The sequence below is a fragment of the Camellia sinensis genome, chromosome 6, assembly GCF_055761805.1.
Source record: "Camellia sinensis isolate YWXY chromosome 6, ASM5576180v1, whole genome shotgun sequence".
In the NCBI taxonomy this organism is placed as follows: Eukaryota; Viridiplantae; Streptophyta; class Magnoliopsida; order Ericales; family Theaceae; genus Camellia; species Camellia sinensis.
In genome coordinates this window covers 199,326,793-199,397,852 of record NC_138966.1, presented here as the reverse complement: position 1 = coordinate 199,397,852, position 71,060 = coordinate 199,326,793, and the positions used below count along the sequence as shown (strand labels likewise).

The 71,060-nt window shown below is 37.8% G+C and overlaps 5 protein-coding genes across 8 annotated transcripts; 1 reads left to right on the top strand and 4 right to left on the bottom strand.

Annotated features, from left to right (window-relative positions):
- Positions 1-6,847: 6,847 nt before the first annotated feature.
- LOC114317203 (Chaperone DnaJ-domain superfamily protein) lies at positions 6,848-10,052 on the bottom strand. Its single transcript, XM_028263910.2, has 4 exons — positions 9,019-10,052; positions 8,880-8,931; positions 7,918-7,985; positions 6,848-7,531 (listed from the first exon to the last, which is right to left on the bottom strand). The coding sequence occupies exons 1-4, from the start codon at positions 9,169-9,171 to the stop codon at positions 6,998-7,000; spliced, it is 807 nt and encodes a 268-aa protein (XP_028119711.2). The 5' UTR covers positions 9,172-10,052; the 3' UTR covers positions 6,848-6,997.
- Positions 10,053-12,410: 2,358 nt separating this feature from the next.
- LOC114317219 (lipase class 3 family protein) lies at positions 12,411-17,221 on the top strand. Its single transcript, XM_028263925.2, has 8 exons — positions 12,411-12,589; positions 12,880-13,177; positions 13,737-13,934; positions 14,078-14,350; positions 14,938-15,040; positions 15,521-15,639; positions 15,765-15,941; positions 16,306-17,221. The coding sequence occupies exons 1-8, from the start codon at positions 12,522-12,524 to the stop codon at positions 17,050-17,052; spliced, it is 1,983 nt and encodes a 660-aa protein (XP_028119726.2). The 5' UTR covers positions 12,411-12,521; the 3' UTR covers positions 17,053-17,221.
- Positions 17,222-18,541: 1,320 nt separating this feature from the next.
- On the bottom strand, positions 18,542-22,619 carry LOC114317220 (uncharacterized). The gene is made up of 8 exons (XM_028263926.2): positions 22,140-22,619; positions 21,898-22,028; positions 20,810-20,887; positions 20,678-20,722; positions 20,516-20,560; positions 20,338-20,389; positions 19,203-19,299; positions 18,542-18,998 (listed from the first exon to the last, which is right to left on the bottom strand). Exons 1-8 carry the CDS (start codon positions 22,255-22,257, stop codon positions 18,833-18,835), a joined length of 732 nt encoding a protein of 243 aa, XP_028119727.2. The 5' UTR covers positions 22,258-22,619; the 3' UTR covers positions 18,542-18,832.
- A 2,377-nt stretch (positions 22,620-24,996) lies between these two features.
- Positions 24,997-39,563, bottom strand: LOC114317218 (phospholipase D zeta 1). 4 transcript variants are annotated; one of them, XM_028263921.2, is made up of 20 exons: positions 37,804-39,563; positions 36,288-36,389; positions 35,985-36,106; positions 35,742-35,883; positions 34,733-34,903; positions 33,154-33,327; positions 31,904-32,146; positions 31,682-31,798; positions 31,423-31,562; positions 31,144-31,293; positions 30,240-30,396; positions 29,641-30,156; positions 27,734-27,844; positions 27,286-27,432; positions 27,014-27,211; positions 26,742-26,843; positions 26,364-26,495; positions 26,109-26,174; positions 25,727-25,788; positions 24,997-25,643 (listed from the first exon to the last, which is right to left on the bottom strand). In XM_028263921.2, exons 1-20 carry the CDS (start codon positions 38,041-38,043, stop codon positions 25,397-25,399), a joined length of 3,339 nt encoding a protein of 1,112 aa, XP_028119722.1. In that variant the 5' UTR covers positions 38,044-39,563; the 3' UTR covers positions 24,997-25,396. The 4 variants fall into 4 exon arrangements, with proteins under 4 accessions (XP_028119722.1, XP_082731955.1, XP_028119724.1 ...); XM_082875829.1 differs by having other exon boundaries at positions 35,742-35,899; positions 37,804-38,284; XM_028263923.2 differs by lacking the exon at positions 31,904-32,146.
- A 1,666-nt stretch (positions 39,564-41,229) lies between these two features.
- On the bottom strand, positions 41,230-45,400 carry LOC114317221 (Ribosomal protein L19e family protein). Its single transcript, XM_028263927.2, has 5 exons — positions 45,103-45,400; positions 44,415-44,537; positions 42,263-42,576; positions 41,642-41,697; positions 41,230-41,564 (listed from the first exon to the last, which is right to left on the bottom strand). The coding sequence occupies exons 1-5, from the start codon at positions 45,212-45,214 to the stop codon at positions 41,540-41,542; spliced, it is 630 nt and encodes a 209-aa protein (XP_028119728.1). The 5' UTR covers positions 45,215-45,400; the 3' UTR covers positions 41,230-41,539.
- Positions 45,401-71,060: the final 25,660 nt, after the last annotated feature.

Sequence of the window (71,060 nt, the reverse complement as noted above, 5' to 3'; positions counted from 1 at the left end):
CCTGCCAGAAGCGCTTCATACTCTGCTTCGTTATTTGATTTTGGGAAACCAAGGTTGATTGCTTGCTCCACCACCAGGCCATCTGGTGAGATGAGGACTATGCCAAGTCCTGCACCATGCCGGTTGGATGCTCCATCCACAAAGATCTTCCACATCTCACCAATGAACAACTTCCAGCAAGTGGAGGGGTCAGATGAAGTTGTGGGGTCAAGAATGTTGCTGGTGTTCTCAAAGTCCATGCTTGCTGTCTGCCTCTCGCTATCTGATTGTACCAAGTCTTTTTTTGTTGGTGAGTCTTGGCTCGGTGTAGCGTGGTTCGCTTCTTCCTTGTTCTCATTATTCCGGTCTGCACTGGGGTCCGACTGAGTATCCTGCACCAAGGGTTGCGCTATTTCGGCGTCAACTTCTTCCCCTAGTATGTTTGTGTCAGTCAGGTCGACTGGGCAGATATGATGGTTTTCTGGGGTAAATTCTGCGACAAAGTCTGCCAAAGCTTGGGCCTTTATCGCGGTTCTGGATTGGAACTTGATGTCGAATTGTCCCAACTCTACTGCCCACTTCAAGATTCGCCCAGAAAAGTTTGCCTTCTCAAACAAAGCTTTTAATGGGAAAGCTGTGAGGACGACTATGGTGTCGGCGTGAAAGTAGTGCGATAACTTTCTCGAGGCCATTATCAAGGCCAATGCCAATTTTTTCAGTGGCAAATACCTTGTTTCGGCACCCAGCAATGTCTTGCTGACATAATAGATGGGCAGATGTTGGATTCTTTCCGCACGAACCAACACTGCGCTAATTGCGTGCTGAGAGACTGCCAGGTACATGAAGAGTTCTTCTCCAAGTATTTGGGTTACCAGTAGTGGTGGAGAAGACATGTATTCTTTCAAGCTTTCCAAAGCGCGGTCGCATTCTTCGTCCCACTCGAACTTAGCTTTCAACGCTTGGAAAAATGGTCGTAGTCTGTCTTACGACCGGCTAATAAATCGGTTGAGTGCAGCTGCCATGCCGGTGAGATGCTGCACTTCCTTTACTGAGTTAGGCCTCTTCAGATCCTGAATAGCTTTGATCTGGGAGGGGTCTGCCTCTATACCTCGGTTGGTCACCAGGAAGCCCAGGAATTTGCCAGATCCTACACCGAACACGCACTTAGATGCATTAAGGCGCAACTTGTGTTTCTTCAGAATCTGGAACATCTTACCTAGGTCCCTTAGATGGTCGTTCTCGTCCTTGCTTTTGACCACCATGTCGTCGATGTAAGCCTCCATTGTTCTGCCTAACAACGGCTCAAACATCTTGGTGACCATTCTCTGGAATGTTGCCCCTGCGTTCTTTAGGCCAAAGGGCATGACCTTATAGCAATACAGTTCTCTTGGAGTGGTAAAGGACGTGACCTCCTGGTCTGGTTCGTACATGGCAATCTGATGGTAGCCTCTGTATGTATCCAGAAAGCTAAGCCGGTTGTGCCCCGCTGTTAGGTCTACCAATTGATCTATCCGTGGTAGGGAGAAGCTGTCCTTTGGGCATGCTTTGTTAACTGTCTTATAGTCGACGCAGACACGCCATTTGCCATTCTTCTTTGGTACCACGACTGTGTTGGAAATCCATCTGGGGTAGTGCACCTCTCTGATAGCTCCTGCCTCTAGCAGATTTCCCACCTCTTCCGCCACTATCTCGGCGTGGTGGAGTGCCGATCTGTGAGTGCGCTGAATGATTGGTCTGGCAGATGGGTGGACATTGAGTTGGTGATAGATGAAGTTTGGATCAATGCCTGGCATGTCGTAGGGTGTCCAGGCGAACACTTCGATGTTAGAGGTCAAGAATTCCAAGACCTCTAATCTCTCAGTGCTGGACAACGACGAACCGAGCAAAAAGAACTTATCCGGGTTCTTTTCATCTATTCTTACCTCTACCAAATCTTCCACCGCTTTTTGATCAGCTGCTCTGCCGACATCTGCGAACAGTTCATTACTCTCAGGTTCTTCCATCGAATGAACATATCCCTTGGCAGCACGGCTGCCATTAGCCGTGACAAAGCATTGTTTAGACATAATTTGGTCTCCAAAGACCTCTTCAATTATACCAACTTCGTTGGGGAACCGCATTACTTGATGGTAGGATGACGCCACAGATCGCATGGCATGCAGCCACATTCTTTCCAAGATTATGTTGTAAGTGGAAGGGACTTTTAACACCCAAAACTCCACTTGTTTTGTCACGCTTCATGCCCTGACTGGAAGAATGATTTTGCCGACTAGCTATTCTGGCATTGAGTTGAATCCAATCAGGGGGGATACAGCCGGTGCTAGGTCTTCGTCCTTCAATTTCAGTTGTTTGAAGGTGTCGTAGTACATTATCTCACACGAGCTGCCTTGGTCTATCAGAATTCGTTTGACGTCATAATCTTTGATGCGGAGGGTGACGACTAGTGCATCGTTGTAGGGGCAATATATTCTTTCCAAGTCCTTGTCTGAAAAAGACATGACGTTCGTGGCCTCTGTTCTCCCCTTTTTGATGGTAGGTTAGGCACTTAGTACCTCCCTTAAGTGCTCAGCCTTCTTGATCGATCCTCTGAGCTCGCATACATGCTCAGGTTCGAATACCCTATGCAACACATTGATCACACCTTGAGGTGGGGCGTCAATTGGCATTCCATTGGGGTTATTGTGGTCCTGGGGGGCTGGTTGCGTCCCTCCTTCAATGTATTTATCCAGGTGACCGTCTGCCACCAACTCCTCCAGATGCTGTCTCAATGGCATGTAATTTTCAGTGCGGTGCCCCTTTTCTTTGTGAAAGGTGCAACGCGATCTTTCGTCATAGTCTTTCTGTGCTTCTCCTAGCTTAGCTGGCCATCTGACGAAAGGCTCATCGCGTATTTCACTCAGAATCCGATAGATTGGTTTCTTGAATACCATGGTTATGGCAGTACGGATTCTCAACCATCTTTTATCCTGGTTTTCTCCGTTGTCCCGCCTGCCTCGTCCGTTTTTGTTTGGACGTTCTACCGCGTTGATCTTTGCTGTGGTCTTTTTATCTGGTACTACGGTTGTGCCAGATTTTGTTTTGGCACGGGCGCCATCCTCTTCCACCCTGATGTGCTGATGTACTCTTTCCATCAAGGCCTCCATGGTGAGGGGTGGTGTCATGGTGATTGAGTCCCTTAGTCTGTTTCCAACTGGAAGGCCTCTTTTGTACTGTGCGATGGCGAGATTGGTGGGACAGTCCCCAATCTCGTTGAATGTCTCCCAGTAGCGACTATTGTAGGATCTTAGTGTCTCCTTTTGGCCCATGTCGATGGAGAGTAACTGGTCAATCTCCACCGGGGTTTTGGTGTTCGTTTTGAACCTTGTGACAAACGCCTCTGCCAATTGCGCCCAGGTGGCTATGCTGCCTTCTGGAAGTTTTTCGAACCAAGTCAAGCCTAGGTCACCAAGGCTTGATGGGAAGATGATGCACATCAAAGCCTCGTTTCGCCGATATACCGCCATAACCTGGCGGAAGTGGCTTAGGTGAATGTAACGGTCCGTCTTCCCTTCGTACGTGGTGAATTTTGGTTGAAGGAAACCTGAAGGAAGGGGAGCGTTTTCAATTGCCGGAACGAACGGCGATGTCTGCAGCCTTGCTAATGCTTTGTCCGTTGGTTCGTAGGCAGGGCGTGGCGACGGCATTCCGACCTCGACGTTTCCATGCGTCCGAGGAGCCACCCGCTAAAGGGCAGATACCCTGTGAGGGTTGCGCGCCCTAGTATCCTCCTTCCGTCGTGCCTTTTCTTCCAACATGTTCCGCAAATCGGATGATCTTGGTAACTCCATCTGCCTGGATGATGTTTGGTGCGAGCGTGAGGGTCGATAGGTACTTCTTTCCGTGTAAGACCTCAATGATCTCGTTCTTTTAGACCTGGAGAAACAAGTTCTGGTGGTTCTGGATTGAGTATCGCCTGTTCTGAGGCTTCTACTCTCTGCTTGTGATGGTATGGAATGCCTTCCATGGTCTTCTGAGCGGCGAGGGGGCGTCTTGCTTTTGCGTCCCTCTCCTGTCGCCACTCTTTTTCCCTTCATCTGGCGCTTCATGGCCTCCATGTCCGCCGTCATCTTCCTTATTAACTCATCTTGCTTCTTCACGCGGTCTTCCAGAACTTGAGGATCAATCCTCCGCCTTCGTCTATCAGGACTTTGTCAATGAGAGTGACGGGGGCTGTTAGTCCGCCTCCTCCCCCTTGTATCCCTCCTAGGATTTTGTCGCTATGGCTCTAAATCCGCTATGGGAGGGATAGAAGGTAGGCCTTCGCGTCTTGCACCCCCCTCCGGTGTTTGTCCATCGATGGCGGACTGGGGCAAATCTTCGTTGTGCGCCATTGCTTCTAAAGAGGAGAAGCTTGATCAAGAGGTTTTGTTCTGTCTGTTATTCCCACAGACGGCGCCAATTGTACGGGAAAGAACTAAACCTTCTCGTATAATCCTGTTGATCAAGTCTGCGCTCCTCCAAACGTCGTCACTTTACTCCCTGAAAACACAAACGTGAGCTAGCCGGCGGGTGTGTGCCGGAAACCCCTCCGATGCCTAAGTCAGGAAAGTAGACAAAGACAAAAAGCTCTGTGTATTTGAAGATCAAAGTAATGTGTTCCCTCTCCAAAGGTGATATTTGTGAGCTTTTATAGGTTTCGTGTGGCATAATCCAAGTAGGACTTTTATTTCTCCATGCAGAGTCCTCCTAGGATTCATACTCCTGAAGGATAATGCTTATCTTTCAACACCCCCCTCACTGCTTAAACCAAGTGAGATGGTTTTACCATGGCCGGACTACCATACGACCGAAATAACATTGCCACACTAGACTAACTAGAGTGACCGATTTAACTGTTAGTTCGGCTCTTCCTTGCTTTTCTCCTACCTCGGCTTTGCATACCAAGACCGAGCTATCTGCAGAAGAGTTGGACCGAGTTAACCAAGAACAAAAGTCCCGAAGAAGGCTAGGTATACCTCGGTTAAAGATTACGACCGGGCCAACCAATTTGACCGTGGCGACCGAGATAACAAAAAAGCCTTCTTGGATCGAGCTAATGAAAAAAGCCATTTTACTCTGCCTTTCTTACTACGGCCCAAGGCGGCCCATTACCCAATCTCGGTCCAATTTATTTATGTAAATTACCCTCTCAAGAATCTTTATCTATTTACTCTCCGTTTGTTTGAACGAGAATTTTTTTTTCTCATATTTTTTAACATTTAGTATGATAGTAAATGAAAGTGAACGAAAATATTTTTCGTTTCATTGAAAAACAAATTTATTTGAAGGAAAAAGATTTTTGTACTATTGACAAGTTAAAAAATATTTTCCAAACTGATTGTTTATCAATGTCGCTACAGCTATGACCAGCATCTGCATACTAGTTTTCAAAATCACAACTAAATATTAATAAATAAATAAAAATTGAAAACATTTTAATAAATAAAATAAAATAAAATAATTATTTTACTCTGAAATTCAATTTTCGTTTTTTTGTTTTTTTTAAAGAAAAACAAAAACAAAGCCTCATAACAAGTCCCTCAAACCACGTCACCTTTACGTCAGGTCAAACTCGTAGAAGGAGAGATAAGTGAAATTAAGGTTTCATTTGTCAACTATATATATTAGTCAAAAAGTTACTATAAGTTATCATATTACTTTCTCTATTTTTTTCATACATTTTCATAAAAAAATTAAAAAATTACTAATATAATCTATTCTCAAACTACACCTAAACTTGAATCACCCAAAACAAATGTTCCAAAGAAGCCTTTTAAATCACCAAAACCAACAACAATTGAAATCGAATCCGAAGAAGTGAAACAAACCTCGAAGCCTTTGAAATCACCAAAACAACGACAACCTCACAAAGTCGGAGTCTCAGTTCGTGAAATATCAGCCGCCAATCGAAAGAAAACTGTCAAAGGTATAATATGTGTCTGTCTGCTAAGTTATTGTTCTCATTATTGGATTTTCAATTACACCCTCGTCTCTGGCTTTGTGTAATTTTGTCCATAATAGTATGATGGAATGGAATAAAAAATTAACAAAAAAAAAAAATTATGTATGCAAAGAAATCTTTTTTTGTTAGCTTGGTGCCATGAAAATGCGGTATCTACCAAATGAACTTAATTTTGCAACTCATAAATGCAGTTGTAGCAAATAATAATGTTCTAATGATCACATTTTATTTATTATTTTATGTGTCAATACTGAGAATATACATGAGTATGGAGTGTTAGTTTCCACTTTGTACTTGTAGACTAGATTGCTTTGAGAGGTTAAATTGGGCATGTCTTGCAGAGTCTCATAGATACATGTGTCGAGAGTGCAGGCAAATTACATGGATCAAATTTTGGCATAGTTATCATATATGAGGTAGTAGTCTCGTCTATTACCAATAATTTCAATCTCAATTTGGATTTTAATCATCTTCTATGAATTGTGTTTTGTTCAATAATTTTTGTTTTATTTAGTAGTAATTCACCATGAAGCACAAAAGGGGATGAAACCAAGTATATAGGTAGTATGCAATGTTTTCACCTTTGTATCATTTTTAATCGAAATGTCATGTAGTCGAAACTCTAATTTGAAAGTAGACTCAAGCTTCACCACTTTCTATTTTTATTTTTTTATGTATGTGAATTTGCCGAATCCATTCTAAATAGTGGACTGATCTTTCTCCATTTCAAATAAGGTCTATTTTGATAGATAGAGATAGGCATGAACTAAGCGATAAGAACAAAAAAACCAAAGGTTTACTCTCATTTTTCTTTACTCTATCTATGATGGCTGTGAAAGAATTGTTCATAACTAGGAGTCATGACCAGAAGTGTAACTAAGCGCCACATTATGAATAAATGGCAATCTAATATTATGAAACTTGAATATATTACAATTAAATGAAAAACTGATTCATACTTTTATCTGATGTGCTTAGACTTTAAATCCTAATTAGTGAAACGGTGTCTAAGACAAGACGATTCTTGATTGCTGTAGATTATCTGAGACAAGAATATTTGAATTTAATTGCACCATTTTGTGATCTGAAATCATAGATTGGGGACTCACACCTCCGCGGCTCATAATTCGGTACATTTTCTGCCCACGAGTAGTGAAATTTCTCAGGTTTCTTGTGAACTCCTGTCCTCTGGTGGTGAGGGTAGCCTTGGAACAGGTAATCAGTTGGATTGAAGACTGGGTGGTCTTTTGTTGATGGGTTGAAGATCTTGTGTTCTTTTGTTGATGGATCGAAGACTGGTAGTTCTCCTTTTGTTGACGTCCTGATAGCCCTCAAACAATTCTCAATCACACTGGCCTCTTCTGAAAATCTGGCTCTGAGATGGTTTATTCGTTGCTTGATTTTTCGAGACCTCGAGTTCTGTATAGGAAATGATCCCTTGATTTTTGCATCTCGAGTGGCAGGACCATTGCAGGTTGCATATCCTGTTCTGTTGCACTCATTGCAGTTGCTGTTCTGTCTCTCCAAGTTAAACTCTGCTCTTCTTGCATTATCAGAAAGACATGCATATGCCTGCCATAAACAGTGTGTTTCTCAAACACGGGCCTATTTCGTGTTGTTTTTGTTTTATTCATTTTTCATGATTTTGAAAACTAAAACAATGAAAAGTTCGAAAATACCAATCATCTTCAAATAAGATGGGTTATTTTTCAAGATGCAAAAAAAGTTTTAAATGGGTTATTTTGTGAAAATGTGTTTGACATAATTTATTTGAAAAAAACAGGCCTGGAGTCTTTATCTTTAACTGTTCCCAACCACCAAATCAAAAATTTGGTGTGTCAAATCATGTACCATCATATATCATTTTCATGATTGCATACTAGCTTTTCTTCTTTGCCATATTTATGGATTATTGATTGAATATAATGCATATGTATGTATATAGTGCATAAACCTACCTCTGAGACAAGCTTGAAGGCAATTTCGGCTTTGGGATGCTTGTTCTTATCAGGATGAAGTTGTAAAGCTGACAACAAAACAGTCTTCTTCAGCATTGATGAACTAAAACAGTCTTCCCTTTTTTTGAAAAAAAAGCCTCGGTCACTTTGGATTCATTTTAACTACATGTATAAGTTAAGTCCGAATCCAAAACAACCAAACATTGCTCAAAACGTTCGAATTTATTCACCCCTTACAATTGGGTTGTCAAGGTACCTCCCGGTGCATCAGAAAAAAAAGATTGCTAAGAATGCCCTAGTTTACTGCTCATCCCAAATACTTTTGAAATTGGATTATCTAAAAGACTTGGAAACGCCACACATTTCACTTCTAATGAGCGACACATTCACTTGTAAGAGTGGAACCCGTGATTGCAAACTTATTTTATACTAGTGAGTATCACACGCAATACGTATACAATTCAAATAAGTATAAAAATAAATAATAAAGAAATTAATATCATAATATGTATCTTGTCTAAATGGTAAGAATGTTTTTAATGAAACTTAAAGTTTTGGATTCAAATCTTACTTACGCCTTTGAATAATATTTTTTTTATTTTAAGATAGGAAAATTTGATTCGCGACCGAAGGAGAAGCTACTACACTATTAGACATCAAATTATGTGCTCACATATATAATACTAGCGATTGTCACACGCATCGCGTGTGAAGTTAAATAAATAAAAATAAAATAAAATATTTATTATATATTGTGTTCTACTCAAGTGGTAAGAGTCTTATTCATTTGACATAAGTTTAAGATTCAAGTCTCCTCCTCTAAACAAAGGCTTCATGACACCACAAGAGTGTTCAATTTATAATAGTATACATATAGATATAGATAGATAGATAGATAAAGATACTAAATCATGTGCTGACATATATGATATGTATAATAGTATAGATGAACAAAAACATACCTAGTTTACGGTATTGCTTCCTGATCACATCCAACCCTTCATTTTCTTCAACCTACCAAAACCCAAGAGTTTAAAAACAAAATCAGTAACTCAGAATTTACAATTGGAAAGGAAGACATGTTTGAAGAAAAAAACGTACTCGAAGAACAAGGAACCAGTCGATGAAAGGTGATCCGGTGGGGTTGCTGCGACCACTGCCATGAGCACACGTGATGGCGCGTTTGGATAGGTTGCAAATCTCTGTCACCAACTGGGACTTGAGATCTGGTTCTTCTTCTCTGATTCTTCCCATTGACAAATAGATGAAAGAGAGAGATATTTATATTATACACACAAACTTACATACAATCCCATATATATGTCTTTTGTGTTTGTGTTTGTGTGTGGATGTTGACTTGATAGACACGCATGTTTGTGCTTTTAAGAAGAGCTTAACGTGGTGGAGCGGTTACGCATTTTTGTGCTCTTAAGAAGAACTTAATGTGGTGGAGCGGTTAAGAAAACAAAGGGCACACTTTGCGGGAGAGAAAGTTTTTTGAATGTGGATCAGTTGGTGACATCTTTTGCCGGCTATGATGCCAAAAAATTATGGGAGATTTTCAAAATAGCGAATAGATAAAAAAAAAAAAATTACAAAAACATATATGGGATACAAGTGATTTTGTATGAAAGGTTGTGATGGTGAAAGTATGACTTGCACTCTTTTATATTTGTGTAAATTTTTTTTTTCTCCTACTAAGATGTAATATGAAATTGCAAAATAATTGTATGTCACTCAATACTAAACGGAAATATGAACACGTAATATTCTTAATACATCAAATAACTTCTCAGCCTGATAACTTTTAAAATCCTTCTTTTCTAATGTAATAAATCCAAATAGATTTTTAAATTGGGAAATGTTAACCACCACTTAATGGGCATGGTTAATGTTAATATATGAATAAAAAGTATATTGAAGAATCTCGTAGGATGTTAGCCCGATCCTAAGATGCCTCCAAATGGCTGCAATTAAAGGTTTAGCTCAACCTGTGTAATCTAGTTGGTGAAACCTATTATATATAATATAAGATGGCATACTCTCAATTTTGCTATTGACAAGACGCAATTGGTGAATCAAACTCATATATATTTTGTTGGGTTGGGTTGGGTTGAGTTGGGTAGGGTTGGTGACTCCCCTGATGTAATATGTGTACAATTTTTATTACGATTTTTGATCCGATGAGATGTTGCACGTGAACACGCCCCACAAACTACCCATTTTGTGTTATGTGGTTTATCGACTTGGTTGGGGTGCTATAATGTTGTATTTGATTGGGCAATTTGATGAGGAATTTAAAAATAAAAATAAAAAAGGTAGGTAAAATGTGAATAAAATATACTTATATTTCACCTAATTTTATATATATTTTATTTTTTCTTTCTAAATCTCTCAATTAAACACAGCGTAAAATGGGAGTTGTTAAGGAGGATTTTTAGAGAAAAAAAATGTCACAAAAAAAAATATAAAAAATAATAATAGTAGAGAAATTGACCTATTTTGTGAAGTAGGTTAAAATGTGTTTTGAACTTCTATGACAATTGTTAAAATGTATGAGTTCATTTTTGTAATAGAACTATGACATCAATTTTGGTATTTATTAAGACTGTAAAATAAAATAATTATTAGAACTCATAACGTGCTGGACTCTTGAAAAATTCTTTTAAAATTAATTCGTTAGGCAAGTAAGTCAAATTGAAACATATTTTTCAATTTTTTTTTGGGTAAACTATCACTAGGTCTTAATAGTTAGACTTAATTCTCATCAAGTCTTATTGAAAATAAGTCTTGGTAAAATTGTTGCTAAAAATAAATTTTTTGTGACAATTTTTTATATATGTCGCTAAAATTTGACAATTAGTGACTTTTTTTATGGTAAAATTTTTCTATAGAACCTATTAGACAATAAATCTATTTATTAAAATTTACACATAAGTACTTTTTTTTTTCAAGATACTTTATCCCAGGAGAAGAGGCTAATATCAAAACAAACAATGCATTGTTGAGTTCTAAAGTGAAAAACAAAAAATAAAAAACAGGTCATTACCTTTTCCTGATCTAGTTCAAATTTCATTATCATGGTAACTATTAAAACCCAACAATGATTCATCCCACTAAAAACATCACCACTAATAGCACTAATACATTAAAAAAATAAAAAAATAAAAAAAAAATTACAACTCCAAGACCAAAACATCACATCATTCATGGCGGGACCCACCGCCACCTAATTAGTGGGAGCACTAATTAGTGCTCCCAAGCATTTTTCATTAAAACCTCTCAGATTTCAACTTGGACCTCAACCAATAAAATAGCTTCGGTCAGCCTTTCAAGTCTCACATGTTGTAACCAAATTATGAATGACTATAACCACTAGGTTAATTGGGGTAGTTGCAAATTTTGACGTCCATTGAGACATTTTAGGAAGTGGGTGGGCTGAATTAGCCAAGCAAATGGTAAGCCATATATTATCATTATACCCTCCTTCACCCTAAATAATAATGCTTTTATGTAAGAATATAGTTTTTGTTCACTTGTTACCATTGAATTCATATGACAATCTAATTTATTACATCGGAAGCTTGAGTGGGACTAAAAGAATGAAAAACATTAATGCTGTGTTTGGTTGGGGGATTTGGGAAGGGATTTGGAAAGAGAAATGGAAAAGGTAGGTGAAATGTAAATAAATCATGCCTATATTTCACATAGTTTCACACACCTTTTCCCTTTCCCTTTCCAAATCCCTCTCCAAATCTCCCAACCAAACACAGCATAAAGGTTGAGTGGATATTGTAAGTTTGGATTTGGGTGCATATTGTGTTTAAAGACTCTTGCTGGAACAAATTTTGAATTTATTAAAATAATCTAAATCATTAATCTTATAAAACATGCTAAACAAATCATTAATGTAAAAATTTTGAATGGTTGAATAACGACAATCACATAATTAAATAAAATTTGTTTTTACAATAAATTTTATCTTCAAAATAGAGTTCTTTCAATTTTTTTTAAGAACTACAATTAGACATCCACATGGTCATTTATAATCAAAATTTTTAGAAGAAAAAAAAAAACTATGACTGCTTACCTATTAGGCTATTACCTATTTTAGACTCTACTATAAAAAAAATAAATTAAAAAAAGAAAAAAAAAATTTAAAAGCGCCTTTGAAAACTTGACCTAGTTTTTATTGTTGGGTAGAGGAGTTGACCTAAGGGAGCACCAATAAAGCGACTGGTGAACTAATGAACTGAACGAATTCGCAGTTTGAACCAAAGAAGCAACCCATTCAACACAGTTTTGGAGCCTTAGATGGTTGAAACTGGCTTAGCCTTCATGTGAGAAGTGTGGGCCCATCAGTTAAAAAGCCCAAACCACTGCAGTAGGCCCGTGATTTAGCAAAAAGTCCAAAACTCACCCGGCCCCACCAGCCTCAATTTCTCATGCCAGTCCATATGTATAATATATCCACCACCGTATCCACATTTTTTTAAAAATATAATAATAAGACTCTCTCTCTCTCTCTCGCCAATATGCTTAAATGACTTGTACGCATTAATGTTTCCTTTACCCAACAACACAATGCGTATACGTCCCCCGAAATGACCGCTCTACCCCCTCACTTTCAAATCCACTTCCGCTTCAATTGTTGCAATCAAAGGACATTATCGTAAATTCCTCCGTTCCCGGCTCCGTTATCCCACCGTCTTCTCAGACCTCGATACATTCTCTCTTCTCCCTCTTGATATACATCCGCATATATACTCACATATACATACATACATACATGCATGTATATATATGTACCATAAAGAACGCATATATCTTCTTCGTTTTCGATTCAACAATGCCCTAAATTGTGTCACATTCATGATTTTTTTGCCAATTTATTGATTTCAAGCTCGATTACTTCGATCCAGAACTGTACAAAATTGAACTTTTTTATCACTGATTTTTTAGTGATTTGATGGCGGCGACGACAATGGCGACGGCGGCGGGAGCGGTGGTGCTTCTGTACTACGTGCTGAGCCGGAGGCCTTCGGCGGCGAAGGGGGAAGAGGAAGGAGAGTACTCGAAATCGGGTAGATCTGTGGGGGTGAGGAGGAGGATTGCTTGGAGGCCAGCTCAGGCGCCTGCGACGTGGTTCGAAGCGATCGCGACGCTGTCTGATACTCTTAGGTTTACGTATTCCGAGACTTTAGGTAAATGGCCTATTGGAGACTTGGCTTTCGGCATCAACTATCTCATCCGAAGACAGGTATGCCATTTTTAGGGTTTCTACATAGTTAATTGTGTCCTTTTGCTTTTCTTTTCTTAATGTTTATTTTTTGTATTTCTGCTAGATTATGTTTTACTTACTGGCTCAAATATGCTAAAAGATGTATAAAAAAAAAAATTGTATTTTTTTTTTTTTTTCTCTATATCTCATTTTTGTAGCTATAATCTGCTGTTTGATGATCACTGTGTTTCGTGATGTTGAGAATGTTGAAATTAGAAGTTGTGACAATAGTCTTTAGATTGTTGAGCTTATCGAGCATCTGTATAAAAGTGAGTTGTCGATATAAATTCACTGATCTGGTTTGTGTAAATTTGAATTCTACATGAATTACTTATCTCTGCTACTATCAGTTATTGAATGGAATTCTACAACTTGTATGAATTAAAAAAATATGCAATATTGGTGATTGAGTAGAATGTACACGAACATTAATAGATATGCATGCTTTTAATTTCTGTTTCCATTTTGCCTTATTAATATGGTCTCAAGGCTTTGTAAATGTGTGACTGGGATGATACTAATTATGGTGTTCTTGTAGGGTAACGTACAAGTTGCAAGTTTGTATGCTGGAGATAATTGTGTACAACTCCGAGGCATGGAAATTATTGCTGAGTTGAACCAATATTTGAGGTTGTTAACCCTTTGCATGCTTTTCTCAAAGAAGCCATTTCCTATATTTTTGGAGACTGCTGGCTACTCTGAGGCAGATGTCCTTCTCCAGAAGCCCAAAGCAGGGGTAAGTCAATTGCTTACAACGGACTGCAGCATTAAATTTGAAAACATTCACCGCGTGTAGCAAACTCCACAGGAGGGAAGGAGGTTCTAACATTCTGTTTGCTTTTCTATGTAAAACTGAAAATGTTGCTTTAATTTATGCAGCTTCTGAAGCCTGCTTTTACAATTATATGTGATAAAAATTCAAAAAGTTTTTTTCTACTGATTCGGGGTACTCATAGCATCAAAGATACACTCACTGCGGCAATGGGCGCAGGGGTCCCTTTTCACCATTCCGTTTTACATGATGGTGGGATAAGCAACCTGGTTTTAGGATATGCACACTGTGGGATGGTTGCTGCTGCTCGTTGGATTGCAAAGCTTAGCACTTCTTGCCTTCTGAAGGCTCTTGATGAATATCCTGACTACAAAGTTAAGGTAGATATTACTTCTCAAATATGTAATAAATTCTTCTTGTTTTTGTTCTTGATTTCCTTCTGCTACTCTATATGCATCTGGCTGGATCTACTATATAGTAAATATTGCTTTCATGTAATAGGGAGAAATTACCTAAAATCTCAATGTCACTGCCAAAAGAAAGAGACACATGTCAGTAGTTGTATACCCCTTGTTGAATAGTGCAAAATGGCCTTGTTTGGCTAACTGACAATATCAATCAACTGTGAGGAACAAATACAGATGTTTTTTGTGGCAACTGATGGATGTTTTGATTCAACCAATTACTTCTGCGAAATTGTAATCGTTCAGTGGTTGGGAATGTCTTCTTCAATTTTATTGGGAAAATATCTTACTATTGGTCAGATTTGTAGGTTTTGTATGTATTTTATTCTTCTCATAAGTCCTATCGAAACTATAATTTTTTAATTCAGTTGCACTATATGCCTTACTGGTCTATTGCCCTCCTAACACATTATAAGGTTCAGGTCTTTAATTTGTAGGAGTTCATAGTACAATATTTCTTCACCTCCACATACATGAAACTAACATTTACTTATTCAATACAGATTATTGGCCATTCACTGGGTGGTGGTACTGCTGCACTGTTGACATATATTCTTCGAGAACAGAAACAGCTCTCCTCATGCACCTGTGTCTCATTTGCCCCAGGCATGTAATGATAAAAGTGGTGGTTAACTTCTTTTATTATTAGGATGGCAATTAACTGGTCACTTGCTCGTGTATTATTTTTTAAACTTAGGATAAAAATATGACATATTTATTGCAAGATAAGAAGCAAATGCATCTGAACTTTTTTGTAGTGTATGCATATGGAATATGAGGTCATGCTTGATGAAAAATTCCACTTCCCTGTTGGTTGTTTTCCAAAACCACAGCATAAATAGCCTCATAAGGCCTACTTTAAGGTTTCCAATAGGGAGGATTGCTAGAATGAAAATCCGCCTGGAGTTCTTAAAGACAAGTTGTAATTGGCAGTGTTAATTAGAGGTCATCTCCTTGCCTTGCATAGAAAGCTAGGATGAGGGTATACAAAGAGGAGTCTATCAGCTTGTGTCAAGTTTTTTGTCAGAGTGGATTCTATGGCTTGTTGCTCTTCCCTGATTCTTTACTACAATTGACACTTTGCAGCTGCCAGTATGACATGGGATTTAGCAGAATCTGGTGAGCACTTCATAACTACAATTATCAATGGTTCTGACCTAGTGCCTACATTCTCAGCTGCTTCTGTTGATGATCTTCGTTCTGAGGTACAGCATCCCTTTCTCCTGATCAAAGATTTTTTTTTGGGGGTATCGAAACTTTGTTCTTGATGATCATAATGTAATATGAAAAATTATTGCTTGAAATCTTAAAAGTCCTTTTTTATCATCAGGTGACAGCATCCTCTTGGTTAAACGATCTGCGGGATCAAGTTGAGCGCACGAGAGTCCTAAATGTTGTTTACCGCTCTGCAACTGCTTTAGGGTCTCGTCTACCATCGATTGCCACTGCAAAAGCAAGTGTTGCTGGTGCCGGTGCTCTACTGCGGCCTGTCTCCAGCAGTACTCAGGTAACATCTAGCTAACTTTGTCAGGTGACGATCCTTTGAATGACAGTGATTATTAAATTTAAGGAGTCAATGTAGAACACAAATTTTGCTCAATTTCTAGGTGTCCATATTTGAAGAGGTCGTACATTGTAGCTCTGTCTGTGCAAAACACAAAAAGGGTACCATTCATTACATCAGACTGCTTAAGCACTTTTTTGAGTTCCCTATCATCAATGAAGGAAAATAAATGTTGTTTTCAATCTTAGCATGTGCTTAATTTTCCAATGTCAAAAAATGGAGGCAACCTTAGTATATGCCATGTGCTGTTTACTTTGTTCCCACCTTTCCATATTGCAACTTACAATTGCTGTTTGGTCAATTGTAGGTTGTAGTGAGGCGTGCACAGAATGTAGCTCAGGCTGTTGTAAGGTCCCGCTCATCCCTATCATCATGGTCTTGTATGGGTGCACGACGTCGTTCAGTGGGCCCTCTTTCAAATTCTAAAGAAGAAGATTTGTCAGGAGCTCCTCTTATAATTGAAAGAACATCCGAATCTCTTGTGGCTGAAGTGGTAACTAGACATCCAATGGTGGACAACATTGAGGTTTGTTCTTCAAGTGGTGGATCAGGGCACGATGACACAGATGAAGAGGAACATGGAGCGGTGGACACAATTATTACATCCCCCACAAAAGACATGACTGAAGGTGAGTTATGGCATGAATTGGAGAAGGAACTCCGAAGAGATGACCTCGAAGCTGGTGTCCGAGCCCAGGAGGAAGAAGCAGCAGCTGCAGTGATAGAAATTATTGAAGAGGAGAAGGTATTGGTTGATGCAGTGGAAAGCAAAAAGCCCATCTCTGCATCGGATGTTTCAGAGAGCCACCAGTTCTATCCTCCTGGAAGAATATTACATATGGTGTCTATGCCTTTGTCTGATTCCACTGATTCAGATCACGATGGACCTGTCGAGGAACACGTTGGTATCTATCATACGCCTAGAGATTTGTATAGTAAACTCCGACTCTCAAGAACGATGATAAATGATCATTTCATGCCCATGCACAAAAAGATTATGGAACGAATAATTAGGGAGCTGGAAAGTGATGAAGCTTGTAGTTGTACAACATGAAAAGAATACAAGACTAGTGAATTTATGCATTTGCAAAAAATGCCTTGTGTTAATAGAGATTTATATTTACTGTTTGGTTTGTGGTTGATATCACTTTTGAAGAAACACATGGGTTGTTGTTTGTACTAATAGTTGCAATTTATATACTAGAGAAAGGGAAGTTTTAACAGATTTTGGTTGAGTTAGATTTTAGTTGACTTGATCATATCGCTCAAGTACGCTCAAGTTATACCTTTAGTTTTCAAAGAGCGGTTTGAAATTTTTGAGCTTATACAGAAGTGGCAAATGCTTGAGATTTGTTGGGAAGTGATGGTGGCCGAGAGAGACAGACCTTGTTTCGGAGTAATTGGACAATTCTGTGTAACAAATTTCTGCAATTTTTGTGATTTACATTCCTTTGAATAGATGAAATGTAACAATTTTTTTTGTAAGTGATTCCAATACAACCTGAAAGGTGGGAATGAAATTTTTGAGCCCTAACCATACACGCAAGGTGCAGATAAAGGCTTCCAAAAATTGACGGACAAGTCCACCTAGAAGTAGGGATGACCCACTCGTCATTTTCCTGATCAAAGAAGATGTGTTCGTCAATAATAGGTGTTGGTACGACTAGCCATCTCTATAAAGTCATCGACTAGTCATCTACCACCCTCGACAGCACAGGTTAACTCTCTTTTCTATATGTAATCTCTATATGTAATCGCCTAGTTATATGCACACACCGCCCCCCTCATTCGTCAACATTTTTGATGTGGGATCTACAATTATTACTTCCCTTCACAGACTTACATAATTTTTAATCTCCATTTGGCAGACACGACAATATAGATTTGGGTTTTGGTTTAGGATTTATGATTTGTGGAGTAAAATAAATGATAGGAATTTGTGGAAATTTTTAAATTTTCCGTTTCATTCATCATTGTTCTCTTTCTTTTTAATTTCGTTCTATAAATTTTAAATTCGAATCGAACACAGGCTAAAGGAGCTGGAGAGGCTTGGGATTTGGCAAGGGGATTGGTGTCGAACTTGGGCAGCCCATAGCAAAGCCAAATGTTTAACAGGTTTATAAGCCCGATTAAAACAAAAAATTATTCACCCTATCAATAAGACCACACAGAAGGGGATGCGAATGGATGGGACCACCGTTTCCACCCACACCATGATTATTACTTTATTGATTTAGGAGCACCGTATCAACGTGCTGAGTTAGGATCATGGGCAACTGAATAATTACCCGACTAAAATTATAAGTTGTGGGTGATTTTGGTCACTAAATCAAACTGAATCCGAGAGGAACCTACTAGGTAAATTGGATTTGAATTTAGCTTTGCAAGTTCTAAGAGATCGCATCAGGGTGCAAGGTTTGGGCTTTTGCATCATGGATTATCTTTGCTTCCATGGCTGTCTTCAATTCCCATCTTTTACTGCTGGAAATTTATTAGTAATTCTCAGCATTCATATCATACACCATCAAGACAACACACAAAAGGATTCAAAATATTTGATATAACTAGCAAAGAACTTGCAGCACTTTCCCATCTGCTTCTAGGTAAACAATTAGAGTGCTTCAAATAACAATATTCCAAATGTACTCTCCCACTCGGAGCCAATCAAAATAATAATAATAATCAGCAAGGTGGTCTTTCAGATCTTCCAGTTCCCCACCTAATTTTTTTGCCTGTTCTTGAGCCAACATGAATGCAGGTTTGAGCAATGTCAAGTCCAAAAAGAAACCAAGCCTTCAAGGCTACCAAACAGACGGTCCATGGACTTGTTATTGTCAACCGCTGTAAATGGCCTTTATTGATTCCAGAGGCTCCTCTTCCATTATGCCTGAACCTGTTGTCACCAAGTACTCCCGGATAGTTGTTTTCCTGTCCCCAAGGAAAGTGTGATCTAGAAAGTTGTTGTAGGCTTCATCACCAAGATTCTTTGCTGCCAAAATACTTCAAAAGTATACACACCATCATGTTTAGTTCATGTACAACAGAGTAATTGGCATTTAAAGTAAAGCTAAGCTGATAGATGAGAAGCATTGAGGAAGAGGGGCCAATCATGTCTTGTGTTTCAAACTCTATCTGTTGCATATCATTTCCATATCCTTCAAAAGCAATAGTTTTAAGTATGATGACAAAGTAACTAGCACTTACCAGTGCCGAAGATAAAGACGGCAAGGTAAGATATCATCACGCCAGATCTTGTGAATGTTATATTGTCCATATCGCTGAAAATAGATTTCTTGACTTCCTGCAGAACAATAGCCAGCATAGTAGTATGAACCTCGCACATTCAATCATTCAATGCAATAGGATGGGAATCATTAGATATGGAAAAATGCATTGAAACATGTCTAGAAACAATGGAATACCGTAGGTCCGTAGATATAGGAGATTTCCTTGATCAAAGTTCTCAAAATTGATCATATTTTTCTCTTTAGATTTGGTTTGACCCAAGCCTTTGCTTGTACAATAAAATACTTAACTCAAATTCCAGGACTACTGGAAATAGATATCAAAAAGTAAAAACTTGATTGCTTTGCAATCACTTATAGCACTTCGTTGTGCAGCATCCTATTGTCCAAAACCAAAACATTCGATTCCTTGGATCCTCAAAATGAAAATTTTCAATTTCATCACTACTAGATAGAAACCTACTAGCCAAAGGTATCAGATTGGCACCACCACAACTCCTAATTGAAGGTTAATTAAAGACCAAAGCATTGTCTGAAACAAGAACAGAGCTTTTCCACATAACTCACTGGAGAGAGAAGAATAGAAGGGCCAGCTCCAAGAAAAATAAGCACAAAAAAGGTTCTACAATTCTGTCAAATGTCAGAACCGAAAACTATCAAACTTGAAAACACAACCGTTAGAGCAATGTCATGCAGTGCTGGCACTGCTAAGACAAAATCATGGATTCATTTTTCTTGACCAAAGTGACCAGAGGAACTCAGGGTTGACTTTTTACAAATTAAAATCATAAAACAAAGAATAAATAATTAAATCGTGGATTCCTTTTTCTCCCAATCATATATTAAGTGTAAGTATTTTGAGGTTTATGCAGTCCTTGATTCATTTTCAGAACAAGCAGCCTCACTTCAAAGTATTTTTACTGTATTTCATGTGCTCAAATCGTTTTGAGAAACACAAAACGATGAATTAAGGTGCTAGAAAGTAAAATAAAAACTATCATTCTCCTTAATTGTGCTAACACTGGCTGGCCAACATCTACGTTTGTTTCATATTCTCAAGGAAATTACCAAATAGAGATTTGCAGAGGGAATACCTTTGCATCTAATTTGGAGATATTCCTCGTCACTAAAACGTGCACAAAGCACCTACATCAATACCCAAACCAGTAGTCATCAGACTTACTTGAAAGCACACCACTACAAAAGGAAAACAAAACATTCCAGGGAAAATCAAAACAATAACAGCAAAACAAATTGACCAATTTCACACACTGCTGGACTTGTAAACAGCTTTCCATCAAGTGTTTCAGGTAGGACCTGCATGAGAAACATTTGAATTTACAATTGCACTTTATGCATGTCTGTAAAAAAAAGAACAGAAAAATTTGTAATACAAATACACAGATACAATGACTCAACAACAAAACGCCTTACAGCTAAAAACCGAAACTCGTGCTCCCTCTGAAGAAAAGAAGGAATCTGATCACATGAAGAAACTGATATCTCAGTTTACAATCATTGTTAAGGTTTAGAACTTCAAAATAAACACGTTCACAGATTTTATACCTCTGATTTTTTAATGCCAAAAACAGTAACAATAAGGGTTTCACCTTCACATGGCTCCACGCTTAAACTTGACATTTCCTGAAAAATATATGTATATACAGTTTGCATCAACACATTCAAATCCAAGTTTATCCCTAAAAATAATTAACAAAATGGAAAAATGTCCGTTTGGCTGCGAAGTGAATTTCCAATCCTTCATTTTTTTCCATCAAATTTGGGTAGAAAATTGGTTAAAAGCTTTGATTTGATATGGATGCTCCAATAGCATTTCATCAAATTTAACTAAAAGCTTGATTTGGTGAAAAAATTTAATGCTCCAATCCTCACTTAAAAATTTCATCAAATCCTTTTAAAAAATTCCAAACTTATCCCCAAAGGCTTCTTTCATCAAATTTGGTATAAAATAAAAGGAACTTGTTTTTGCCTTGATTTGATGAAAATTTTGGTGAAAACTTGATTTGATACAAGCTGGTGAAATGATTGGAGGTCATTTTCACCAATTTTTTCGTCAAATTTAACTTTGATCAAAAATTGGGTGAAGGGTTGGAGATGCTAATGAAAACAAAATATCATTTTTTTACTCTAAAACTTCTCAACTCTTTTTGGATTTAAGACAAAAACGCCAATTAATTGATTCAGTTAAACACTTTATAGGACCATCTCCAATGGTTACTCAAACCTTTCATCAAATTTGAATTTGATGAAAAATAAGTCCTTTTTTCTCCAACAGTTGCATCAAAAGATATCAAATTAAAGATTTCACTTTTCTTTTATCAAAGTGAGGACACTGTTTCTTTTATCAAATCACTATTTATTACTGTTGTCGGATGTCCTCCCGGTCGTCACCGGATGACCACCTCAAGTCAAAAATCTGTGAAAAAATTATACTGGCCAGTCGATCGATGGCTTGATGCCAAAACTCTCCGTTAGAGCACATGATATCAAAGGAAGCTTTTATTCAAATTTTTACTCACATTTGATAAAAAAAATTGATGCACCGTTGGAAATGCAGTAAACAAGCAGTTTTATTTTCTTTCGCTTGCTCAGCAAGCAAACAAGCATCGCTAAAACATAAAAAACAAAACAACCTTTGTTTGAGGATTGGCGATGCCTCGATCGAAAAAAACCGGAGCCACATGAGCGAAGATGCGACGAAAGCCGTTCAATCTGGCGAGTCTGAAGTTGATCAATTCCGGAAATGTACTCCTCGCACTGCGCTCTGTACAATTTACAAATCGGCATCACAAAACAAAACTAATACTATTAGTATTAGTATTAACAACAACAAACATTCATGAAGATAACGACGACGATTGTAATTTGTACGTACCGGAGAGGAGAGAACCGAAGCCGCAGATGGTGAGGAGGCCGTCGGGGGAGATGATTCTTTCGAAATCGGACTCGTCATTGAGTTCAAATGGTAGTCGGAGATCGTCTCCGGAGTACATGACGATCGCCGGAGATACGGAGGCGATCGGATCTACTTGCTAAGGGTGTGGTTGTCAATCAGTAATGGTTGGCTGTAATCTTCAGTATCTGAATTCGAGTTGCGTGTGTTAGTATAGTTTTTAGGCCTTCTGTTGGCGTTGTTTGTAATCTTCAGTATCTGAATTCGAGTTGCGCGTGGTGCTTCATAAGGTTTTGATTAGTGGAGAGACACAAGGGTTCATAATTTATGTTGGACATGGGAGGATAATGTATGGACACGTGATGCTCGGGAGTATTGAATAATTTTCCTTGTTTAGTTTTTAGGCCTTCTTTAGGTGTTGTTTGGCAACAAGCCAATTAACCAGTTTATTGGTTTGTTTGTGTCGTATTAATTCTCTATTTTTTTATATATTTTTTTTTAATAAAATTAAAAATTAAAAATTAAGCATTAAAAATAGAATATTAAATTTTTTAAGTTGAATACGCCTCTGATATAAATTTAAATATTGAATTAAAAATAATTTATTTAATATATATAAGATTAAGCTCTGGCATTATTTAAAAAAGATTAAAAATTAGAAAGTCGTTAAAAAAGTTTAAAAAAAATTAATACTTTGGGCGAGAAGGTTGTGTCTGACAACTTAGACTTTGCATTGCATTACGCAAACAATGACGTCAAATGCAATGACACTTCAACAATGATTTAGATCACTAAAAAATACACCACTAATAGCACTAATGCATTGGGAATAATAAAAAAAAAAAGAAAAAAAAAGAAACAAGGCATAGAAAGTGGGCGAGACCCACTGCCACATCAGTAATACTCCTTCTAGTGCTCTATTTCTAGTGCTCTCAAGCATTTTTCATGACACTTTGCATTATATTTCTCCAAATGCTACTGACGTGGCCCAATGTAAGCCACGAATTTCATAGAAAGAAATAAATTGAAATACACGAAAAGCTCAATAGTGCTGTTGCATGTGTCAGAAGAATAGAACGGTAATTTTGATATTTATTATAATATTTTATTATATATATATATATATATATTTTTTTTTTTTTTAAATTAAAAAGTTATTCTAAACATATATTTTCTTTTTTCTACTTTTTTTAGTTAAAATGTCAAAAAGTGCACTTATATAGCACATTCCAAACAATCTCTTTTGAAATTTATTATTTTTAAATTATATATTTTAATTTTAATATTATGATGGTAGTGATGGCGGCGGCGGCATGGTCAGTGTTTTAAAAAGTTCTAGGCTCATTGAGGTGCTAAGGTCTCTTGGAGCTCAAGCGTGAGGCGCAAGGCGAGGCGTGCATCTCATTGAAGCGAGGCACAAGTTGTTAAAGATAACCAAAATATTAATATAGGTAAGTTTTTAACACAAAACAAATATTCTTATAATTTCAAAAAAATAAAATAAAAAGAGAACGACATTCAATATTTCAAAAATTATAAAAAATAACATTCAGCGTTTCAAAATTTTATCAAAAATAATATTCAATCTTACTTTGCCCTACACTATTTATCTTTTTTTTTTTATCAATTTATTAACGTTATTTATTTCTTTTTTTAGATAAAGAACTCACACCATATGATACCTTAATGGTTTTAATTTTAAATCGAAACCAAATTGCTTGATAGTTTCAATCATTCGTCCGAAACTATTATAATTTACTACATTGAAAGAAATCCCAAAGCCATATATTCATCTTACAATCCCAGAGCTTGTGCTTAATGCTTAGAACTTTTTTTGATATAAAAGTTGGAACTCAAAAGTATGTGTTTATATTTTATATCAACAATGGTAGAGGGCCCAAATTTTGTGGCTCAAATGTGGCTCAAATGGCCAAAACGACGTCGTTTTGAGTACAAAACAACATCAAAATGGCCAAAACGACGTCGTTTTGGCCATTTGAGCCATATTTGAGCCACAGAATTAGGGCCCCCAAACATTTTTCATTTTATATTAAAAGGGTTGTAATTCCATATGATTACACACACAAAGAATAAGGATGAAGTCAAAATTTAAATGAAGCGCATGAGGCGTGCATCTCAAGCGCCTCAAATGTACCTTTTCTACTGCTCCTGGCCTCAAGATGTTTGAGAGGCCTCAGGTGCACCTCGCACCGCTTAGGCGCTTCTTTTAAAACACTGGGCATGGCTGTAGTAATGATGCAGTGATTGTGACTTTATAATAGTATATATTTATGCTTAATATTTATAAATTCACTTAGAATTAAATAAATTTCATGACTTAAAATTTATCAATTGTAATTATCAAACGAATTTAATTGATTATCACTTAATACTTTCAATTTTAAATGTTGAATCAAGTTATCAAATACTCCATCATTAACTTTCTTTTTTATTTATTTTTTCTCCTTTCATTTCCTTGATTTGTCCTCCATATTCTTCTATGATATTTTGATATTTTCATTCACTGCATGCACCAATTTTCAGATATGGTAAAAAATTCAGAACTGACTTGTTTATGTTGAATTCTAGTTTCAATTTTGTCTCCGTTATGTAGATTCTAAAATCTTAATCCCATTAATTTCATTTTCCCATCATATTCAAATAAATAAACTCTATTTCCAATCCCATAATACACTTCATCCAGCAATGAAGTTTTTCTCCAAATGTCACAATTCACCATCACTTCGGCATCTTGGGTTGAAAAAGAAATTGCAACGCCGCCATGAAATGAACCATAAAATATTAAACTATACTAAACAAAGTAAAATGAGAGGCCACATGAAAAGAAAATAGATTTTTTTTTTTAATAAACCCTGAAATATTGAATATTATACAACAATGATCAATCAAATTACAATAACAATATCAATCAAATATCCAAAACTGCTGCTAAATGCATCCTGAATGCCAAATGATGCCAAAATTTCAGCTCAAAGAATCAAATACCTGAATAACTAGTCTTCTAGGTATAGTGAGACACCCAGTTGGTTTCTCAATCTTTAGTTTAAGGGCTCACGTCCATTGTTTCCCTTGTTTCCACGTATGTTTCACCAGCTTGGCTTTTGTACAGAGAAATTTCATGGCGTTCAAGGATATTAACCATTTCTGCACATTTAGACACAACAATGGTGGTCTACCCTCATTCATCTTGATGCCTTTAATTACCATACAGATCATACCTAATGGAAAATTTGAGAAGCATAATACTCGCTTTCATTAAACACAGGTCTTAAATCTTCCTTGCACATAAAATCCAAAGGAAAAGAAACAAGGTGGCCCTTAACGGACTCTAGCCTCTCCATGGGATTGGTGCCCTTCATGTTACCATCTTGATATGATTCTAGCTTCTCTGGGGCTATCCCTAAATCAATGGTAGTATAGCCAAGTTTTTCCTTCCAGTAGGCCATACATTGTCTCAGTGCAACTCTGCATGTAATCATAGGATGTTGATGTATTAGAAACTGAGAAAAAAAGGGAAAATATGAGTGGTAGTTGCCAAATGCGTATACCTGGAATGTATAAGATCGTTTGGGATGCAGGAAAAGACATCTTGGTAGATCATGGTATTTGTCTGTCAATAGGACATCCATATTTAGTTGGAAGAACAAACGAATATAGTGGGAAAAGATAAATTAAGGAAACCTTCCTCACAAAACCCATGCATTTTCTTTTCTTTTCTTTTTCCTCAGTAAAAAAACTTATGATATTAAAACATTTGTTTTCCTTGTTTAGAACAGTTAATTCTCAAAAAACAAAAAGGTGAAAACGGAGCATAATAAAGTTTCTTTTTCTACACACAAATCTCAATAAATCTGAATTCCACAAATAATGTGAATGGTAATTTGAGCAAGTCTTTGACTTGATGATATTGATAACATTTATCATCCTCACCTTTGCAGTTGCCATCCATATATCTTTGTAAGTTGAATCAACCACTGGGTCACTAATTTGACTAATCTGAACAAAAAGAGAACAATACATTGTCAGCCAAAAGATTTTGTTAGTCATATCCTCCATTTCCAGTCAATTCACCACAATCCAAGTGCAGTTCATTAACAGTGTCCGGGATGTGTGTCATTATGCAAAAAGAGAGAGAGAGAGAGAGAGAGAGAGAGAGGCTGATTAGGAAGTATTAGATGTACTAACCTCTCCGGCATGAAGACCAAGGTGTTCAGACCATAGTGAAAGGCGAAGACTCAGAGAAAATTTTCCTGCTTTCCAAGGCTTCCCTCCCATACTCGAATCAACAAATTCCTTGTCTTCAATAAGTACACCAATCTGAATTCACAATTTTTTTTTTTAAATTCAGAGCCTGTGTTTTATAATTTCTAAAGGAAGTGTAATAAAAAATAAAATACGAGATCCATTATGCAAACAATTTTGATATAAATCATACTGTTCCAGTTCAGGCAAAAATCACAAACTCTTTAAATATATCAGACAGTATCGAGTTCTGCAACTTGAAACAACTGACCGAATAATAAAAAATATAATGAAATGGGTCCAAAAGTAAAAGATGATAACCTCAGAATCTCTTGATCCAAGCAAACTCCTGTCATTTATATTAGCTGATCCTATCAAGGATGTACAGTCATCAACTATCATGATTTTGCTATGCACATACACCTGCAAAAAACAAAGGAATGTAAAATGGAAGGATATATCGAGATGCTTTTTATGCGTTGGAGAGCAAAAGCTTGGAGAAAATAAATTCGTATACATAGCTTTGTGATTGATCAATGATGAGAAATATGTCAACGAGTATAAGAAGTGATGTGCTTAAACGCAGACAATACCTGACTGGATGCCACAGGACCTCCATCAAAAAGTCTGCCATAAGCTCTAAGGCCATAGAAAGATAAGTAATCATGCATAATAGGCCCAAGAAGATCATAAAGATTGTGCAATACTGAAGAATTCCCTCTGCATATTGTTCGATATTGCCAATGCATAATAGTTCTCGCAGCTGCTGCACCACCATCATCCACGCCCCCCTGTTAAACTTAATATGAAAAATGAATAACCATCTAAAATTTGAAATGTATAGCAAACAACCAAGTATTTTTACCTGGAATCCAGGTAGGAGTGGTATGACTATAACAACCCTGAAACACTTCTTCTCATTGTGTGCTCGCATAATACGCCTATATAATGCTTCTAGAACGCGGTTCCGTATAATCTCATCTCCTGAAAGACCTGAGATGAAGAACTGGTTCTGGAGATGTGTGGCCCATGCATAAAAAGAAATTATTAGAAAAGAAGAGTAAATTGAACTACTGGAAGCCTCCTTGAATGGAAAACCCCCTACCTATAACTCATTGATACATTAGCATGTTGCTTTTCCCATTTTCCTTTGTATGAACAACAGTGACCGTATTAAAATAGAAAACATCTCAAAGAAAACTATGCAGATGGGTTCAAGTTCCTCTATTTCTATTATCTTTTAAGTATTGATTTTAGCACAACAAATTCAAAAATGTCATTAATTTTTAGAGAAGGACAATCTCATCATATACCTCAATATAGATGAAGTGCTCTGCCTTTTCAATAAGAGAGCAATAAGCATTGTGAATGCTCTCCTCAATTTGGCTTGTTCCCGCAGACCATTGGCTGACACTCCTTATTACCTGAAAATGAGACCTCATTGATGCTAGTAAATGGTAGAAAGACAAATATAACAAACAGAATAAAATGGAAGTGTGAAAATGATGAGCAATAGATTTATATATTTATAATACTCTGGGATTGAAAGCAAGCAATTCCGAACTCCAGCAGAATATGTCTGTCTTATTGCAATAGTCAATTATATACCATGCTCATCCAAGTCAGAGACAAGTAAACTTCATTGATATCCTTCAAGAGCATAAAAATAGCAGCATGCAAAAATTAAAAGTTCTATTCAGCTTCCCAATTTTAAACCTCAGTCCATCTGTACTGTATCAACTAGAAATTTTTTCTCACTAGCAAATCTAAAGACAACACAAGTAAAGGTACTCAAAGACTAAAATATTGAAGATAGATTAGTTAATCTTTGAAAATAAGCAAACTATAGGATATGACAAGAAGAACCGACACCAGGACAAAAGCGACAATATATGCATTGAGAATTTTTTTTTCCATCACAACAACATCAACCTAAACCTATGTGTGGTGTGGGTGCCTGTAAATGCTTATGAAATGCGAAGTAACTACTGTACACATCATATACAATGTTGACAGTAAACAAAAATGCAAAAAATCAAAAGGTTAAAATGGACCATTTTCATGGCATAGATATGCTTTAATTCCACAAATCCTTGGGCAGTGTTTCTTTTTTCCTTTTCATTTTCTTTGTGTGGATAAGAAGAACGATTCAAGGAAATTCAAAACTGAGGTTTGGATAAACAAAAAAAACCTCTGCAATGGTTTCTGATATATCATAAATCTCCCTTCAGACTTTGATATGGACAACTCGGAGACTTTGATATGGACAACTCTCCCCAAGACAGAAGTCACTTAGAATGTAATTAATGCAAGGTTGAATTGATCAATCACTTAAAATAATTTGGGTAAATTAGATTGACACCTCTTGAAGTTTCTGTTTAATACAGATCCCCCCTCACATTTGAAAAATTAAACTTACCCCCCTGTTAAATTAAAATGACATATTTGCACCTCAGCCTTTATACATAAAAAATAATAAAATAATACAAATATTTTGTTTATGTCATTTCAAGAGAAATAACAATCATCTTCTTTGGTTTAACTCACACAAAAAATTAAATTTTTTTTATTTTTACTGAATTTTTTAATATTTTAAGCAATTTTTTTTTATTTTTTATATACACCTAATCTAGATAAACTTAACAAGTATAATATTTTGTGATTTTTTTTTTTTTTTAAATTCACCAAATACAAAAAAATACAAAAATACAAAAATTCAATACATTATTTTATTTTGTTGTATTCAATGGATTTTTTTAAAGTTTTTTGTACAAATTTTATCCTTTTTAAATATATCTACATTAAGTTGATCTAATCTAGATATAATGGTGGAAATAAAAATGAAAATTTATGTTCATATATAAAAAATTTTACAAAAAATATCATAAAAAAGGCAAGATGGTCATTTAGATATTTTAGGATATAACATCAGCAATCTATGGGGCAATTTGTAATGAGATTACAAATCTCAGGGAGGAGAATGTAATTTTTCAAATGTGAGAGGAGATCTGGATAAAACAGAAACCTCAAGGGTGTCAGTGTAATTTACCCAAATAATTTCTTCAACTTGTTGAAATGGTAAAATTCTAATGGTAGGGAGATAACTGATGCACATCAAAACCACAGGATAAGCACACCATCTATCAGGAAATTCAGTAAGGCCATCAATATCGTCAAAGAACTTGAAAAATGCTTGGAAACTTAAAGACTCACAGCCCACCTGACAACGACATGAAATACGAGGACCAACTTGCCCAGTTTCATCAGCAGAAACAACCTGATCACCTCGTTCCTGTGTCTCCCACCATTCTTTATCTGAAGTTTGAATGCCAGGCAACAGCCTAACCTCATGCTGATGATCCAAAGTATCAAGGTCATCCACAAAACCTTTCATTGGCATATCTGATATTAGGGGTTCAATTTTGGGCTTCCGGAAAGAGAAAGGGCTTCTTCCCTTGCTTGGGTGATCACGGACATCACGAATTCTATCCAACCCATTCAATTCGGGGTCTCTATTGGAAGCATCCAGCCCATCAGCCTCTTGAGGCATTAGCAGAGGGACATCTTGGTAAGATGATCGAGAAGAAAAGGAATCCTGTCTTTTTACGTCTTTATGATTGTTTCCAACATGGGTTTGGTCCTCCATCTCCCTGGTTCCACTCATGTAATGCGGAATAACCATGTGGTGCTGAGGCATGAGCAGTGGAATTGTTTGCTCATTAGCAGCTTTATTTCTCTGGAAGAATACATGACAAAGTAAGACTAAAAGAATATCAAACATGTAACATGGGAACTGTACTATAATCACAAAAGATCTACCTTTGCATAGTTCCAACGCTGAACAAAGTGCCTGGCAACATCACGACACGGTGGTCCCCAAAGGGCACAATGAACATCATGCCATGGCATACGTGGATATTTTTGACGATCCAACTCATCTTTCATTGTATCTTCCCAAGAATTAGGTTCAGATTCCCTTGGAAATTGAAATTAAAATCCATTAACCAATTTGCAACAATTTAAAACAAAGAACTTTTGTCACAAGTACTTGCCACACACAAACTACAAATGCTAGCTACAGGCTGTTTGCAAGGGAAGACACTGTGTATACCATCACTCTAGTACACACAAGACTGACAAACCCATCTGATCAGGAGACACGCAGAGCATAGGCAAAACACATTCATATCAACAAAATAATTATACTTATGTCACTTTAATGCAAATACAACAATAGTAATCTGCTCTCGTGGAATTTCAGTATGTCAGGCCCTATTTTATATGCCATTGAGTGCTTAAAATTGAATGCAGTCAGTGGTTTTGCAATTAAGTTTGATGACATTTAATAACATCACTCAAATCTAAAAATTGACTCAAAATGAGTCCTAATTTGAAATCAAAGATATTGACTTGTCACAGAATACTGAAACACTCGGTGAAAGGTAGTTTTTGTTTTTATTCTCAATTGACATATTTATCTTGAAATTTTCCAAAACTTAAAAATTCAGTACTAAAATATTTCAGCAATAAAACTTTTATGCACATAATTTTCAATTTTATCAAACAGGTCCTTAATCTTAAATAATTTGTCAGGAACTTCAAGAATATAGAACTACAGTCTATCAACTAAACAAATTAAGATGCAAAGTTCAAGGTTGAGCAGACATGGTACAGACATAACATATCCTATTAGATCCTAATGTAAAGACATGGAATAGCAGACCTTGGGTTATAGTAGTCCTTCCCAGGCCACACCGTGGGAGGGTAATCACTCACTTTGTGTTCAAATGAGTCATAACGGCCAAAGCATAGATCCAGTCCACCAATAAAGCAAATCTGGTAATCAACAATGATGAGTTTTTCATGGTGGGACCTGTAGGTAACCAAAAATGATTATCAGCAGCTGCAAAATCTGTTGCAATTGAAATCAATAAAAAAATAAAAAATTCCAAATTACAACATCAGGAAGATCATCTGGTGGGTTTCCTTGTAAACTGCATACCATAGATAGACACCACTAGAGAAATGGTCAGGATAACGCAGTACTCTGACATTCTCATGAATGCTAATAAGCTTTTTTTTACTATAAACGCTGTTGATTTTCAGAGCAAGAGCAACCTCTTTGTATAGAAGAATGTAAATCTACAACCATAAATTGATTAAAATCAACAATCATCCAAGTGGATCTGATGTAGGTTTCAGTAACAATGAAGCAACGCAGTATAAAATAAATAAATAATCATTTGTAGGAACTTAGGTACCTGAACACCCTGCTTGGCTTTTGCTTCCAGTAAGGCATCGAGCCGAGAGGATGCATGAGCATGAAAAGGTCGTCGGAGATACAGTTCTGGGCACAGCCACCAGCCACAAATAAATATCTGCATTCAAGTTTAATCATCCAACAAATGCTATGTAGTCAACATTACAAACTTAAAGTGTACTAGAGTTCATTTTTAGCAATGCTAAAACTGCAAGAAATAGACCTCTGACTTTGCCTCCTCAATTGCCAAAGCAATAGCTTCAAATGCTGCTAGACCATCTACAAACCACTGAGCCTGACTACCATCTTCAGTCAAGCCCCGTGGAGGAGCAAAAGAGCCAAAGCGGTGAGGATGACACCAGCCCTCAGGAGGCCGAAGACCAGCATCATTAATTGCAGCAACCCAATCTTTAACTTTAGCATTGCTCTTAGTTCTCAACCGTATGCTCCGGCTCCCGCAAGACACCTATTATATATTCCAATTATTATTAGAAAGTCAAATTTTGCAGGCCACTTTAACCAGATATATAATCTCCAATAAACTATAACATACAAATGAAGAGGCAAAGTCGAAGGAAAAAATTAACTCATGGTTTACAATTTTTCAGCCACCAGTACTGGTCACTTCTTCCTAAATGGGTAGATCAGAATTCCAGCAAAGCTCCTTATTCTAAAGGCTTAGTACTTACCAGATAGAGTACAAGAAGATGAAGTTTAGCTGATGTTTCTTAAATCTTTAAACTCGGCCTTGTTTGGGAATAGGCTATTTTAGTAACTTTTTGGCTTTTTGGCTAAAATATGAGGTAAAAAAAACTAGTATGTTTGGAATGACTTTTTGATTTTTTACGAAAAGATGTGCAAAAAGTAGAGAGAAAATAAAATATTTGACTTTTTGGTATAGGCTTTTTGATTTTTTTAGTAACTTTTTGACTTTTACGCTAAAACAAACACATGCCAAACGAGGCAAAATACTTTCCAGAATTGGGAGTCGAAGTCGTTGTAACTTGAATTTTTTTAAGTTTCAACCCATCCGTATCACTCTGCAAATAATTCTGCCATTGCAACATGTACAGAATTTCATGAACATAAGTTCATTATCAACCCAGTGCTCCATGGTGATTTATCCAACACATTTTTTGCACAGCAATTCAAATCTATTAAAATCTCACCCACATGTTAGTTGGACTAGTTCTGTATTTGGAAAGTTATATATGTTCAAGTTTTGACAACAGTTGAAATACCAGGACTGCCTATATCAGTAGTATGTCTAAGTTTTCAACTTCCATATGCTTTAAATTCCTAGCCCATTAATTAGAGAAGGCAACAGAACTTATGCCTAAAGCTTCATAACTGATTAGTCAACTGGAATACAATTAAATCCTATGAGCAAAAACAAAGAACCTGCACACTGATTTCTCCACACATACATAGGGAAAAAAAAAAAATAAGAAGAAGAAGAAGGATGCTGCTTACTTTAAATGAATGGCGTAAAGGGTTACGTTCCTTTATTTCCTTTGCTAATGACACTCGGCCCTCTCCATTGCCATCTGAGGCTGGCAATACATCAAAAACTATTATATCTAATGGTTTGGTATCAAAGGGACCTTCTAGCAGGGCCAAGAATCCAGGTTTTAGTACAGCCCACACCTGCAAAAAAAAATTCTACAGTTTAAACTTTTACAACATAGGGATTAGTAAAAAGTTGGATATAAGTATTGGCACTTCTGCTACATGACATAGAATATCACCCAGGTGCCTCTCACTTTTGCCAGGCTCAATTTTCAGTTCTACAAAGACTTCACTATTACGGATTTAAAGGAAACAAAAGCAAAATACACTAAATAAACAAACAAATCAGGGTTGTCACTCAAGAAGCAATACAACAGTGCGTGAAAAAGATGAAGTTTGCTCAACAATAACATGAACATCAGGATCATGGTAATCAAATCCAGCTAGAATATAAGAGAGTATTTAGCAGCTGCCAATTGTGGACTTAAAATTTATACAAATCCACCAAGCCAAGAAAAAGCCTTGTCCAGGTTCAAACCCTCATCATTATTGGTTGACCCATATATATGCAACGAAAATAGTACCCTCAACAAAGGAAATAGCAGGAGCAAAGAGGAAGAGCGTAAAAATTGAAGAGTCGGAACTATGCTGTGGTGTGTATTAATCCATTATATGCTATATCAAAAGCATGTCACGTCAACATTTTCAACGCGAATTTTAATTGTGCCATCTTTCTCCTTTAATTTGTTTTCAAGATGAATTTCAATACTGAAGAGCCAAAGTTTGATAATGCCTGAAGTATCGTAGTTAATGATACAGAATACTGCACTAGTACATATACCATGTTAAACAATCACTTATTTAGTAATTGGTATCATTAAAAAAAAAATCATGACATGGCAAATGGATGTGAAACCCTTTCAACCATTCCAACCAAATACCTTGCTCCAAGAGCACCCAATAACTTCTCCATTTTGAGATACAATATAGAGAAAAGTGACTTTTGGGGGGCCACACACAAACGAACTTCAGTACTTCACAATATTTTACTGCATACGCATTGTCCAGAAAGAGTGTGAATCAACTAGCTTCTATTATCACTGAGAAAATTGCTTCTTCCTTAAGATATCTGCCAAGTGGCACCTATACGTAGTGTCCAGTTTAAATTCTGGTACACAAACCTTTTCACAAATACAAATTAAGATAGAGATCTTAGGCCAACAAATCTACAATCATCTGCAACATCCACATTCTTTGACCCAACTGATGTGTGTGGAGACAAAAAAATAAAAGGATCACAGAAATATTGCTTACAAGAAATAATAGGTATCCATTTCAAATTTTCAATGCAACTTTCAATAAAAAATGACCTCTTCAACAACATACAAGTTTAACATAACAAATTGCATACATATGCATGGTAATATTCAAACATAAGGAAAAATGTAAAAGATTGGGGGAAAAAACTCAGTAATTCACAACCACTACATAATGGAAAGTAGGGAAATTTGGCAATTCAAGAGATGACTTATCGTGGTGTTACCTTTTGCCAGTTGTCATTACAACAACTGCACCAATGGCATGCACAACATTTTGTATGATCATCATCACGTGGAATTTGTGTTAAATGCTTCACCCTTACAAAGTCCTCTTTTAGCTTAGGGCCATACTCCGGTGAAAATGATAACTTAGAAACCTCCAAAAACTTGCAAACCTACAGTATAAAATTGCTTGGTGAAAGACAGGTATGAAGAAATGGTATAGTAACAAAGACCAAGTACGAGAGGCTGAACTATATAGCTAAATCTCATGAGAAATCATCAAAATTTTATAAATTAAGAAAATAATAAAGTTGTACAAACTGACTGTGTGATTGAATTAAAATAGTAAAAGATGAATAAAAAAGATGACAACATGCCACTGGAAACATCAACTCTAATGAGAGCCATAAGGTAGTCAGCCTTGTAATAAGAAGTCATATGAAGAAAAAAAATGTTTCCATCAGATTACAAACAGGAAGATAGAGACACATTGATCGATTGATGTGATGTAAGGTCTCCATAACAAATGCCAAAATATTTCCTTCTTGACCTGAAGGTGTTAGCAATTGCTCTTTGCAAATATAACATGTCATATACTAACAAACAAAAGGTCTTTATCGAAGAAATGACTCCAATTCTATACTTATCAGTACCAGAAATTTAGCACTAAAAACAGTTTTTTTTTTTTTTGAATTACTAAAAAACAGTATGTGAGATGGAACTTTCTTATATTTCTTGCAGTCAAATATAGCTTTCTATGTATTTCAACAGTCACATTATATAATTAAAAGAACTTGTACTGACACACCGACAGCAGTGTAATAGGATTGTTGTTATTAACAGGCTAGAAGAGACGTGCATGCCAAAAATGATAATGCAGACCATAACTTTACACTGCTGAAAGCATAGTTACAATACCATACTATAGTACCAAGTGGTATGTACTCAGAAACAAAATGGAAAATGCCAGTGCAAAGTAGTTAGAAGAGTGTATATTGATTAGTAGCATACCTCTGGAGAGTTAACCATATCAATGTTGCTGAGGAAGTGATTCAAGTACCCTTGCATTGCAACCTTTGCTTGGTCTGACATGGAGTGCTGCCTTCCAAGAGCTGGCCGAATAATAGGCAGAGCAGCTATAGATGGAACATCTCTGAACAAAAAATCACCTGTAAGAACTATTACAATTATAGAAGGAAAGGATATATGTCATGCTTCTCATCCGTCTTAACAACCAATGTGATCAGTGGTCACCTGTTTCTGGCGCTTTCGTCATGATGTAAAGGAACAGTCTCGTCGTCGTCATCATCTTGCACAACTGCTGCATGATCACCTGTGTGATCACCTATTCCAAGGTTTTGAAGCCATTCTTTAACCTTAAAGATTACAATGCCAATAGAGAAAATATCAAAATGCCACAATGTTATGAAATCAAATACCAAAAAATAAGCTTCCCACAACATTATAACATCAAAGATCAGTAATTAACATGGAAATTACAAAAAAACAAAAAAAAAAACGGCACATGTAATTGGGACCACCAAAATTTATACACACCTGCTCTTGCTTCTCGTGAATTTCCTCGATAAATGCACGTTTCTTCAATGCAAAGTGCAAATAAAATACTTGTGAAGCTTTCTTCACCAACTGCCACTTGAACTAGTGAAATAAATCATACAGGAACATTAGTCTACTGTCACCAGACTTTGTAAGTATTAGTTTCAACCCCAAGAGATGGCACTACAATTTACTGCTAGTACCAAATAATAATAAGCAACAAGCAACAGGTCACACTCAAATGTCTAGAAAAGTAGTGGATATTTTAGCATAACTGATGCTAACTTCTCAGTTTCTAAATTTATATGATTTTTATACTCATTCAAAATTTAACAAAATCTAAACTTATCTCTAATAAATTAATTCAGACAGTAAGAAAAGGAAAAATTCTTACATGGTAGAACTCAACCCAAAAACTAGTTGTTAATGTGACACACCCGTCGCGCTTATATAGCACTTCACTTCACACCCTCTCTCATGCGCATGAAGCAAGAGACACGCATCCTACCCATCCCTAGTGCTCCGGCTCTAATACCATGTTATACGATTTTGAATAGAACTCAATTCCAAAAACTAGTTGTTAAGCATGAAGGCACATGGGACTTTACTTCACAAATCTTTTTCTAGCAACCCTCTGTTAGGTATCCAAGAAAATTGAGGAAAAATATATCAAAGTTGTGACAATTTTTTTTGCTTAGGGGTTGTTTGGGGTGTCCTAAATAAGTGCAATTTTTGTCTTTTTAGACTAAAAAATTGAGGTTGAAAATATGAATGTTTGGGTTAACTTTTTGACCTTTTATAGAATAATGTGTATTAAAAAATTGTATAAATTAATGTGTAGAGGAAAATTAATATTGAGAGTTATGCAGCCGTAATTGTTGACTTTTGGTGAATAGTGATAACTTTTTAACTTTTTGAATAATTTTTTGACTTTTTTGAGACTTCCCAAACTTGGCCTTAAATCTTTTTTCTTTGGGGATAGGCTATTTTAGCCTTAAAAGACAAAAAGTTACAAGAAGTTGTCACATTCTCTCTCTACTTTTCTCTATATCTTTTCGTAAAAAATCAAAAAGCCTATTAAAATAGCCAATTCTCAAACCACCTAAGTCTCCAAACGAAAAAGAGATTTAAAAGTAATCAGCTGATAATTGTAGATGGTTCAGAGTTCATAAAACAATTCTCAGTACACAAAAATCAACGGAGAACATGAGGTTCAAAATGTTCTTTTTTCTTCTTTCCCCTTGTTTCTCAATCACTAACAAAGATGTAACTAGAATATATTCAATTAATATAAAAATGAACCTCATCACTCTTTGATCATTTCTAATTGAATTTGCCCAACCAAAAAAAAAAAAAAAAAAAGCCTTTATCATTTAACTTCAATTCAACACAAGATTTCAGCTTGCAGCATATGAACTTCCACTGATTCATTACAATATCAAACATATATACATACATGTACGTAATTCTCAAACAAAAGAACGTGGATTTGAAAGCAATATGGGGGAAATCAAACCTGTTTGTAACGGAATTCAATGGTGTAGGTGAGAAGCATGGGGCTGATGTCGGCGGGGTCGGGTCGAGAAACAGAGATGATCTTGGCCTTGGGCAACTCATCGAAAATACGAGTGAACTCCAGACCTTGTTGTGACGTGGAGAAGAAGAAAGACGACGTCATCGACGGCAACTGCAACGGCTCCGGCTGCATTTGAAGGTACCGAGGACCGCCGCCGGACATCGACTGCTCCGACGCCATTGATTCCGATCACAATACACGATCTATATCTATAACTGTCAGTATATAGAATGGATGCAGAGAGAGGGAGAGAAGGAACGATACGGAATTTGATCTGATTTTGTACGCAGACACCTAACGTTTGTCAAATCTAGGAACTTCGACTTCGCGTTTCAAAACGGGTTCTGGATAGTCCGACTTATTTTGGAAACGGCTCCACTATTAAATCAATTAACAATAAATGACAACAATAAACAAGTCTTGAAATGTTTCTTCTATGTGACCAGTAAGGATCATTAAATAATAAAAAAAAAATTATTAGTAAGATTATATTTGATTAGAAAATTTGATGAAATAAATAAAAAAGGAAATAAAAATAGAAAGAATTGATAAGATTTAAATTTTAAATTATGTTTGGTTGAGTTGGCAAATAAAAAAAGAAAAGAGTCTGACGCATGTTTAGTTGAGGGATCTAGAAAGAAATTTGAAAAAGAAAAAGAAAAAAAAATGTGTGAAATTAGATGAAATATAGATATATTTTATTCACATTTCATATACTTTTTCTTTTTCTTTTTTTTTTAGTCTCCTAATCAAACACAGCTTAAGAGTTTACAAAAATATGATCCAATTGAAAATTTCAAAAACCCTTACTGATAAGAGTCTCCCGTTTAATGACTCTTACCGATCAGAGTATTCCGTTTAATAATTCTTACCAATCAGAAATCTTAACTATCTAATCGAGTTAAAATTTCAGTTAGAGACCAATCATTCATTTTTTAATATAAAATAAATAAAGAATAATGAAGTTTTATTTTAAAATCTAATTAATACAAGCTATCAACTACAAATAAATCATGACATGTTAAGTAAATTATATGCATACCAAAAAGATTTATGAAAATAAAACAGTAGGTTAAATGTTAATGTGAAAAATTTTAAACAAATTATTTAGCAACTATGAATGAGTTTTATAGATGAAGGCTGGAAATGAATTCTAATTATTAATCTTATAAACGTGTATAGAATTTTGTACAATTTAATTATGGCCTAAATCAAAACCTAATTCAATTATATTAAATGATGATTTTAAGATTTAAAATCAAACCAATGTATTTTGTGCACCCCTATTGAAAAGTACATGTGTTTTAAGGAAAAGTGTTTTATAAGAAACAAAGCTTCAAATAATTTTAACTTTTTATAAAATTGATTGGTGATGCCCAACTCTAGCAATAATAAATTCCCCACATAAAAAATGAATTCATAATTCATATTCATTTTAGGTATGAATACTATTGAATTCTATTATATTATATAAAATATAAAAGTTAAGTATGAACCACTCATTTTTTATTTTATTTTTTTTGTAATTTTCTGTGCATGCTTCACGTATTTTAAAACAAATAAAAATAAATAAATAAATAATGAATTTTCTTTGAGTAATGAGTAAGCTATTAGCCTAGATGGAAAAGTTTTCCAGCATTTTAGCTTTGACTTTGTCACTATTCCCAAAATTTTGGTCAATTGAGTATTAAAAAAAAAAAGCAATGTTAAATTGATTGGATTTTAATTTGTCCAAATCGCTTAAATTTTGACTTATCAATTGCCTGATCAGTCATCCGACAAAAAAATAATCACAGTCGACAAAGGATGACAATCACAATAGACAAAGTGATATCCGCAAGCAATTTGAACAAACTCAAATTCAAGTTACCAATTATTTTTATAAAAAACAAAAAACACAACTTGGCTGATGCTAAAGCAACTTTTGACCTGCGTCACAACACTACAAATATAGCAACTTAAATGGGTTTTGGCTTTCAATAATGAATGTACTCTTGGGTGCAACTTGTATAATTTACAATTCTGGCCAACCAACTTTGAAGACGACTAAACAAAGCTATTTATAAGCCTCACATTTAACAATTTATTAATGAACATAACATCATCAGTGACAATAAACAAGAAACCAACCAAGATATGCTAAATTAATTACCAGAGCATAATTCTTTAGAGAAGTAGAACATTATTGCTAATAAGTCGATGCCAAAAGGTGAGAGATCCTCTGTCCCTTAAATTCTTGTTTCATATCCTTCTTGTATTCATAGTAGTATGAAAATCTGAAGACAAGATGGTATGAGAGTACCTCAAAATAGAAAAATAAGAATATTCTGACTAGAAGACTCTGTGCCATGCCAATCTAACCTAACATAAATGTCTCAAAAAGGAGATAGAACCTGTGTCCTTAAGCTTTAAGGGTCACGAGATGATCACCAGCAATTTAGCCACACATGACTAGTCAAAGGTGGTGGTTATTTTGAAAAGTTGACTTTTAATCACTTTTTTTGGTTTGTAACAAAAGTTAAAAGTTGACTTTTTTGTCTTTTTTTTCATTTTAAAATTTAGTTTTTAGCCAACGGTGAAATTATAATTTTACCCTCATGGGTCAAATGTGTTACATAGGTAAAGTTGTAAATATTTTAAATGAGGGTAGTTTGGTCATTTTATTATGATTTGACATCATAAACAAACATTAATAAAAAAAGTCAAAAGTCACTTTTTACCAACTTCCCAAATCATTTATCTAAAAAAGTCAAAAAATCACTTTTTACGATCTTCCCAAAACAATCCAAAATATGAAATAAAACACAAAAAATGTATAGAAAGCGGAAATTTATTTGAAGTGTTTGACACCACATCCAGGTTGAATTTCAACTGAACTACACTACTCTGTGTTCCATTAAGCATTTTTGAAAAGGGTATTTTTGAGAGGATAATCATATCTCAGCCAAGACCCCTAGCAATACTAGACAAACATGAGGGCTAAAATCACAAGAATTTTTTTTTTTCCCATAAATCGTAATAGGAAGAATCACAAGAATTTTGAAAGACTCATCTGTTCAAAATATGTTTCTTTACAACAATCTACCTTAGGAAACAATCAACTCAATGTGAGGGTGAAGATTCAATACCATGTACCTGCTCATGCCATAGCATAACCAAAATTTTCAGAATCATGGCCTCACAAGTCATATTTACCCGTCAGTGATCAAGAAATATTCACACAGATCTCATGAATTAGATTCAACCTAGTCGAAAGGAAACAAATTTAATTTTGCATCCACATGAAGAGTACAAAAGGGACAACATGAGTAGAAAATCAACAAAAAAAAAAAAGCACAATGCATAACAAATATTTGACATAGTATCTTAGAAAAGGTATCCTCATGTATAGAACGAAAACCAACAATCTAGAAATCAAAATTTAACTTCCATCCATCCATCTAATTGTCAAAAAACAGGCTCATCCCATGACTCCAAGTAGCATATGGATGATTCAATAACTCATCACAAATCACAAACACATACTACTCAACAAATAACTAAAGAAACTACATCTTACAGAGTTTCGAGATTCAGTACTTTGTAATAAAGAAAATGTGCCACGAAAGTGTAACAAACAGCTCTGTAAACACATCTTTTATCAACCCTTCAGTTTTAATCATGGAGGTGTCTCAGCTCACTTCTTGGATTTCTTAGCTCCCCTACAAGAACAAACAAGATTCTCAGTTGGAACCACCCATTTCAAAGAGATCACAACATAGAATTTCTCAATTCTTACCCTGCAGATTGAGGTGCAGGTATAGCTGCGGCTGCAGGTACTCTCTCCACAGGTCCCTGACACCATATAAATTATTTGTAAGGCCAGATGCATGCACAAACACTCATTACTGTGTACAAGTACAGATATGCCTTGATATCAGTCCATGCAATATACTACATTAACTTTTCTGAACGGCATGATAGCCTTGATGTTCTTTCAACCACACCTATAACTAAAACACTATTGCTCTCAGTATTCATACAATGTGGGTGTTTGGGAAGTTGCTATTTTAGTAGACTATTTTAGTTTGTGGCTATTTTAGTAGGCTAAAATTTTTATATTTAGGAAGATAATTGGATTTTTTTGTAGTTGAATGTGATGTTTGTGAGAGAAAAAAAGTGAAATGATTATAGATTTGATATGACATTTTATCTTATTAGCTATTTTAGCCTATTTTGTATTTTTGTGGATTAAAAAAGGCTAAAATCCAACTTGCCAAACACCTGCCAAATAAAATACTATTGCCCTTAATATTTAAATTTTCCATCAAACTGCCCATATTGTTTCAGTTATAGTATACTTGGCTTAGAAAACCAGTGTCAGGTTTCTTTCTTAAAGCTTGTTTTAGTCTCATCTTACCTGAGCCAAACGCTCGTCCCTCCGAGCTATCTTTCTTTCTCTGCTTGCTTTATTCTTAGCACGCTTCGCCTCAAACTGGTCAGATAATGTCTTTTCTCTAGCCTTCTCAGCTTTTGTCTTGTGAATACTCTCCATCAGCACCCGCTTGTTCTTGAAGACATTACCTTTAACTTTCATGTACATGTCATGGTACATGTGCTTATCAATCTTTTTTGATTCCCTGTACTTGCGGAGCAAGCGCCTCAGCACACGCATTCTCCTCATCCAAAGAATTTTTGTTGGCAATCTTGCCTCCCTAGTACCCTTGCGCTTACCTGGAAAATTTTAAGAAAGTACACATTATCTCTGTTATCATAATCTTACGATTCACGATTCGATTCGCAATTTTTGCAAAATCGATATGAATCTATAGGTGAATCTATTTTGGAAGTGAATCTCTAGTGAATCACACAATTCACAATCGATTCACGATTCAATTCACATTTTACAACTCATGCAATTCTTGAAATTATTACGTCCGACATATTTTCGACTCTTTTTTTTTTCTCTATCTTTTTAGTAAAAATGACATACAACTTATAATATTGTTTAATACCAAAATAAGCAACATATATACATGATTTCTTGTTATTTTAGTGATCATGAAGTTTTTAATAAGATCCAGCCAGATTCAGTCAGACCCAACATGATTTTAACCTTTCTTCTTTTTCTTTTTTCTTTTTTTTCTAAAAAATCATAATATATCTTCTAAAGATGTTTAAGATTAAAGTAACTTATACTATGCATTATATATTGCTATTTTATTAAATTGAATATTACATGGGTGAAGTCAATTATATCTTTTCAAATGTTCTAGGCTTTAAAATAAAAGATCCCATATAATTCTTTCTTATTATTTGGTCACCGTTACTTGGAAAAATGTGTGTGGTTATTGTTCAAATATTAATATCATTGTTAATTATTGTTACTTTAAAAATTACTAGTTTGTCTATTTGGTTACTGCCTTTATTAATGGTTGATAAAAAAATCTAAAAAATGAAAAAGGTAATATGGTGATCTTAGATAGGTATCTTTGTTAACTACTTATCTATTAAATTACGTGATCATCATTCAAAACAACATTTTCATCGATTTAAGTCTAAATATTTCATATTCATAAGATATATTTAACATTTAAGTGTGTAAATATATTTTTCTAAGTAATTTAGAAAAGGTAACTGAATCTTTAAGATTCACGATTCAGTAAGAGGACATTTCAATTCACGATTTGAATCTCGATTTGACAACTATGCACATTATATGTTGAAGACATTACCTTTCACTACAGACTATAATAGAATGTCAATCCTAATTGCAATTCCAATGCTCAATGACATTTCTACTTAATGTGGAAATCTCACTCCCTCGCTCCCTCATGGAAATCTCACATTGTTAGAGATTCAAGAATGCAAAAGAATAGTGGAACCACGAGATTTTAAATTTTTTTTATCATTTTCCAATTTAACATTCTTGCCTAATCCAAACATTTGAATGAGAGGAATCTTATTAGGGGAAATTACATGTCAGAGCTTTTGCTAAAAAATAATTACAAAATCATGAGAAAGTTTATGTTTTTACTTTTTAATATTTGTAAATTTTACCATTAATTTGAAAATATTTTCCTACATATCCACTGAAATGAAATAACCCATGTTATTACTAGTAATAGGATTCTTGTTAATGGGATTCTCATTTATGGTCTTTAACTCATATCATCCAAACATGGCTTAAGAGAAACTACTCTTCTGCCTTGAAGCTGTTAATCTCTTTAAATATCAATTAAAGAGACTTGGAAGTGAAATGAAGGCTTATCATAGGTCTTCAAAAGTTTAAATAAATAATACATAAAAAAATAAAATGTTGGTCCATCGGATTAAAAAAACTAGCCAAATTTTGAAGGGGAAAAAGTAAAAAAACCTTTAGTTCGAGAAATTCAAGGCATATATAAAGGGACTCGAAATAGCACTAATGGCCCATGACTGTAACAATGCTTTAGTCATGTATGGAACTCACGGAATTTGAGGTGCAACCTCAATGCCTTTTTGTATAGGTAAAACTAAAGGTGCAAGTGGTCAGAAGTGAATCAATTGAAATAATTTCCTAATAACCATACCATATCCAGAGTGTCGTCCCTTTCTCTTAGCCTCATTCATTCTGCGGGCACGAGATCGTGAATGAATCTTTGTTGGCTTCCTTATGACAAAACCATCCTTCACCAGTTTCCTTATGTTTTGCCCTGTACACAGGCAAAAATAAACAAGATAATTAAATACAAGTCCTTAACATGACCCACAGAAAAGCAGAAAAACTGGCCGACTGGTTCAATCACTTAAAAGAGCAATGCTACTAGTTTTAAGAGTCACCCACAGCCATAGGCCAAACAGTCCAAAGAACACTAAATCTTTACATAATAAAATGCACCAAAACCTAAATTCCAGCCTCTGAACATGGCTTACATTGCACTTTGGAGAATGTTTTAGCAAAGCAGTACCAATCTACTAAATTGTTCTTAATCCCTTTCTTGTTGATAAATTATTTGGCCAATTTGATATAATCTATTTCTTATTAATAATCAATTCTACAGTTTAATCTGCGAACTAACACAGCAAAATCAAACATTTCCAACAATGTAAATGCAACAAATATTTCACGATTGCATGTCTACAATCCAACAAGACGTAGAAGAATCACATCAGATCCCAATAGTAACAATGCAATAGCAATTCGCACAAGCATGCGTATCCGAATATGAATATACATATATATATATATATAGAGAGAGAGAGAGAGAGAGAGATTACTGGAGTTAGCCATGGAGATTTCGTTGACCTCATTGGGATCGAGCCAGACCTTCCCTCTGCCGCACTTGAGGACGCTAGCGGCGAGCCGCTTCTGGAGCTTCAGCGACACCATCGCCTCCCTCTCTCTCTCCTCTCTCAGTTGCAAAACCTGGAGTTTTTGGCAGAGGGTTTTATATTTAGGGTTAGGGTTCCAAGGACCGAGTCGGTGAGTGAAGAGAAAGAAATAGGGCGGTGGTATCTACCGGGGCGGACTGAGTTCGGGCCGGGTGCATACTTAAAAAAGGAAGTCGACCGGCTTAGGCCAAGTTTGACATGATTGAAAAAAGATAAAAAGATAAAAAGTTAAAAAGTCACTATTCTATTTAAGTCACATCATCTTAGGTCAAGTTTGGCATATTCAAAATAATCCATCTTTTTATCTTTTTTCTATCACATCACCTCTCTACTTTTCTACACATCTTTTCGTAAAAAGACAAAAAGTACACTTATTTAGGTCATCCCAAACAACCCCTTATTTAAGTCACATCATCTCTAACACATCACTTCAAACCCAACCCAAATCCAACCCATATTTCATAAAAAGTCAAAAAGTACACTTATTTAGTCTTCCCAAACTAGGCTACTGGTTTGGTATACCTTAAAAAAAATTAAAAAGTTATTAAAAAAATTAAAAAATTATTATTATTTATCAAAAAAAATATAAAAGAAATTAATTTTATATAAAAAAAAGTACAATTCACATGTCACGTGAGTTGTACTTTAGCTGCCCACCGTTTGTACAAAGAGAACAGGCAGAGAAACAAACAAGACGATGTTGTTCAGCCCGTGGGAGTCTATCATGGGTCTCGTTTTGATAATCTGAACCGTTCAATATGTATAACTCGTCGAGTAATATATATTTGTAAAAAATCACGTTGACCGGATATCGCTAATTACATGCTTCAATCAATTTTGTATAAAAAATAGATGGTGTTATAGTTAACGGTTGACAAAAAACTAATCCGATCAGATAGTTATCGATATCCGATTAACGTGATTTTTTACAAGCAGATAGTACTCAACGATTTCTATATATTGAACGGTTCCGATTAGCAAAACGAGACCCATGGTGGGCCCCCACGGGCCGAACAGCACCGTCCAATTCAATGTCTGAAAAGGAGGCAAGCTTCTCCTATACACTATTCTGCCCACTGTACTACCTACCCTGCCAAACGTCTCCTATACACTAATTTATATAATTTTTTAATACACATTTTTTCGTAAAAATCAAAAAATTATCTCAAATAACCATATTTTTTTTTCAACTTTTTAATCTAAAAAATCAAAAAGTATACTTATTTAGAACACCCCAATTAACTTCTTAATATCAGACTTTTAAAACTCACGTTTTAAGCTTTAGTTTTAAAATGAAAATTTGATTTTTTGATTTTTGATTTGATTTTGTAACTTGAAAATGCCAAAAGGCTTGCGAAGCATCCAAAGATAAAAGAAACAAGAGCTCACTGGGAGGATTTGCCACCCAATCCAGTGGAAGCACCCTTTGAGATTTTGATAAGCTAATCAATGAGCAACCCAGTGGAATGATACGTGGTTTCTGAAACAAGTAGAAAAATGATTTATGCCTCGTTGGAGAACTCTCTCTTTTAGTTAAAAAGTCAAAAAGTTATTAAATTAGTCAAAAAATCAATAATTCATACTAAAAAGTCAAAGATTCTCTTTTCTTTCTACTTTTTGTACATCTTTTCGTAAAAAACTAAAAAGTCATCCTAAACATACTAGTTTTTTTTAACTCATATTTTAGTCAAATAATCAAAAAATTATTAAATTAACCTATTCCCAAACGAGGCCTTATTCTTTAATTTTACTTGCCCAATTTCACTTTTAATGATGTAAAATTAGAGAATTAAAAATAAAAGAGAGATAATTGTGGAATCGCTTCACATGGATCTTAGCCACGTTATTAGAGGTGAAATTAAAATATATTAGAAAAAGTAACATATCTTTTTAAAATAAAATTCATTTTAATAATTTACATATCAAATTAGATTAACATATGTAAACATAATGATCACCATTATTAAAAAGTGACTAACTTGGATCTTCCAATCCATTTGTTGATATTATGCCACATCTTCATTTTGTGTGATTAATGGTCTAAATTACGCTAAAGCTAAATGTGTGTATCAATTTCCGACTACACTACCAACTTAGTACTCAACTGGAGAACACAGGCAGAATAGGTTAAGCCCAAACAACCTGTCACAGATAGATAAGAATCCCACGGTGGTTCGTCCACCCGGGGGCACTCCGACGATCAAGTCAGTAAAATATCTCTCAAAGATAACCAATAGTGCTAATCTCAATGTTCAGAATATAAAATTACGTACCTTAGACCCATGGGAGTGCCTCTCTTTTTGTAACAACCCTCATACTGTTTACTGATTAATGACTGAATGATTACCGTTAATCATAGACTACTGCGAAATGGAACTGATAATGACTGATAATTGAACTGATTAAAATACTGAACTGACTGACCGAAATTGAAACTGAATTGAATGAATACATCTGTTTGAACTGCATTCTATCTATTGATTGTTTATTTGATCTGTTCGTATTTTAGTGTTTAGACTGCTAATTGAAGGCCTTATCGGCGGCCGAATCCGGAATCGATTGATGTTTAATGATCCTTAGAATTAATGTGATTTTATAGTATAATTATCTGAAAACTGATTAGGTATGATTGAATTAGATTAAAATGAGTTAAATTGCATAGTTGGTCTTATTTACCATTTTGCCACTAGAGTGGCCCACTACTTGGCTCATCTCATTACATTCATACATACACATTTTGTTAGCTCATTCTTGAGCACAGCACCGACTAGAGAGAGAGAAATAGAGAGTGAGAGGGAATTGAGTTGAGTTCGAGTTTGTTGGTGGAATTGCTTGGTAATTGAAGTGTAGATCACTAATTTGAGCCTCTAGCCTTGCATTGGAGACCTAAGGTAGAGTAATTACTCTCTTGTTTGTGAATTGAGCTAGTTCTTGCATGAGTCATGCTTCATTGTAGAACTAAGTCATATTTTGGTTCATTGTTGTTGATTTGAAGCTCATTTCATGCATGCATGTTTGTATTGTAGATGTTTGAGTTGTTTTCATGGCAAAGGGTTACATGCATGTTCATAATCATGTTTAAGTCCATGATTTCACCATGTTTTGAAAAGAATTGGCTCCTGAGAGCATCAAATTGAAGCTTCAAAATGGTTTGAATTCATGCATGTTTGCATGTTCATCTTGTGCTTGAAAAATGGTTTAAATTGGGTTTGAATTAAACACCCTTGGGCTTTGATTTCTTAAAATTGAGCTTTGAAACATGATATCCTATGTGTTTATAAATGTTTTCCAGAAAATGGGCCCAAGAGGATTGGTTTTGATGCTTTTGAGCTTGGTTTTGGACCTGGAGCTCGAATCTGGGATTTCCAGATTTCCGTCGTCCGCTCGAGCGAGGGAAGTGCCGCTCGAGCGGGAAAATCGAGCTTCCAGCATCTTGCACTGTTTTACAGTCCGCTCGAGCGGAGGATTGGGCGCTCGAGCGGAGTCATGTCTCAAGCTCGAGCGGGCGTCGAGCGGGGATTTCACCCATCCAGTACCTTTACAGTATGCTCGAGCGGGAAAGTTTGCGCTCGAGCGAGTACCTTTGTTTGCCTGTACGCTCGAGCGGGGAAACCTGAGCTCGAGCGGGACTCTGTTTTTCTGAAAATCCTGAAAATGCTTTTAAATGTGCATTTTTGCATCCTCATCCCATCCTAGGTATTCTTAGGCCTAGTTTAAGGCATGTAGATGAGGATATCGTTGTAGAACACACCAAGGCAAATTAGGGATTAAGTTATGATATTTCCCAACTGTGTAGCTTAGTGTGTGTTCAACCTGTGAACTGTGTAGGGTTGGCAACTGGGGAGACACGCTCTAGCATACTGTAGCCCAGAACTCTGTGAGTAACAATTGTGTAAAGATATGTTCAACTGATATCTTTTGAATACTGAACTGAACTGTTTACTGAACTGGTATTATTTACTGAATGAATGTATGTCATTTATTTCTGAACTGTACTGTGGCATCCTTAGTACTTACTGTTTACTGTTACTGTTACTGCGACAGAATTCTCTGTCGGTTCCCTCGTGGAACCACTACTGTTTACTGACTGATGGCCATCATTACTGTTCGGTCTTTTAAGACCTACTGTTACTGTTATGCTAATGGATGTACCACATATGACTGTTTACTGTACTGAACAACTGAAATACTGATTGAATTGAACTGTTTTCATCACTGTAAGGACATTCATTCTAAACCCCTTTACGCATTATGTTATTCACTGGGCTTTAGCTCACTGTTTATATATATATGTAGGTGTACAGGCACCAGATCGGAGCTAGGAGCGTCAGGGTAACTCCAGTTTTGTCAAGCCAGCCTATGTGCCTCACTGCGAGGTTCCGAGTTGCCATGCTATGGCTTGGGGGTGTTTTGTTTGTTTTCCCCCGTCTGTTTCCATACTGTTTGGACTACTGTACTGTTATAAAGGGATTAGGTCCCTGTACTGAGTGACTGTAAATTCTGTATAGACCGTACTGTTTTGTATAGACCGTGCTGTTTTGTACAGACGGAATGTTTTCTGTACTGTTCTGTAGGGTTGAGTCCCTAGTTGAATGATTGTAAATATTGTGTATACTGTTCTGCACTGTTTATGTATGAATGCATGGAAAAATCTTTTGCATACAGACTGTCACAACTCAATGGACACTATTTATTTACTGTATTGGCTTCCGCCAGGCCCTGTACTCTGTCTTACTGTATTACTGTTCCGCAGGCCTTTGGTAATCTCGGATTACTGGCCGGTTACGGTGCTAAACCCATAGGGCCGGGTTTGGGTCGTGACAGAGTGGTATCAGAGCGATACTTAACCACGAGTTATACCGCACACACGTGTCCAAATAAGCAATAGGGTGTCCTAGAAAAGTGATTAGGGCATCGCATGAGCATGATAAGTGTGTGATTATGTTATGACTGAATACGTGCTAATGTGGTAAACTGTTAAATAAATGACTGCTTATGTTTAAAACTGTTATAACTGCTTATAGTGAAATGGACAATGCAAATGAACCTGAATCCTCGTCTACCGAGGCAAGAATGGAAAGAATGATAGAACTGATAACTGCTAGACTTGAACAACAACAGAACCAACCGCCCCCACCTCCTCCTCCTCCGGTACAGCCGGAACCTAATGTTAATGTGAATGATGGGGATATTATTGCTCTGACCCAGAAGTTCAGCAAAATGAAACCGCCATCCTTTCAGGGAGGCCTTGAACCGTTAAAAGCCGAAGCTTGGGTTCTGGAAACAGAGAAACTATTTGAAGTGTTTCCGTGCTCAGAAGCGAATAAAGTACTGTTAGCTACCTTCACCCTCCAAGAAGAAGCTAGAAGGTGGTGGATGTTGATCTGTGATACAAATACTGTTATGACTTGGGCTCAGTTCAAGGAGTCCTTCTTTGAAAAGTACTTCCCTCAGTGTGTCAGGGATAGGAAAGTGACTGAATTTGAGCAACTGAAACAGGGCACCACGTCAGTTGCCGAATATGAAACGAAATTTACTGAACTTGCCCGTTATGCACCGCACATGGTGGATACTGAATATAAGAAGGCCAGAAAATTTGAAGGTGGCCTTAATGTGGCAATACTTGACCGGATAAATGTTTTGAAATTACCGACTTTTGTAGGTGTTCTCGATCGGGCATTGATGGCCGAGTCGAACATTGCAGCAGTGAAACAATCTGAAACACCAACAACTGAATGGCATGGTAAAAGGCAGGGTTTCAAATTCAAGAAAGGCAAGCACAACCCAGCCAATAAGAAACAGAACACGGGATCAATGACTAGCCCCAGCCAAGGGAGTGGGTTCATTCCACCCTGCTCTGTATGTGGTAACAAGCATAAAGGGGTTTGTCACAAATTATCTGGAGCCTGTTACAAGTGTGGCAAGGTGGGCCACATGGTTAAAGATTGCCCTTCTGCTCCTCAAGGCAATAGCAAAGCTGCAGCCAACGGCGCAGCATCAAATGCTCCACCAAAGCCTAACCCTAAAGCTACCGGGAAAGAGCCTGTGAGGCAAGGCCGAGTGTTCGCACTAGTACCGGGAGATGTGCAGAATACCGAGACCGTTGTGTCAGGTATTCTCTCTATTTGTACACAAAATGCATATGTATTGATTGATTCGGGGTCTACACATTCTTATGTATCGCATGCTTTCTCACGGAAACTGAATAGACCCTTAGAACCTATGAACTATCTGCTAGCCGTATCATCACCTGTAGGGGGATCCATGACATGTGCTTATATGTACCCCGCATGTGAAATTATTGTTGGGGATATGCATCTGTTTATTGATTTACTGCCATTGAACATTGATCATTTTGACATAATATTGGGAATGGATTGGTTACAAAAATATCATGCCACTATTGACTGTGTGACCAAGCAAGTTGTTTTCCGTCCACCTGGTCTGCCTGAATTCGTGTTTAATGGGGTTGGAGTAGTACCTCCCCCGTATCTGATTTCATCTGTGAAAGCTGTAAAATTGATTAGAAAGGGCTGTAAGGGATATTTGTGTTCTGTACTGACTGTATCTACTGATGATAATGCTAATGTGAACTGTATTCCTATAGTCAGAGAATTCCCAGATGTTTTTCCAGACAATTTGCCAGGGGATTTGATTGACAGGGAGATTGAATTCACCGTGGACGTGATTCCCGGAACACAGCCAGTTTCTAAAGCTCCCTACCGAATGGCTCCAACTGAACTGAAAGAATTGAAGGCGCAATTGCAAGAACTGTTAGACAAGAAGTTTATTAGACCCAGTACCTCACCATGGGGTGCACCGGTTTTGTTTGTAAAGAAGAAAGACGGCTCACTGAGACTGTGCATTGACTACCGTGAATTGAACAAGGTAACTGTAAAGAATAAATACCCGTTACCGCGTATTGATGACCTGTTTGATCAGTTACAGGGTGCTAAAGTATTTTCCAAGATTGATCTTAGATCCGGATATCATCAACTGAAGGTTAAGCCGGAAGACATTGATAAAACTGCTTTTAGAACGAGGTATGGACATTACGAATTTTTAGTTATGCCTTTTGGAGTCACGAATGCACCAGCTGCATTTATGGACCTCATGAACAGAATCTTTAAACCATACCTTGACAACTTTATTGTTGTATTTATTGATGACATATTGATTTACTCCAAGAGTATAGAAGAACATGAACATCATCTGAGACTTGCCCTACAAACTTTAAGAGAACAGAAACTGTATGCTAAACTGTCTAAATGTGAATTTTGGCTTGACCATGTTATGTTTTTGGGGCATGTTGTTAGCAAAGATGGAATTTCTGTTGATCCGCAGAAAATTGAAGCTGTAGTGAACTGGCCTAGACCGACAAATGTGACTGAAGTCCGAAGCTTTTTGGGATTGGCTGGATATTACAGAAGATTTGTCAAAGATTTCTCCAAAATTGCTCTACCATTGACTCAGTTAACTCAGAAGGGGACATCATTTGACTGGACTGACCAAAGAGAATCTGCTTTCCAGGAGTTGAAAACTCGATTAGTGACTGCACCTGTTCTGACCTTACCTTCAGGTACGAATGGTTATACTGTGTTTAGTGATGCTTCTCATAAGGGTTTGGGATGTGTTTTAATGCAGAATGGGAGAGTTATTGCTTATGCTTCCCGACAACTGAGACCACATGAAAAGAACTACCCGACCCATGATCTGGAACTTGCTGCAGTAGTATTTGCACTGAAAATCTGGCGTCACTACCTATACGGGGTAACATGTGAAGTATATACCGACCACAAGAGTTTGAAATATTTCTTCACACAGAAAGAACTGAACATGAGACAGCGGAGATGGCTAGAACTGATTAAAGACTATGACCTACAGATATTGTACCATCCGGGAAAAGCCAATACCGTTGCCGATGCATTGAGCCGAAAATCGATTGGAAACTTAGCATGTTTGCTTACCGGACAGAAAGAGTTACTTTGTGACCTTGAAAAGTCTAAAATTGAAATTGTTTTGGGAGAACAAGGTGGAACCTTAGCTGCTATTTCTGCCCAACCAGCACTGATTGAAGAGATTAAAGAGAAACAACAACTGGATGGCTTCTTGAAAAAGATCATCGAAGAAAGAGAATCCAAACCGAGACCCGGATTCAAATTTGAGAATAATGTACTGAAATTTCAAGAAAGACTGTGTGTACCAAATGATACTGAACTGAAAAGAAGAGTTCTGCAAGAGGGCCACAACTCAAGATTTTCTATCCACCCGGGGAATACGAAAATGTACCAAGATCTGAAACAGAATTTCTGGTGGCCGGGAATGAAGAAAGAAATTGCTGATTTTGTATCTAAATGTCTTCATTGCCAACAGGTCAAAGCTGAACATCAACGACCTGCCGGACTATTGCAACCTCTACCCATACCGGAGTGGAAATGGGAGCATATCACGATGGATTTTATCGTTGGATTACCTCGCTCCAGAAAAGGTATGGATTCAATTTGGGTTATTGTTGATAGACTAACCAAATCTGCTCACTTCTTACCTGTCAAGACAATCTATAATGCGGACAAATTGGCTGTTATCTATATTGATGAGATTGTAAGACTGCATGGAGTGCCTGTGTCTATTGTTTCTGACAGGGATTCGAAGTTTACATCGAGGTTTTGGCAAAGTCTACAGACTGCATTGGGTACTGAATTAAGACTGAGTAGTGCCTATCATCCTCAGACAGATGGCCAATCAGAAAGGACCATCCAAACTTTGGAGGATTTACTGAGAATGTGTGTCCTTGATTTTCAGGGAGACTGGGAAAGTCATCTGCCATTAGTTGAATTCGCCTACAATAACAGCTACCATTCGAGTATTGGTATGGCGCCTTTCGAGGCATTGTATGGCAGAAAATGTAGATCTCCGATTTGCTGGGCAGAAGTTGGAGATGGGCCGTTGCTTGGGCCCGAGATTGTGTATGAAACAACTGAAAAAGTGAAATTGATACAGCAAAGACTGAAAACTGCACAGAGTAGACAGAAAAGTTATGCAGATGTCAGAAGACGGGACAGAGAGTATGAAGTGGGTGATCACGTTTTTGTGAAAGTGACACCAATGAAAGGCCAGACTCGTTTTGGAGTCAAAGGCAAGTTAGCGCCGAGATATGTCGGACCGTATGAGATTATTGAGAAAATCAATCCGGTGGCGTATCAAGTTGCGCTCCCTCCTGAAATGGAGCATATGCATAACGTCTTCCACATTTCGATGTTGAGAGACTACCTCCGGGATCCCTTCCATGTAATTGAGCCTACTCGTATAGTGCTGAGTGATAACTACACTTACGAGGAACGTCCTATGCAGATTGTTAACAGACGGATCAAGAAACTGAGAAACAAAGAGATCCCGCTAGTGAAAGTTGACTGGCAGAACCATGGTGGTATGTATGCCACTTGGGAAAGGGAAGATGACATGGCTAAAAGATATCCTGAACTATTCCCACTGAATCCTGTTTTCTTCCAGAATGAAGGTAACTCGAGTTTAGAGGACTAAACTCTTTATAAGGAGGGGAGACTGTAACAACCCTCATACTGTTTACTGATTAATGACTGAATGATTACCGTTAATCATAGACTACTGCGAAATGGAACTGATAATGACTGATAATTGAACTGATTAAAATACTGAACTGACTGACCGAAATTGAAACTGAATTGAATGAATACATCTGTTTGAACTGCATTCTATCTATTGATTGTTTATTTGATCTGTTCGTATTTTAGTGTTTAGACTGCTAATTGAAGGCCTTATCGGCGGCCGAATCCGGAATCGATTGATGTTTAATGATCCTTAGAATTAATGTGATTTTATAGTATAATTATCTGAAAACTGATTAGGTATGATTGAATTAGATTAAAATGAGTTAAATTGCATAGTTGGTCTTATTTACCATTTTGCCACTAGAGTGGCCCACTACTTGGCTCATCTCATTACATTCATACATACACATTTTGTTAGCTCATTCTTGAGCACAGCACCGACTAGAGAGAGAGAAATAGAGAGTGAGAGGGAATTGAGTTGAGTTCGAGTTTGTTGGTGGAATTGCTTGGTAATTGAAGTGTAGATCACTAATTTGAGCCTCTAGCCTTGCATTAGAGACCTAAGGTAGAGTAATTACTCTCTTGTTTGTGAATTGAGCTAGTTCTTGCATGAGTCATGCTTCATTGTAGAACTAAGTCATATTTTGGTTCATTGTTGTTGATTTGAAGCTCATTTCATGCATGCATGTTTGTATTGTAGATGTTTGAGTTGTTTTCATGGCAAAGGGTTACATGCATGTTCATAATCATGTTTAAGTCCATGATTTCACCATGTTTTGAAAAGAATTGGCTCCTGAGAGCATCAAATTGAAGCTTCAAAATGGTTTGAATTCATGCATGTTTGCATGTTCATCTTGTGCTTGAAAAATGGTTTAAATTGGGTTTGAATTAAACACCCTTGGGCTTTGATTTCTTAAAATTGAGCTTTGAAACATGATATCCTATGTGTTTATAAATGTTTTCCAGAAAATGGGCCCAAGAGGATTGGTTTTGATGCTTTTGAGCTTGGTTTTGGACCTGGAGCTCGAATCTGGGATTTCCAGATTTCCGTCGTCCGCTCGAGCGAGGGAAGTGCCGCTCGAGCGGGAAAATCGAGCTTCCAGCATCTTGCACTGTTTTACAGTCCGCTCGAGCGGAGGATTGGGCGCTCGAGCGGAGTCATGTCTCAAGCTCGAGCGGGCGTCGAGCGGGGATTTCACCCATCCAGTACCTTTACAGTACGCTCGAGCGGGAAAGTTTGCGCTCGAGCGAGTACCTTTGTTTGCCTGTACGCTCGAGCGGGGAAACCTGAGCTCGAGCGGGACTCTGTTTTTCTGAAAATCCTGAAAATGCTTTTAAATGTGCATTTTTGCATCCTCATCCCATCCTAGGTATTCTTAGGCCTAGTTTAAGGCATGTAGATGAGGATATCGTTGTAGAACACACCAAGGCAAATTAGGGATTAAGTTATGATATTTCCCAACTGTGTAGCTTAGTGTGTGTTCAACCTGTGAACTGTGTAGGGTTGGCAACTGGAGAGACACGCTCTAGCATACTGTAGCCCAGAACTCTGTGAGTAACAATTGTGTAAAGATATGTTCAACTGATATCTTTTGAATACTGAACTGAACTGTTTACTGAACTGGTATTATTTACTGAATGAATGTATGTCATTTATTTCTGAACTGTACTGTGGCATCCTTAGTACTTACTGTTTACTGTTACTGTTACTGCGACAGAATTCTCTGTCGGTTCCCTCGTGGAACCACTACTGTTTACTGACTGATGGCCATCATTACTGTTCGGTCTTTTAAGACCTACTGTTACTGTTATGCTAATGGATGTACCACATATGACTGTTTACTGTACTGAACAACTGAAATACTGATTGAATTGAACTGTTTTCATCACTGTAAGGACATTCATTCTAAACCCCTTTACGCATTATGTTATTCACTGGGCTTTAGCTCACTGTTTATATATATATGTAGGTGTACAGGCACCAGATCGGAGCTAGGAGCGTCAGGGTAACTCCAGTTTTGTCAAGCCAGCCTATGTGCCTCACTGCGAGGTTCCGAGTTGCCATGCTATGGCTTGGGGGTGTTTTGTTTGTTTTCCCCCGTCTGTTTCCATACTGTTTGGACTACTGTACTGTTATAAAGGGATTAGGTCCCTGTACTGAGTGACTGTAAATTCTGTATAGACCGTACTGTTTTGTATAGACCGTGCTGTTTTGTACAGACGGAATGTTTTCTGTACTGTTCTGTAGGGTTGAGTCCCTAGTTGAATGATTGTAAATATTGTGTATACTGTTCTGCACTGTTTATGTATGAATGCATGGAAAAATCTTTTGCATACAGACTGTCACAGCTCAATGGACACTATTTATTTACTGTATTGGCTTCCGCCAGGCCCTGTACTCTGTCTTACTGTATTACTGTTCCGCAGGCCTTTGGTAATCTCGGATTACTGGCCGGTTACGGTGCTAAACCCATAGGGCCGGGTTTGGGTCGTGACACTTTTATAGCCAACTCAATCCTAGTCCTAATAGAAGCCTAGCTTCCATGGACTTTTAGCTCAATGCTCATCCTGGACTCTCCAATGGATAAAGATAAACTCTCTAAGAGCTTTATCCTTATCTAAGCTGAGATCCTTCTTCATTCTAGGACTCTTGTGCCCTATCCGCTTATCTCGGATTCCGATATCTTCGGAGGTAACCTCGGCCTAGCCGAGATAACCTCAGCATCACGACCGAGACACGTGGCACCTCGGCTGACACGTCGCGTCACCTTGGCCACGTGTTGATACTCAGAGAATATATCTCCATAACTGCCCCCTAGGTTCTATTACTTCGGCAATCTGAGGTGATGGAACCTATACCCGAACTTCCTTCCAGTACGTCGGCTTAAAATTTCTTTAACCGAGATCATCATACAAGCCGACATGTCTTTTTTAAAGAACATGAATTTCAAGAGCTCCTTCACGCGTATGAGCTGTCGTGCACAATAACTCAACTGTTTTAGTCACGTGTCTTCCCCTTACTGGATCATACTTGATACGCATTTGTAAATCATCTCATGCCTGCGTGCGTCGTCTGACACATACGTTGTTTTAGGCTCATTAATTACCTTTTTGCCGTTGTTTCGAGTTTTGACAAAAATTCTTTCTCCTTTCGTCTTTTCACTTTACATCGTCTTTGGTCAAACTTTTTCTCTCTCTTGCTTTCTCTAATCCTCCATTGTTCCAAGCTCTGAAGTTCTGCTGCCACCGCTGTTTCACCTCTTTCGGCGAGGCTCTTTTTCTGCTGCCGCCGTTCGTCTGACTTCGGCGATCTCAACACCGGCTTCCCCTCTTCGGTGAGTTATTGTTTCCTCCCGATTTAACTTCTCGTTTTAGTTTTTTTGTTTCGCTTTTCTGAACTCTACTGCTTTGCTACTGCAATCTTGTTCATATCTTTGATATTTCAATCTATATCTTGTTTTCCGCCACATGTTTGTTTCATGATCTGTTTTTTGCCCCATTCGTTTCTTGCATACACATTATTCACATACTTATTGATTGTTGCCATTGTTCTTGGCCTGACACACCTATGAAGATTTTTACCTTGTGTTTCTTGATGACCCATTACTATTCTTGACTCTGAATCGCATTCCTGTTTCTGTTTGCCGTGTTTTTTTCCAGATTCGTGCCTTCAATCCTCATCTCTATAGATATAAGTCTGGGATTTGTTTGCTGAACCCACAAATCGTAGGAAAAACTGAAACGACTCCCCATAGATTCTGTGTATTTTTAGGTTTTAGCCGAGGTCCCTAAAACCCTTTCAAAATACTTCATTCTGAAATCCAGCTCCTCCAGTTAAGTTGATATCATGGGAATGTGGAAGCATAGAGTAGACACCCTGACAAAATTAGAATACTTTAGGCGAGAATTTTCCATCTCTGTCGACGTCCATCTGAGGTTGGCTGGGGAGGATGACTCCATCATGCCTACAACTGATTCTATGACTTTCCCTGTTGTAGCCTTTGTCGAGTGTGGACTTAGGCTCCCACTCAACATTTTTTTTCGACAAGTCCTCCATTACTATAAGTTGAACCCGATGCAGCTCGCCATCAATTCCTACCAAGTCATAAATGGTATAATAGCCTTAGCCCGACAAGAGAATGCTAGGGTTACCTTAGCCGACATCCAATACTGTTATACTATGTACGGCTTTTCATTGAAAGAGAAAGGTTATATTTACTACCTCAAGCCAAGGTCTACAGAGTATAAAATCGTGGCCGACCTCCCAGACTCCAACAAGGGAGCCGGGGATGATTACTTCATTTCCTCGGGGAACTGGGAGTTCGCTCCAGACGAGGACCTCCACCTCTACCCTCTTCCTTGAGTAGTTTTTATAGAGGGTAACGGTAAGAACCCAGTATTTATGCTTACTTGTTTTTTAAAGTCTTTAATACTTTGTTCTAATGTCTCTGCTATTCTTTTTGCAGTTATTCCTCAGCCGCCAAAGGGCTTCCGCCAGTCTTTCTTTCCCAGCAAAGACTTGAAGAAACTACTGGATCTGCCAGTCCACAAGAGAAGAGCCCTTTTGGTACTCAATTTCATTCCTACCTATAAGTTTGTTCTTCCCGACGTTCCAAAGAAGAAGAAGAAGAAGAGTCTATCTCCTCCTTTCGCCACAACTCCCCAAGCTGCCTCCTCATCTCAGCCAGATCAAGGTTCGACTTCTGATCCAGCAGAGCAGCCGTCAACTTCGGCTCCATATCTGATCCCAATATCCCAAGGCCAACGCCGGCGACGAACGGTTTTTGCTGCCGAAATGGGCCGTTAGAAAGCAGTTGCAAAGGACCTCTTGGCTAATATTCCTGACAAAGTTAGTGACCAGCCAGCACAAACCCAGCCTCTGAAGCCAAAACAAAAAAGAATTAAGAAGGCTCAGCCAAAGGCAAAGGTGACTCAGATTGACACTGAGGACAGCTTGCCAATCTCCAAATTGGCTGAGAGTGATAAGTCCAATTATGCCGCTGAAAAGAGGCCTGCCGAGACCTAACCATCCGAGTCTGCTAGATCAAAGATGCCGAGGTCATCCTCTGCAACCACCTCGGGATCTTTGAAGCATGATTCCCACTGGGCCCCTCAGATCACATTAGAGGATAGGCCAGTCAGAGCCGGCGATAGCGCCGACGATGTTAATGTCGGCGTCGCCCTTAGTACCGCTTTGCTTCTTCCATGCAATCTCAACCGGAACGCCAGTATGAGCGAGTATGAAAATTTTGCCCTGATGCTCCAGCACTCTGTTCAAGTAAGTCTTCATACTTGGTATCTTTCTGTCTTTTTTTTGTACTTAGAAAATTTTCTAATAACTTCTGCTCTGTTCACTTTCAGGCCATCTAGTATGCTCATTCTTTCTCAATGCAAGCTTTTGAGAATCGGAAGGAGCTGACCGACAAGAAGAGGGAGGCTGCTAGTCTACAAAAGACTAATAAAAACTTGCAATCAAAGATGAAGACCTTGGAGGATCAAGCCGAGGCTGCTATCAATGCTAAGGATGATGCCGAAGAAAAAGCAGAATCCACTGAGGCCATTAAGAAGATTCTCGAGGCCGAAAAGAGAGAGGCCGAGGAAAAGATTACCCAGGCCCAGAAGGAACTTCAAGAAGCTCTGGCCACAAAAGAGGCCGAAGTCAAGGCTGCCGACGAGAAGGGATACAATGCGGGGGTGGCCGACGTTACGGTGGATTACGAGAAACAAGTAAAGTAGGCATGCAACAAGGGTTTCACCCTTGGTTGGATGACTTTACTTAAAAAGCTCGAAATCCCTAATGACTCCCCCCTCAAGAATACCGACGTCCTTCCTCTGCCATTCTCTCCGACTCTAAGCCAATCCGACGACGACTCTAAATCTGAGGAGGAGGTTTTGGTGAGGAAGCCAAAAGACGCTACTGGGGCCAAGTCCCCTTCTCAAAATGAGCAAGTCCTGGACTTGACTCAGGATGAGGAGGGTGCGGAGGTTCCCATAGATGATGCACCTCAAAAGGCGATATCGGACGTGCCTATTGCCGACAAGATCCTTGATCAAACCCTGCAGGAAATAGACGCCGAGCTCGTGGCTGAGAAGGCTGCCGAGGCATCCTCCCAGCAATCTTTTAATCTTCAAATCCAACCATCTGTTGTTGCTGAAGAGTCTTAATTTTGATGTCCCTTTCCTTTATATTTTTGTACTTTGCTTTTTGGTTTTCATTTGAAACAATGTAAGCTCTTCACATGGCCGATGTGCCTTCTTATAAATACAACTTCTTTGTTTTTGCTTGCATATTTGTCTTTCCTTCGCTCCTTTTGTATGATTCCATACTTCAAGATATTTTGCATATCTTCAATGCACACCTTAGTCTTGTGCCACCTTCTCGGGGTAACATACCTTGGTTATACAAGCCAATGGTGTATCTCGGCAAGTACATAAGTACCTTTCTTGGTATGGTCTTGGTCTCAACTTGTAAACTTTTCTCAAGTTTCAACAAGTGTTAAACATGATATCGGTTTAACTTTAACTTGTAAACTTTTCTCACATTTAAACAAGTGTTAAACATGGTCTCGGCTTAACTTCAACTTGTAAACTTTTCTCAAGTTTCAACAAGTATTATCTCGGTTAATCTTCAACTTGTAAACTTTTCTCAAGTTTTAACAAGTATTATCTCGGTTAATCTTCAACTTGTAAATTTTTCACAAATTTCAACAAGTGTTAGACATAGCTGTAGTTTAACTTCAACTTGTAAATTTTTTACAAATTTCAACAAGTGTTAAACATAGTCTCGGTTTAACTTCAACTTGTAAATTTTTCTCAAATTTCAACAAGTGTTAAACATTATCTCAGCTAACTTCAACTTGTAAATTTTTCAAAAATTTCAACAAGTGTTAGATGTATCCATAGTTTAACTTCAACTTGTAAATTTTTCACAAATTTCAACAAGTGTTAAACATAATATCGGTTTAACTTCAACTTGTAAATTTTTCACGAATTTCAACAAGTGTTAAACATTATCTCGACTAACTTCAACTTGTAAATTTTTCACAAATTTCAACAAGTGTTAGACGTATCCATAGTTTAACTTCAACTTGTAAATTTTTCACAAATTTCAACAAGTGTTAAACATAATCTCGGTTTAACTTCAACTTATAAATTTTTCACAAATTTCAACAAGTGTTAAACATTATATCGGCTAACTTCAACTTATAAATTTTTTACAAATTTCAACAAGTGTTAGATGTATCCATAGTTTTACTTTAACTTGTAAATTTTTCACAAATTTCAACAAGTGTTAAATCTTATCTCGGCTAACTTCAACTTGTAAATTTTTCACAAATTTCAACAAGTGTTAGACGTATCCATAGTTTAACTTCAACTTGTAAATTTTTCATAAATTTCAACAACTGTTAAACATAATCTCAGTTTAACTTCAACTTGTAAATTTTTCACAAATTTCAACAAGTGTTAAACATTATCTCGGCTAACTTCAACTTGTAAATTTTTCACAAATTTCAACAAGTGTTAGACGTATCTATTTTCCAACTCTCTGCCCCCTAATGTGAATTTAAGTTCCACTCGGGTTCTCATTATGCATTTATTTCAGAAACGTCGGCAAGTATCTTATCAATCATAAATGTAGAAGAATTCTGCTAAAATTTTATTCGTTACTTTAGAAAAAACAAGGAAAATCTAATGATAAAAAAATTTCAGATTACAAGTAGTTCAGGGTCTTGGCAATTCTTTGCCCTCATTATCTTCAAGCCGATATGCCTCATTGCCGAGTACTGAGATAATCTTATAGGGTCCCTCCCAATTTGGGCCAAGCTTGCCCTCTTTGGGATCCTTTTTGTTACCGACGACCTTTCTCAAGACGAGGTCGCCGACTTGAAACTCCCTTGGGTTGACCTTTTTATTATAAGCTCTGGCAAGCTGCTGCTGGTAAGCTACCAGTTGAATTGCAGTTCTCTCCCTTCTTTCTTCTAGCAAATCCAGATCTCGGGCTAATAGTACATCATTAGTCCCATTCTCTACTCCCTGAATTCTAATCCTTAGGATGCTGACTTCTAGAGGAATGACTGCTTCTGTGCCATAAGCCATGGAAAATGGGGATTTCCCAATTGATCTTCTCGGCGTAGTCCGATATGCCCAGAGTACGCTTGGTAGTTCATTTACCCACTTCCCCTTTGCTGCTTGCAGCCTCTTCTTAATCTCATCCAAGATAACTTTGTTGGATGCTTCTGCTTGTCCATTGTTTTGAGGAAAGCTTGGGGTTGAAAAATAATTCTTAATTTTGAATTTTGCACAGAAGTTCTTAATTAGCTTACTGTCAAATTGTGTTCCATTGCCGGCAACTATTGCTCTTGGAATCCCAAATCTAGTGATGATGTTTCTCCATATGAAGTTCTTCACGTCCACATCTCGGATCTTGGCCAAGGGCTCAGCTTTTATCCATTTGGTGAAGTAATCTGTTGCTACCAGTAGGTACTTCCTTTGCCCAGTTGCTTCCAACAAGATCTATGCCCCATTGGGCAAACGGCCAAGGACTGGTTGCAGGGTTTAGGTGTGCTGCTGGTTGGTGTATTAAAAGGTATAAACCTTTGACACTTTTCACAATTCTTGACATAGGCCTCTGTATCCTTCTGCATGTAGGGCCACCAATACCCCTGGCTGATGGCCCTATTAGCTAGTGATCTGCCCCCAGAGTGGCTTCCACAAATTCCTTCATATATTTCATATGAAAAATCTTCGACTTATGAAGGATGTACACACCTTAAAAGAGGTCCAGTGAAGGATCTTCTGTAAAGATGCCCTTCTACTGTCAGACTGAATCTTGCCGACTTCAATCTGATCTTGTGTGCTTCTTTGTGATCATCTAGTAATTTTCCTTCTTTTAGGAATGCTACTATTGTATCCATCCGGCTTGGTCCCATGTCTACACACATTGCTTCGTGCTCTGTGATCGGTGGTTCAATGCTTGGGCCCGACAAGTATTCGACCATTATCGTCTTTCAGGTTGTATTGCACTAGCCAGGTTGGCCAGTGCATCGGCGTGACTGTTATCATCTCGGCTTACCTGATGTAGTCGGCAATTCTGAAACAAGGCTACCAACCTGTTGACTACATTTGCGTAGGCCGACATCCTTTCATCTCGGGTTGCGAACTCGCCCATTATCTGGTTGACTATGAGCTGCGAATCACAGAAGACTATTACCTCATCTGCTTCTGCTGCTACTGTCAGCTTCAGTCCTGCAATCAATGCTTCATACTCTGCTTCATTGTTTGAGGCCTTAAACCCCAAATGAATGGATTGTTTCAATATCTGTCCATCTGGAGATACCAGAACTACTCTTGCTCCCGCTCCTTGTCGGTTTGAACTTCTATCAACAAACAGTCGGAAGGAGTCGTCGACATAAATGCAGCAGGGTCTGAGTTTTTCTTCCTTCCTTTGTTCCATTGCCTTTGGCTGGGCTCCTCTTTGCTAGTTTGGACATCGTTCACGTCGGCTCAATGGAGCCCGATGTGTGATGGATTCAGGCGTGAACTCGGCCACGAAGTCGGCCAAAACTTGGCCTTTGATTGCTGTTCTGGGTCTAAACTCCAAGTCATACTGGCCCAAGGCCACTGCCCATCTGGCTATTCTCCCTGTCAGGTTTCCCTGCTGCAGCAGGGACTTCATTGGATGTTTAGTGAGCACCACAATTTTATGGGTTTAAAAGTAATAGTTCAGCTTCTTTGAAGCCATTACTAAGGCCAGCGCCAACTTTTCTAGGGGTAAATACCTAGTTTCTGCATCAGCCAGGGTTTTGCTTACATAGTAAACAACCATTTGTTTCCCTTTTTTCTTCTCGGATTACCACTGCACTTACCGCATGTTCTGAAACTGCCAGGTACAGGAATAGCTCCTCTCCAGGTTCTGGATTTGAAAGAACTGGAGCTGTGGTCAGATACTTCTTCAAGTCGGCCAAGGCAGCTTCGCACTCCTCGGTCCATAAGAAGTCTGTGGCTTTCTTCACTAAGTTGAAGAAATGTTTGCACTTATCTGAGCTTCTGCTTATGAACCTATTCAGGGCTGCGGCCCTTCCAGTCAGCATTTGTACCTGTTTTGCCGACGTCGGGCTCTTCAACTCCAGGATGGCCTTGATTTGATCTAGGCTGGCCTCAATGCCCCTTCTGGTCACCAAGTACCCTAAGAACTTACCAGATCCAACTCCAAATGCACACTTCGATGCATTAAGTCAGAGCCGATATGTTTTAAGGATTTCAAAGACTGCTTTTAGGTCGGCCAGATGACCCTCAGGTTCTTTGGTCTTCACGACCATGTTGTCGATGTAAACTTCTACCGTTCGGCCAATTAGGTGTCTGAACATCTTGGTTACCAATCTTTGGTAAGTTACTCCTGCGTTTTTCAACCCAAAGGGCATCACTCTGTAGCAATACAGCCATTTTGGGGTGATAAATACGGTCTTCTCTTCATCTGGGGGGTACATGGCTATCTGGTGGTACCCCCTGTAGGCATCCAGGAAGCTCATCATTCCATGCCCTAAAGTGGCATCCACCAGCTGGTCAATCTTGGGTAAAGGAAAACTGTCTTTGGGACAGGCCTTGTTTAGGCTGGTAAAGTCAACACAGACCCTCTATTTACCATTCTTTTTCTTCACCAGTACTGTGTTCGATAGTCATGTCGGGTAGTTTACCTCTCGAATGGCCTTGGCCTCCAGAAGTCTATCTACTTTCTCTTCTACTGCCTCGACGTGCATCAACATTGGTCTTTTTGCTCGTTGGATTACAGGTTTGGCCGACTTGTCAACGTTCAATTTATGGCAATTGACCTCGGGGTCAATGCCAGGCATTTCGTAAGGCGTCTAGGCAAACACTTCAATGTTTGGTCTCAGGAAAGCCTCCAACTCTTTTTCCTCTTCTTCGGCTAAGCTCGAGCCGAGAAGGAAGAAGCATTCTTCATTCCTCTTCTGGACGAGGATTTTCTTCAGTGCTTCTTCACTCTTCTCGGCTGGCTCCTTGCCAACATCTTCCAAGACTTCCACATCCTCGTCTTTGATTTCTGCCTTCTCTGGTTCTCGTATGCTGCAGGTAGATTTCATTGCTGCCATGGAGCAATTCTTTGCCTTCAACTGATCTCCTCTGACTTCTTCTATCCCATGCTCTGTTGGGAACCGCAGTAGTTGGTGCAATGTTGAGGGTACAGCCCTCATTGCATGCAGCCATGGCCTTTCCAGAATTGCATTATAAGGGGAGGGTGTGTCGATTACGGTGAACTCTATTTGTATCTTCCTAGTGCCAGCCTGCACCTCCAAGCTCATTGTTCCCAATGACCACGTCGGCGTTCCATTGAACCCGACCATTGGGCCATTGGATTGCTCCAAATCGTCTGGGTGAAGGCCAAGCTCCTTGTAACACCTGACATACATGATGTCACAAGAGCTGCCTTGGTCGATTAGGATGCGCTTCACTCGGCACTCCTCGACCTGGAGGGATAATACCAAGGCATCATTGTAGGGATGTTGGACCATCTCAAGGTTGGCTTCAGTAAAGAACACTGCCGGTCCTTGGTACACCTCGGCCCGATGTTGTTTTTTCCCGACCTGGTACACGTGCTGCAAGTGTTTTACCCTCTGGGTCTCCCCCCGTATTTCGTTTTCGTTGACCTTCGAGTGAATTACGTTAATTACCCGAGGTCCGCCTGCATGCGGTTGTTGTGCTGGGGGAGGTGGAGCTGCTGGTGCCTGAGGCAATCTTGCATGTTCTTCTCTTGTCCTAGCCTCGTCTACAAGGTCTCTTAAATGGCCTTGCCTTACCAGGTCTTCCAGGTGTGCTTTCAGGGCTCTGCAACCCTGAGTCATATGCCCATCTTCGTTATGGTAAACACAATGCTTACCAAGGCTTCTTCCCATAAATTCTCCTGGCACCCTAGCTGGTGCTCTGAAATAGGGTTGGGATCGAATTTTGTCTAGGACTTTGTGAATTGGGATTTAGAACACAGTTGTGACTGCCTGTGTAGCCCTCAGTCGTATCTCTTTGTTGGATCTGTTGTTACTTCGGCCTCACTTCGGCGAGCCATTACCTTTCTCTTGCTTTGTCTCCTTAGTTCCTGACGTGTCTTCCTCGGCTTTGGCATACTTCTCGATTCTGGCCATGAGCTATTCCGTGTTTTTCGGCAATGTCTTTGCCAAAGACTTTCGTAGTGGACAGTCGTCTTTTAGGCCGTTATTGAAAGACACGACCACCACCTCTTGGTTGTACTCGGGTATTTGGTTGAACACCTCGTAGTACCTTTTTGCATAGGCCTTAAGGCCTTCATCCTTACTGATTCTCAGAGCCATCAATGCGTCCACGCTTAATGGCTGTAGCTTGTTTGTCATGAACCTGGCCACAAACATCTCGGCCAGGCCTTTCCAGGTCTTCACACTTTCCTTTGGTAGTTTATGAAACCAATCTGATACAATCTCCCCGAAGGATGAGAGGAACACCTTGCAGAGCAGCGGTTCGTTCCCACAATACAATGCCATTGAGTTCAGGTATAATCCAACGTGAAAGGTGGGGTCTGACTTACTATCGTATATTTGGAACCTCGGCATACTAAATCTCTTTGGAGCCTCAAATTTGTCCAATTCCACCGAGAATGGTGTTCTCGGCTTAACAGGTGAAGTTACCTCGGCATCGGCATTTTGTTGTTTCCTCTTGAGGTAATCTCTCAAGTCTTCTTTGCTCCGCCCAAGAGCTCGACTATCTCCCGACTTTAGTCTTTTCGGTATACTACTCTCAACTTCGTTGTGGGCCCTTTTTAACATTTCTCCATTAGTTGTGTCGAAGTACAGCGCCTGTCCTTGAACATGCCAATGTTATTTGGGGTCTGCTTCCTTGGTGCGATGCGTCCTCCGAGATTCCTCCCTCTCCTCGCCCGACCTCCCTGGAAGGTCGGTGAGAGTGTTTTTCGCTTCTGGTGTGCTGAGGGGCTATTGGGATTGGTTTCTGCCCTCCCTTCTGGGCATTGGCTGCTGGAATCGGCGTGTCCTGCAACGGGAATGGTGGCTGCATAACGTTATTTTACATCATAAAATTGACGACCGATTGCAGGTCTGGTAACTTGTTTGCCATCTCTTTCACCTCTTTGTTTCTCCGTAGGTATCTATCTTTCCATACCTGGATGTCGTTCTCGTTGTAGTATCAGCTTCGATCTGGTTTTTTTGGCACGTCGCCATTCTGGCCGACGTCTTTCTTGCCGTGATTCTGGTTCTGAGTCTCCTCATTGCGACCATCTTCCTCCATATTAGGATCAATGTGCTTACCATTTCCAGCAGGGGTTTCGTCCCCAACCTCTTCTGTCTGTCGCTAGCCATCTATTCTCCTTTCTTTCCCACAGACGGCACCAAATTGTGTGTGTCAATTTCCGACCACACTGCCAACTTAGTACTTAACTGGAGAACACGGGCAGAATGGGTTAAGCCTAAACAACCTGTCACAGACAGATAAGAATCCCGCAGTGGTTCGTCCACCCAGGGGCACTCCGACGATCAAGTCAGTAAAATATCTCTCAAAGATAACCAATAGTGCTAATCTCACTGTTCAGAATATAAATTGCGTACCTTAGACCCATGGGGGTGCCTCTCTTTTATAGCCAACTCAATTCTAGTCCCAATAGAAGCCTAACTTTCATGGACTTTTAGCTTAATACTCATCCTGGACTCTCCAACGGATAAAGATAAACTCTCTAAGAGCTTTATCCTTATCTAAGTTGAGATCCTTCTTCATTCTAGGACTCTTGTACCCTATCCGCTTATCTCGGATTCCGATATCTTCGGAGGTAACCTCGGCCTAGCCAAGATAACCTCAGCATCACGACCGGGACACATGGCAACTCAGCTGACACGTCGGTGTCACCTTGGCCACGTGTTGGTACTCAGAGAATATATCTCCACACTAAAAATATTCTACTATTTTCTAGTACGAAAACAATCACATTGCTTGGCAACAATCACTTATGCATTCCATAGTATTGTTCATTGTGCTCCAATGACTTCCTATTAAAGAGATTGAACAAACTTTCCATTTCTCTGTCCACCCCAATCCTTCTCAACCTAGACTAATTCACTGGTCTTTTCCACCTACAGGCAAACTCAAACTTAACACAGATAGATGCTCCTCTAAACATGACCCAGGCCAGACTGGATATGGAGGACTGTTGCAGGATGAAACTAGCACTTGGCTATGGAGATACTATGGCAAACTAGGTCATTGTTCAAGTTTGAAAGCTGAAATATGGGGCATATATAGAGGACTAACCATTCTCTTCCAAAAAGGCACCGTAAATGTAGAAATTAAAATAGATTCTGAACAAGCTATCATCTAACTGCAAGATGGATCAAACTACAACTCACCTCATAAGGCCCTCATTGAAGACACAAAGTTCCTCCTAAAGAGATGCAACTACTCCCTCAGCCACTGCTTCTGCAAGGGGAACAGAGTTGCTGACAAACAAGCAAATTTGGGAGTAACCTAAGATGTTCATGTGGTAGTCTTAGAAGATCCACCTGAAGAAGTGAGATCTCTAGTCATAGATGACATGACTGGAATAAATCTTGTGAGGGACTAACTTTCCTCAATTGTAAGGATACTTTACTACTGCTTGCTTTTATTTTAGTTGAATCGGAAAAATGACTTCTTATTAAGACAATATTAGATAGGCCATTAAACATGGGAAAACAGTTATTATTTAGGTCAAATGCTTGTAGCCTAGTTGTTTGGGCTTTTGTCCAGCTCAAACTTTCAAATGGATAGCTTTGGCGGAATAAGGCTTGGATTGGCCTGAGACTAGCTATTAAAGCCTGACCCCATCGCGTTGGCGATGAAATGTTACTATTGGTTCAACCTGCTAGCCACGTAAAAATAGGAAACAAAAAAAATATTAATAATAAAATAAAATAAAATATAATAAATCTAAAACTAAACGAATTCTTTTAAAAACAAATTACTCGCAAGACTTTTTTAAAAAGTACGTATTTTTTTTAACGGTTGTTTGGGATGAACTAAATAAACGCACTTTTTGACTTTTTGGATAAAAAAGTAAAAGAAAAAAACTATGGTTGTTTGGGATAACTTTTTGACTTTTTATGAAAAAATGTGTATTAAAATATTGTATAAAATAAAAAAATTACCAGATTACCCCTAATGCCCCTAGGCATGTACTGACAGTGCTTCTTTAGAAAGCCAATTAGTTGTGTTGCTTTGAAGTTGTGTGGTGGACTGGACAGTGCTGTTCGGCCCGTATGGCCCCACCATGGGTCCCATTTTAAGAATCCGAACCATTCAATGTGTAAAACTCGTCGAGTACTATATGTTTGTAAAAAATCAAGTTGATTGGATATCGATAAGTATCTCATCGGGTCAGTTTTTTGTCAACCGTTAATTTGTTCACCGTCCATTTTGTTATACAAAACTGATTGATCATGTAACTATCGATATCTGATCAACATGATATTTTGCAAGCATATAGTATTCGATGAGTTCTACATATTGAACGATTCAGATTATCAAAACGAGACCCGTGATGGACTCCCATGGGCTAAATAGCACTGTCCTGTGTAACTTTTTTGTGCACTATCGGGTAAAATTTGTATCATCAGTTCACAGTGTACTATCACTTCACACTGTCCTGTGTAACAGCATTGTCATGATTTTTGATATATTTTTTTTGTTGTGAATAGTGATAATTTTTTACTTTTTTAGTAACTTTATGATTTTTTGGCTTTTATAGGTCATCCCAAACCAGGCCTTAATCTTAAAATCTTTAAAATAGATCTAAAAGTCCTATGTTCATTTATCTTTTCATCTTTCCCTTTACCTTGCTTCTTCTCTTTATCTCTCTTTCTCTAATATCGACGATGACGATGACCATGACCACACCTTCCTTCTTTTCTTTTTCTTTCTAATCTACAGTTACCGTCGACCGGCGACTACCATTAATTGAGGTTCACAAGCAATCACCGAGCACCAACTCTTTACTTTGTGCTCATCAATGACAAAAGAAATGAGTTTTTGACGAAGAAAATGAGTAGATCTACTCAGATCTAAACAAAAAAAATAGTTGCCGAAGTACAATCATGTGACAACCCTCACCTCTGATTAGTGCTAATCTGTGATTAAGCATGATAAGTGATTGATCTGATTGAAATTCTGAATTGATTGCATGAGTATACTGTTTTAAACGCATTTCTATCTGTTTGATTACTTAATTGACCTGTT

Coding starts and splice junctions, on each gene's coding strand:
- LOC114317221 (XM_028263927.2), bottom strand. CDS start 45,214: ATGGTGTCGCTGAAGCTCCAGAAGCGGCTCGCCGCTAGCGTCCTCAAG. Junction 44,538..45,102: donor AATCTCCATGGCTAACTCCA/GTAATCTCTCTC, acceptor GCCTGTGTACAG/GGCAAAACATAAGGAAACTG. Junction 42,577..44,414: donor GGGACGACACTCTGGATATG/GTATGGTTATTA, acceptor AAAATTTTCCAG/GTAAGCGCAAGGGTACTAGG.
- LOC114317219 (XM_028263925.2), top strand. CDS start 12,522: ATGACCGCTCTACCCCCTCACTTTCAAATCCACTTCCGCTTCAATTGT. Junction 13,935..14,077: donor TCCAGAAGCCCAAAGCAGGG/GTAAGTCAATTG, acceptor TAATTTATGCAG/CTTCTGAAGCCTGCTTTTAC. Junction 14,351..14,937: donor ATCCTGACTACAAAGTTAAG/GTAGATATTACT, acceptor TATTCAATACAG/ATTATTGGCCATTCACTGGG.
- LOC114317218 (XM_028263921.2), bottom strand. CDS start 38,043: ATGGCGTCGGAGCAGTCGATGTCCGGCGGCGGTCCTCGGTACCTTCAA. Junction 31,294..31,422: donor TCTAGTGGTGTCTATCTATG/GTATGCAGTTTA, acceptor GGTTACCTACAG/GTCCCACCATGAAAAACTCA. Junction 27,212..27,285: donor CACTCCTACCTGGATTCCAG/GTAAAAATACTT, acceptor TAAGTTTAACAG/GGGGGCGTGGATGATGGTGG.
- LOC114317220 (XM_028263926.2), bottom strand. CDS start 22,257: ATGTACTCCGGAGACGATCTCCGACTACCATTTGAACTCAATGACGAG. Junction 22,029..22,139: donor CTTCGGTTCTCTCCTCTCCG/GTACGTACAAAT, acceptor TAAATTGTACAG/AGCGCAGTGCGAGGAGTACA. Junction 20,723..20,809: donor TTGGCATTAAAAAATCAGAG/GTATAAAATCTG, acceptor TCATGTGATCAG/ATTCCTTCTTTTCTTCAGAG.
- LOC114317203 (XM_028263910.2), bottom strand. CDS start 9,171: ATGGGAAGAATCAGAGAAGAAGAACCAGATCTCAAGTCCCAGTTGGTG. Junction 8,932..9,018: donor ACTGGTTCCTTGTTCTTCGA/GTACGTTTTTTT, acceptor GGGTTTTGGTAG/GTTGAAGAAAATGAAGGGTT. Junction 7,532..7,917: donor CCTTCAAGCTTGTCTCAGAG/GTAGGTTTATGC, acceptor TGTTTATGGCAG/GCATATGCATGTCTTTCTGA.